General features: G+C 36.0%; 2 long non-coding RNA genes and 1 pseudogene across 5 annotated transcripts in view; 2 read left to right on the forward strand and 1 right to left on the reverse strand.

Moving 5' to 3' along the window:
• The first annotated feature begins 14315 nt into the window (after nt 1-14315).
• Nucleotides 14316-17370, forward strand: LOC114076481 (annotated as a pseudogene).
• Nucleotides 17371-66751: 49381 nt separating this feature from the next.
• Nucleotides 66752-72089, reverse strand: part of LOC114076374 — an 8727-nt gene continuing 3389 nt past the window's right edge. The window contains exons 3-4 of one of the 4 annotated variants that reach the window (XR_003577221.1): nt 69667-69779; nt 66752-67690 (exon numbers count right to left, since the gene is read on the reverse strand). This is a non-coding gene — a long non-coding RNA (uncharacterized LOC114076374). Of the gene's footprint in view, nt 67730-69666; nt 71589-72089 lie in introns of all 4 variants that reach the window. The other 3 variants (XR_003577219.1, XR_003577220.1, XR_003577218.1) reach the window with 3 other exon arrangements.
• LOC114076375 overlaps nt 71596-72089 on the forward strand; it is a 2559-nt gene continuing 2065 nt past the window's right edge. Inside the window, exon 1 of the long non-coding RNA XR_003577222.1 lies at nt 71596-71941. This is a non-coding gene — a long non-coding RNA (uncharacterized LOC114076375). The remainder of the gene's footprint in view (nt 71942-72089) is intronic.

Here is a 72089-nt window from a genome sequence, read left to right on the forward strand (position 1 = left end):
ACCTAACCTATGATTCTAAAATGAATTTTATATAGTTGGGTGTTATTCCATGAAAGGAGAAATTAAAGGCTTAGATGTGATCTTTTAGGATAGATGAATTACAATATAGATAGCTATAGAAAGAAGTATGTAGATATGAATTGCTTAAGAGTGAACCTTGTAGATATGAATGAATTAGACTATAGTACATATGATGAATAATGATTAGTAGTGCTTGAGATTGAGCCTATGTGATGATATATGATTAGAATTTCTTAAGAATGAAGCATGTGATTAGAATGTCTTGAGATCTAGGCATATGAGGTGATTATGAAATGTATTGCTTTGAGAGTAAGGCTTGTAGCTATGAAAGTTTATTGTTAGGGCTTTGAGAGTAAAGGTAATATGGTGAGTGATGAATTTTAAGTCTTTGAGAGTGAAGCTCATAGGACTATTAAATGCTAATGATATGAGGTGGAACAGATACTTTCCATAATGAATTGCTAAGCATGATTACATGAACGTGAAAGTTTTAATCTTACAAATGATTCTAGGTTGAAAGGATTGCTTACATAAAATAAATCTAGACTAATATGCTTAATGAATGATGAGGCTAGAGGCGACAACCCATAACCTCCACCTGTTAAGGATATAAGGCAATTCTCATAATTCTTATAAGTCAACAAGAGGTGATTCCCCACGTTCTTATTATGATGAACGGACATGGTGGCGAGTATCCATCATCCTTATGAAATGACATGGAGGCGAGTACCCATCATCCTTATAAAATGATGTGGAGACGAGTACCTGTGTCATATGATGTTATTCTAGAGGCGAGTATCCGCGATCATAAAATAAGAAAGGGAAGAGGCGAATACCCATAAAAGAAGGGAATCCCGATGTCTTTAAGAGTCACGTAAATGGTGTAATCACGATTATGAAAATAATATCTTGGTCTAGCATAGTAAGGTGATTTTACTTGATAGCCTTGAATTGGTAAATCTAACCATTTATGAGTGATGATATGTCTTGGACTATAGAGGGATACTCTACCATGAATAGTAAGAATGACTAAGAAGGGACAAGTCCCTAATTACATTAGCATGTTTATTATAAAAACCAGCTTTACTTCAAGGAGGTATTGTATATATTCTCAGATATGAGATTGATTTTATAATGAGATCTAGCTTGGATTGTTAATTTAAAGAGGTGAAGACCTATGCAATGAGTAAGAACAAGTTGAGGTTACTTGAGAAGTGTTCCTCTTATAATATGATCATTTATGTGCATTAAATATGTTTATGACTTATGTTGTTATCTCTTATGATTATGGTATATGTCTTCTGTTGACTACTGTCTATGATATACTTATGTTGATGATATATGTTAGTCTTCATATTTAGTAAATTTTTGTAATAACACATACTCTTGCCTATATTCTTCACAAATGTAGGGTCTGGCGATATTGATGTTCATCCATGTGTCTAGGATCATAGTAGAGCAAGAAGTGAAGATTTGGTGAGTCCTCATAGCATTGGGGATTTTGTCATACTTCGTTTTATGTTTAGAACTATTGTATGGACTATGTCCATAAGACTATTCAAATGTTAGATGGTTTGATACAAGTGTAGAGACTTCAAGTTCATTTTATTAGACTATGATATTGTTGAAAATGTTTTAGATTTCCACACCATTTTCTATTATCGTATGTTATGATATGTTAAGTGGCTTGTATGAGGCTTCTCGGGGTCTTGTACTCCTTGATACATCTAGGGGTTACCCATGGGTTGTGATACAAATATGGATAAAATATGGGTATTGATATACAAACTCACATTTGTAAATAGAAAAAAGTTCCTTAAAAATTAAGGAAAATATAATTTAATATCAATAAAAATAAACCAATGCATTCCCATGCACCCCTCTCGTATTATCTACTCCCCCCAACATTCTTACCTTAATCTACTCCTACCGACATACATACCTATAATTACCCATTGGGTGAGGGATCAAAATCTGGATATGAATCAAAAGTTAGTGTCAGGGTCGAGAAGCATGTCTCGGGTATGAAGTTAAGGTCAAGAATGGGAGTTAGGTAATAGGTCGGTTTGCATGATTGGGTTAGTATCTAGTGTTAGTACATAGGGCAGGTTGTTGAGTTCATATTCGGTTGTTATTTAGGAATATGGTCCTAGGTGGGGTATGGATCAATAGACGGATCCTAAGTCAAGATCGAGAGTTAGGAATCAGTTCCTAGTATCTTATCAGGATTGAGAGTCAAGTCTCAAATCGAGGTTGAAGTGGAGATTCAAGAATTGAGTGAAGGTTGAAAATTAAGGTCAAGGTAGGGTCCCAAGTACCTGCTCGAAAATTTATTCTAGGGTCAAGTGTTTGGTCTCACATTAAGAGTCGAGCCTTTGCTCAGGTTCACTGTCTAGAGTCGAGTCCTAGATCAAATCTCATGTCTCGATCTCAGAGTTGGATTTTGATTTAAGTCAAGAATCTAGTCCCAAATAAGAATTTGTATTGGTTTCCGATCCAAGGATCGGAAATCGATCTCTGATCCAACTAGAGATTTAAAGTCAGGTCTTGGCTCGGTTGTCAGATCATTGGTCGAGGTTGGGAGTAAGAGCCTTGCTTCAAGTTAGATGGTGATTTTGAAAGAAAATTTAAGAAAGTATTTTTAAAAACATTATATGGGAAATTCATTTTCGTAAAATTTGAGAAAAGTAAGTCCATTTATCAATTATCATCCAAAATACTTAAGCGACCCAAATATAAGAAAATTTAAAAATATTTTATATACACCAACACATCCTTGAAGTAATCATTTCATTGTTTAAGCTGATCAATTATCTCAATTAAATATTTAAATTTTTTTTATTTTAGGAATTAAAGTATAAGAAATCATTTACCCAATTCATTTTTTTACTCATATTTACAATGATGGATTACCATACAATTCCTTTTTAGCTCAATTTATTTTAAATATGGTCACATTCATGCCCATTTTCTCCCACGACCTCACTTACAAAATTTACTGGATACTATTATCGGGGGAAAAAGAATTAGATTGAAATACATGATACAAATTATCTGCATTGACAAAAAAGCAATAAATGAATTGAGTGCTAAACTGTATCAACTCTAGATGAGACTAATGTCACGTCCCGCCACATCATAATTACATTTTGCACCCGGATAGAGACGAAAGGGTCTAGAGTTGTGGAGAGGTTTGCGGAGAACTCTATAACCTTCTAGATTAATCAAGAAGGCTAGAGAATTCCTTAGAATTCTCTAGAATAACTTAGACATTTCAAGAAAGTCTTTGGAAGATCCTAGAAAGTGTAGACTTTTCTAGAATAGGGACTTGTAAGTAATTTTTATTTACACTTTAGCCCCTAGGAAGTAGTATAAATAGGTGGACTCTCATTTGTAAATCAACCAAGAAAAATGTAAAGAAATCTTTCAAGTAGTAAAAAGCCTTCTTAAAAAATTCTCTAAGTCTTCCTTTTATCCTCTTAGCGATCTTAGTATAAAAGGGCTTATTTGAGATTACAAGATCGTGAAAGATTCGTGAGTAAATTTTCAAGTGCCGCACGGAGTCTTAGCAAATAGTTTAAGACCATGACAAAGTGGTATCAGAGCGAGGTTTGATACTAAGGGAATGACTACCGAAGGAGACATAAACAGCACTAGCACCCCCAACGTCCGTATGGATGGTGGAAAGAAGAACCGAAAGGGGAAGAAACATCAAAAGGGTAATGAGGAGGTTCTGCCCGACCCAATACCTAGCGAGGCGCTAACGTCTCATCTACCCTCCACGGTCGAAGCAAGTGATGATGAATTGCGTAAAGACGCCATAGACGTCACTCCTGGAGAAGAATGGGTTGAAAGGGTGGAAGTGGCAAGGTAGGCCGTGGAGATACTAGGCCGGCGTATGAATGTGGCCAACGACAAGCTTAAGACCCTTGAGGACTTAACCCTTGAGGAGATCGAGATCATCCGTAAGGAGTTGGAGGGTCATCAGCAGGCCGAGTTCGAGATGAAGGAGGTTATCACTTCCTTGGAGTGTCGGCTCATGGAGGCGTTGAGCACGATTGAGACCGTGAAGGCCGAGATAAAAACACTCAACGAAGGCGCAAAAGTTGAAGGATCATCGTCGTTCGACCGAGATAGGGAGGCCAAGGTCGAGGATCCCAACCCACCTATGTTCAAAGGCGTACATGACGCGTAAAAGGTGGAGAATTTTCTGTGGCATTTAGAGAATTACTTCAAGTGCAACAGACTGAAGTGCGACAAAAGTAAAGTCAACACCGTTTTGTTTGTTTTTTTTAGAGATGACCATGTTGTGGTGGAGGCGTAAAGAGTCCGATATAGGGAAGGGGCGCTACATCATAACATGGGAGAAATTCCAAGAGGAGTTCAAGAAGGCATTCTTCCCTAACAACGTCGTCTATGAGGCGAAGCGCAAGTTTAGGGAGCTCAAGCAACCAGGTAGTATGCACGAATGTGTTAAGGAGTTCATCACCCTCACGCTTCAGGTTCCCAACCTCACAGATGAAGATATTTTGTTCCACTTCATGGATGGGCGGCAAAGTTGGGCCAGGATGGAGTTGGAAAGATGACAGGTCAGGACTATTGATGAAGCTATCACGCAGGCCAAAGCTTTGAAAGAATTCAAGAATGAAAAGCCTAACAAAGCCAGAGGAGACGAAGTGAGAGGTTATCATGACCATGGTGGGGGAGATCGTGGCAAAGGCAAGGAGCAGCGGCCACATCCTAAGAAGTATGATACATATAAGTCCGACGGCAAGAAGTCTAGATGTCATGGCAACACAGAGAGAAAGACAGAGGTTGCCAAAAGAGGTGGTTGCTACATATGAGGTGGGCCACATGGCTATGCAAGGTGCCCTGAACTGAAGAGACTTGGTGCTATCCTGCGAGAGCGGAAAGAGAAGGAAGCACATGAGCAAGAACAAGGCGCAGAGACGGGCAGTTAGGCTTGATAGGATTATGCAGAGCTATCACCAAGCAACCTGAGAAGTCAAGAATATGCGGCGCAGTATGTCGGCATCACGATCAATGGAAGAGCCGCTCGTGCTATGGTCGTCAAAGGTGTAAAGGTCAATATCATGACCAAGACGGCAGCGACAAGGTTGGGGTTGACTTGTAGTCCAAGTAATGCCTGACTCAGGACGGTCAATGCACCATTGACTCCCGTGATGGAGTCCCGCATGGAGTAAGCATCACGCTAGGCGTGTGGCACGGTAAAACCAAATTCACTATCGCTCCTTTAGATATTTTTGATATAATTCTTGGGCAGGAGTTCTTCCAGGCGTGTCACATGTTGATCGATCCTTACCTCCAACAACTTCTAATCATGGAGCAAGGAGGAACATGCATGGTTCCCCTAGGTAAGGCACCAAAGACGGAAGGAAAAGTGTGACTAATGGTCATGCAGCTCGAGATAAGCAATAAAAAAAAGGGGACGACATTCGCAACCACCATTGCAAGTTTGAAAGAAGACAATGGTGCCAAAGGGGCCTCGCCACCACGCTCGAGGAAGGATAATAATACAGTGATGTCAAGGAAGCCGTCGAGGCGCTTGACTCCTAGGAAGGAGGTAGATCGTGATGCTGAGATTGAAGAGATAACAAAGCAATTGAAGGAGTTGCGCGACGGCATTGATCGAGTCAATGGACTATTGGTCACGCGTACAAAAAGACAAGACTCGGTCGTCGATGAAGTGATGATGCAACACGATCGTCGCATCAATAGGTGGGGGAGAGTGTCACGTCCCGCCACATCATAGTTAAATTTTGCATCCGAATAGAGGAGGAAGGGTCTAGAGTTGTCGATAGGTCTACGGAGAACTCTAGAACCTTCTAGATTAATAAAGAATTCCTTAGAATTCTTTAGAATAACTTATACATTTCAAGAAAGTCTTCGGAAGATCCTAGAAAGTGTATACTTTTTTAGAATAGGGACTTGTAAGTATTTTTTATTTACACTTTAGTCCCTAGGAAGTAGTATAAATAGGTGGGCTCTAAATTTGTAAATCAACCAAGAAAGTTGTAAAGAAATCTTTCAAGTAGTAAAAAGCCTTCTTCCAAAATTCTTCCTTTCATTCTCTTATCAATCTTAGTATAATAGGTCTTACTTGAGCTTACAAGATCGTGAAAGATTCGTGAGTAAGTTGTCAAGCGCCGCACGGAGTCCTAGCTAATACTCTAAGTCCGTGACACTAAACTCTGAACATAAACTATGAAAGGAACAAAACAAATAAGAACAAGAAAGTGGACTTAGATAAATTAAACTAATACAGAGAAAATAAAATATTAATTTGGTTCTCCTCTCTATAAATCTATATTTCCTACCGAATAGTACCCTCTTTGTCCCGTATTAGTAGGATTGCAAAAATCGATCCGATCGATAAACTATAAAAAATGCTATTGATTTATTGATATTGGGTTAATGGTTTTTTAATAGTTCTGTAAAAAATTATCAAGTTATGAGTTCAATTTTGGTTTCTAATGTTGAATTATTAATAAATGATGACCATTAGTAGGAGTGCAAAAAACGATCTGATCGACAACTATAAAAAAAATGCTATTGATTTTTTGGTATTGGGTTAATGGTTTTTTAATAGTTCTATAAAAAATTATCAAGTCATGAGTTCAATTTTGGTTTTTAATGTTGAATTATTTATTAAATGATGACCCGTTATGACTATAGTAATTTAATATTTTACCTTACATAAATGTCAAATATTAATCTCAATACCTAACTACTAAATGACTTTTCTGTTCTGTCTCAATTCACACATCACAATGATTTTGAGTTCACAACTTCACATTATATAAAACATCAAAATACAAAGTAAGAACTTTATTCCACTTAATTTCTCTTTATGTTACACTTACATAATTCTTTTCATGTTAGTTATTGTTGTATTTTTTAATGTTTTATCATTGTTTCATCGCGTCAAGTTATTGACGAATCATTTATTTGTTTTATAAGCATTTTCTTATTGGTTAAATAAAAAATCGAACCTTTAAGGACCAAAATCAATAAAAAAATACCTTATTAATTTGGTTATTCATTTAGCGTATTTAAAAATAAAAGATAAATCGATAATACATAAAAATTCAAATAAACGATGCACACCCCTACATATTATTTATACACTTTCTATTCTATACAGTGATTAGGACATGATTAATAGTTTGATCAACTTTACTATTGTTCCCTTATTCATATTAAATAGACTTTTCAAAAAAATAAATTAATTCTTAGGTCTTCAAAATTCGTTCAAACCTCCAAAGGTCATAATAATTTTACGGATTAAATGGAGAAAATTTAATTAATTATATTCTGATTTAGTAAGTGATAAAATAATATGAGACACATATTTATAGTAAAATGCCTTTCTAATATGGGATGGAGGGAGTATTATGTTCAAATATCAAAGAATATTTTCTAATCTATAAATTTAGTGAAAAAGATCAAAATAAATTAGTAAAAATTTATCATTAAACATCAGGGGTTGCAAAACAGCAAGTTATATAAATGATCGAACAAATATATGATTTTTTTTCATAATAAGAGGAAAATTATAGAAAAATATTTCAGAATTTATTTTAGGGATATATATAGACAAATTGTATATACATTAAATAACATGAAATTGTATGAACTATGCACTAATTATATAATATAATTAACCAACTGGAGACAGTAAAATTCACGTCGCATTTCGGGGAGAACCAGCTAGCTCTGGGTGCGAGTGGCATTTCACCCCTAACCACAACTCACCCGCTGATTCTTCAACATCAGTCGGTCGGACCTCCACTTAGTTTCACCCAAGCTTCATCCTGGTCATGGATAGATCACCCAGGCTCGGGTCCATAAGCAGTGACAATTGCCCTATGAAGACTCGCTTTCGCTACGGCTCAACAAGGGAAAAATATGCAACAATCATATTTATTATTTAAAAGTACGAGTGTTACAAAATCTAAAATTTCTCAGAAATCGTCTTTTTAAATATAAATTCAACGGATTTAAAGCTTGTTCTTGAATCTCCGATGACCTTGAACTTCGAATTTTATCTTGATCTGGACTTTTACTTGAATTCAAGGGCTTAGAGCTTGTTCCTGGATCCGGTGGTCTTGATCTTAATCGCTCTTAAACTTGAATGTTTGAATTCTTAAACTTGTAGCTTTATAGAGAATTTTATGACGTTTGCACCACAAATTTTCTCTAGCCTCTTGTTTAGAATTTTTTGTTCTTTTTCTGAATTATGAGGACTCCTATTTATAGTTTTAGAATAGAGGAATTGCGATTAGAACAAGATTTTTTCACTACAAAAAAAAACCAAATTGCCAACCCATTTTACCAACAACTTAAGTTGGTTAGTATTTTACTAATAAATTACCAACATATTTCTAACTGAATTTTATTTAAAAACTTAACGAAATTCTTACAGATTACCAACCAAAATCTTACTAACTAAATATTTTAGTGGGTAAATACAACGGGAAATAATGGAGGCAAATTTAGCAACATTCTATCAATGGATTACCAACTGAAATATTCCTATCACACACCTTTTGTTGGTAATATTACCAACAAAGTATATATCGGTTGATACATATGATAATTTTTTTAATATATAATTTATTAACATATAACCAATGAATTACTAACCAAACATTTACATAAAACAAGATTACTGCTAAATTTACCAACCAAATATAAATGTTTTGGTAAATTAATAACGAAATGTAATTTGTTGGTAAACTTTCCAAACAATATCCAATTAGTTGAAAATTTTACCGACGAATAAAGATTGTAGTTAGTAAATTGCTAACATCATTTAAATAGTTGGTAATATACCAATCGATCATTACCAATGTATTAATTACTAATTGGTAATATTACATATGAATGTTTAGTTGTGTAACTATTACCAACTTTATTAAATTTATCGGTAAATTAATAATTACTAACTTATATTTTAATAGTTGGTAAATTTACCAGTTGAAGTTAATTTTTTTGGTAAATCAACATTAGCTTTCATAGCCATCTTTTGTCGTTAGGCATTTTAAATTTTAAATTTTAGTCAAAACTTGACTTTCGCCAATAATTTTTGAAAACGTACTCAGATTAGAACTATGTCAGTGTCATTATCTTCAAAATGTAATTTTTTATCTAATAGGATGGTTGCTTCAAGTTTTGAGGCTTCCGTTTTTTGTTTGTTGTTTTAGGTGTTTTAAATATTATGTTTTGACCAAAATTTGACTTTTGTCAATAATTTTGTGAACGTGCTCAGATGAGAAATCCGTCGAGTGTAATTAACTCCAGAGGTCATTTTTTTATCTAATAGGATGTTTGGTTTGAGTTTTGAGGATTTCATTTTTAGTGTGTGCCATTAGGTGTTTTAACTTATAAATTTTTATAAAATTTAACTTCGGTCAATATATTTGATAAACGTGCTCAGATAAGAGTTTTGTCACTGCAGCTAGATGCGTAAGGTAATTTTTTATGCAATTACATAGAGAGTTCAGGTTTTGAGGCTTCTGTTTTTAGTTTGTGCCGTTAGACATTTTAACTATTAATTTTTGGTCAAAATTTCACTTTAGTCTATATTTATGGTAATCATGCTCGAACTGAAATTTTATCACCGCGATTAGGCATATAAGTTTAGTTTTGGTCTCATAGGTTGATTGGTTTGAATTTAGAGATTTTTATTTTAAGTGCGCGTTAAGCATTTTAACTTTTAACTTTTGGCAAAAATTTGAATGAAGTCAATTTTTATGGGAAACATGCTCAAATTTGAATTTCGCCAGCGCGATTATCTCTGGAAGGTCATTTTTCATCTTATAAGATAGCTGGTTTGAATTTTGAGGGTTTCATATTCAGTTTGTACCTTTAGGCGTTTTAACTCTTATATTTTGGCCAATATTTGACTTTGCTTAATATTTTTTATAAACGTGTTTTGGTGAGAATTTTGTCAGCATTATTAGCTTCAGAAGGTAATTCTTATATCTAATAGGATGGTTGGTTCAGGTTTTTGAGTCTTCCATATTCTGTTTGTGCTGTTAGGTGTTTTAATTTTTATGTTTTGTTCAAAAATAAGATTTGGTCAAAATATTTTTGATTAACGTGCTCAGATTAAAATATTTGATATTATGATATGTGTCATATTGAGATTAATTTAACTTGTTATCACAGATTTTACATTGTTACATTCAAATATGATTTATAAAATTGATATTAATATTTCTGAATTTACATTTGTGCTCTGATTTATAAATGCAATAAATTAATAAATATTTTCCTATTAAATAATAATCTTGTTAATAAAATTTTGAACATATTGTCAGTCAATTACTAACCTAGCATTGAAGTTGAATGATATATTACCAACAAACAAACAATCAATTAGTAAATTTATTAAAAAAACAAATAATCATACTAACATTTATAAAATTTATTACCAATAAGGTTTGTGATGGAGTAATAAGTACTCTTTCATCCTTAACCAAGAAGTCTCGGGTTCGAATTCCCTTCAATATGGAGTCACATTTGTTAGGGAGCGGTTTACCCCCCAATGTGGATTTTCCAGCGTGAATCCGAAATTAGTCGTGTTCCAATGTGGGTACCGAACACCAAATGAGAAACCAAAAAAAAACTATTTAAAATTTATTGGTAAATTACCAACATAAGTTTTCTGTTACTAAAATTGTCAACCAATTACCAATGTATCTGAAAAAGATTACTCACACATTTGTTACTATAATTACCAACGGGATCGAATAATGAAGAAAAAAATTTACCAACTCCTTTTTATTCGTTAGTAAAGGTACTAAGGATATCCTTACCAAAAATTTGTTAGTAAATTTATTAACGAAAATTTCGAGACCATGTTTCAAAATTTTGTAACAACATCTTTGGGTGTTTACCAATTGATCATTTTTGGTTGGTAAGTTTACCAACAAATTGAAATTAATTGGTAATATTTACCGACGAGCCTTTTAGCAACGAATTAATATAGGTTGACATTTGGTTGGTAACTCACTTTGCCACCAATTTGATCAATTTACTAATGAAAGTTTTTGTTGGTAATTGGAGTTCCTTTTGTATTGCCCTCGGCCAATAATATTAAACTGACATGACATATGGACTTTATGGAGCGGACTTGTCATCTTTGAAACATGTAATGATTCTATTATTTTCTTGTTTGACTTGACATGCCACGTCATTTGCCACGTTGTACCAAAAAATGAGCCTCTTAGGATAAGATGACATTGGACTTAGCAAATTGGGCTCATCTACTGTAGCCCCAAATCAATTAATATTTTGATTTTAATTAAATCCATATTTATTGAACTTGAATAACTAGCCCAATTATATTAATCAATAATTTATTCGGAATAATATATTTATGAATTCAATATAATCCAAATCATTTTATAAATTTATATTTAATAAATTTTAAATGATTACAAATGTTCCCTACTTCAAGTCTTTTAAAAAAATATTTTCATGAAGACTAGAATTGAAGTATTAAGTCAATTTTGAATCAAACTATGCATAATAAATAAATAAATTGTCCATACAATTTATTATTTATTTATATTTGACCGTTTAATTTCTTCGAAGACTCCTAAGTATTATAAGTTGGTACACACATACTGCCAAAACATTCAATACGTACTCCTAAGTATTATAAGTTGGTACATACATACTGCCAAAACTTTCAATGCTTACGAAATTTTATATTTTTCAAATTTGTGGATCCCACCATGCACTTTTCCTTATTTGTCTCCAAATTTAACAAATTCCTATCCTATTTGAATTGTGATACTTGAACCGTCATTAGGATCATGACCCTCACACTTTTAATACCAACTTGTGAACTGTTGCTAGGAGCGGATTAGCAAGCGTCAACTGTTAGGTAACTCCCCCTCCTTCCTTTGTAGTTTATTTTATTATGTGTATTTGTTTATAGGTCAATAGGAGCAACGCCGAGGCTGCACAATGGGGAGCTATATCACACATGAATTTGATCTTGTGATGTGAAGGGATGTGTTTAACGTCCCCACCTTGAAGATCACTAACTTGAGGCTTTACTAGAATACTGTTTTTAATGTCCTCTCCTTGAAAAAAAGTACTACTCTGAAGGCTCTACAAGGTCCCGAATACTTAACCAACTTGAGGATTTACTAGAATACTATGTTTAATGTCCCCGCCTTAAAATGAAATACTACTCTCAAGGCTTTACGAGGTCTGACTACTTAACCAACTTGAGAGTTTATAAGAATATTGTGTTTAACGTCCCCGACTTGAAAAAAATACTACTCTCAAGGCTGTACAAGGTCCCGAATACCTAACCGATTTGAGGCTTTACTAGAATGTTGTGTTTAACGCCCCCGCCTTGGAAAAAAATATTACTCTCAACGCTTTGCAAGGTCTGAATGCTTAACAGACTTGAAACTTTGCAAGAATATTGTATTTAACATCCCTGCCTTGAAAAAAATACTACTCTCAAGGCTTTACAAGGTCCCGAATACTTATGAATAAGATGTGACTGGATGTGTTTAACGTCCCCGCCTTGAAGATCACTTAAGTTGATGTTTTTCAAGATCCCTACTGCTTAAATTATTTGCCCCTTTCTTAACTACCGTGTTTTTCAAATATTTTCTTCTTTTGCATCATCATAAATTAATATTAATTTTTTTTCTCTTTTTATCCTTTTTTTCAGTTTGAACAATGGGTTTCTTCGAGGATCATAAATGCCCATCTTCTCAACTCAAATATCTCGTCGTTCGAATAGAGGGTAGTACGGTGGAGACTAACTTTTTGGTCCAGGATTTTTTTGTTGGTCGTTATGTTGATCCATGACACAACTGAGGAACACACTCCATATGAGAAGTTGGACATCCAAATATGATCACAAATCTAATAAAGCCTCAAAAGTGTGGTATCTTGAGAAACCAATTCCTCATCATACAAACATCGCGAGCACTCTTCAAATTTAGGTCGCCGAATGATTTTAGGGGAACTACGTTGGGGAGACAACATGGTGCTTGAAGGTGAATATCACTGCATTGCGGGATACTGGAATGGACAGAAGATGTCTTAAGAAAAAATGGGCAAACTCTAAACAATGCTTGTATTCATGATGTTTATTTGCTTCTCTTTTTATTTAAGTCCAATTTTATATAAGTCTTTTGTGATGCTTGGTTCCCTCAAACAAATACATTACTTACATCTACCGGAGAAACATTCATATCTCTTTGGGACTTGCATACTCTTGGTGTCTTGCCAATTAGTGGAGTCCCTTACAAAGAATTGATACGTAATGCCACGGAACTTACAGGATTTGATGACAAGGGGGAAAGATATCTCCCTTGAACTTGTAAGTGTGTGTTTGCTGCCTTTCATCATCTTAAAGAGGAAAATTAGGTAATATGGGGGTCTCTTTTAATTAATGGATAAAATTTTGGTGCAAGAAATATCTCAAATATGAGCTAGCTCACGTAAGGAAAGAGAAGAAATCTCTACGTCTGTCATCTACTCATAATCCAACAGGTGAGATACCTACCAAGATAAAAACATGGCCAAGTACTCAAGAGATGGTATTTTCTAAGCTTGGAATGAAATACCAAAAATATGAGACTTATCTGATGGCCTTTTTGTCATGTTGGTTGTGTGCCTTTGTATTTACGCCTGAAGAAGGGAATTTCATTCAGATTGGAACTTTCAAGATAACAAGCTTAATGGTGAGTGGTAAAAGGGTTAGACTTTCGGTTTCCGGTCTTAGCAAACATATATCATGACTTAAATTAAATTTCAAATTCTTCATAGTTAGACCATATAAGAGTTTGGTCTCCTATCCACTATGTTTATGGTTGGCTTGCTTATTATTTCAAGACAGACTATCCCTTTACTAGTGGATCTTCTCTACCACGAATGGTGGTATATTCTTGGGAATTCAAAGTATTTTGACAAAGATGAGGCAAGTAAGCGTGTTCATCGGGGGGAAAGAATTGTATGTAATGCAACCATGCTTAGTAGGCCTCACCCAACTTATTATATTTATGATGGAAAATCACCAGAGTTGGAGCTAGATTATTTTATGAGCCTTCGTTTTAATTGTCTTCCATTGAGGAAGGGAGGTTCCTTTGTCATTGAGACATATAGTCTGCACCAATTAAGTTGCCAATTTTCTTTCCATTAAGATATTCTTCACTATAAAAAATGATATTCATGCTGAGTCGCTCGATGAAGAACTTAGATATTGGCGCATTTGCATATCACATACAATTATGTCTAAAACGACATTTCCTCCTGTGGTAACTTCCGCAAAGAAGCTTTGTACTAACCAATATTCATCTTGGTGGGAGAGATCCTATGGAATGTTTCTTGAGGATAATTTGGATGTTATGGTGGAGAAAGCTGGGTCAGAATTCGTTACCCTTTTTGAAGACAAAAATTCAGATATCGAGAAGACACTTTTAAAAGTCAAGACACCATTTGCTCCCCACATCAAAGTAAGAAGCTTGAATTCTCTAAGGAATCTAAGAAAGAAGTAGTTCATACTTCTACTAATAAAGAGAAACGTCCCCAATTTCTCTTCTCTAATAGACGGGCCCTTTAAGAAATAAGCAAAACTAGCAAGGATAGATGTTGAAAGATGCAAAGGGTTGAACCATCCGGGGCTGAAGTTGTTGACTTAAGTGTCGTAGAAGTCCAAAGTGTTGATAGTTCTTCTAGATCATTGACAATTCATAGTGACAAGGTTTTCTTTTCTTTTTTTTTTTCATTAAAATGACTTTGCTAACCTGCCCTTTTCACTTGTAAGTTAACGCTGCTGGACATCCACTAGGATTACTGATGAAAGGTCACAAGTTAACAATGAGTCTACTGCAATATCAAGACCTAAGGCAAAAACAATTTCAAATACCAAGCAAGAGCAAAAGACATCATCTACTTCTCGTGGCCAAACTTTAAATAGGTTTAATCGTAATTTAAATGAGCTTTTCCGTGTTCTTCCAAAGAGTAATGGAACTATGTCTTTCTTCAAAGGAAAAAATGTTGTTTTCAATCACTAAAGGAAATACATCTTGGGTATTTGGGAAGAGATTTATGGAAAACATTTAAGAACTTCTCTAGACAATATTTCATCTTACAAAGATGATATTTATGAGATTTTCAAGGATATGAGTGAGATTAATCTATTAGATGTTTCACCATTGAAGATATTGGTAGATTCTCTTTTTGATCATGCAACTTTTTACGATCAAGAACACTCTAAATTTGTTGACATGGCGCATGGATGGAGTTCCTTTCCAATGCGAGAGAACGTCTTGACTTATTCAAAGTAGAAGAGGGTGAGAAGGAAAAACATGTTATTTCTAACAAGAAATCACTAAATAAGGTTAAGAGGAAGCTAGCAACTATACAAGGAGAGAGAGAGAGAGAGAGAGAGAGAGAGAGAGGAAGTTGAAGTTGTTTTAGAAGCTGCTAAGAAGAATGTTGAGGAGATTCAAGCCAAGATTTTAGGGCCTTAACTTGTACAAGACATTGACTTGCAACTTGGTTGAATTAAGAGTTTAACATGCAAACTTGTAAGACTTATCTTATCATTTTTAGGATTTGGAGACTTCAACTTGTATACTTGAAGGATTTGAAGACTTCGACTCACATACTTTTTTGAATTTAAAGACTTCCAGCCTACTGTCAAAGAAACCCATATTTTATAAGGTCTTGCCCCCTCCATTGACCCATCAATACTTCACATATGTCTAATGTTTGATGAGACAAAAGACTTTGACTGTCATGTGATAATGTAACACTTTGAAATTCAAAGACGAGTCTTAGAGCCTAACATAGGTTCCATGGGGTCTAAGCACTGTTTTAAGACCTATTTTCATGAATATGGGTTATTTAGCAAGTTTAAAAACCAAAGCGTCCAAGAACGTCCATGATGTTCGGAAACAAGTTCTAAGGGGTACTAGCGTGCCTTAACCTATTTGACTAGCTTTTAGGAGTAGGAAATCCATGATATTAGGGGGAAGGGTTTATAACATGTGTTTAAGGTGATTCGTGGTCGAAACTTCCAGGTAAGACTTCCCAAGGACCAACCAAGGGCCCTTGAGGAGGACCCTTGCAGGTTGATGTCAACACTGTCTAGGCAGTGTGCATCGACGAGATACAAGCAACGGTCCGTGTATGGATCGACGGGGCGTCATTGACAACCGTCGATCCATTCATAGAAAAATTGAGGAAGCCTCGGCCTGCACCGGTCTCTTACCAAAACGAAGGTTGTGCAAGACGGATGGGGGACCAACCGGCGATTCACAGACGGCCCGTCGAAGGGGTTCTGTCTGTGAGGGTCAAAGTTTTCTTGCATGTTTTAATGTTGGTTCATTTAATTAGTTACGGGTTAGGAGGTTAATTAGGGTTTTAAGTGAGTCTAACTAAATTAATTAACTTCCCCATATAAAGGCCCCATTTTCTTCCTTTTTCCCAAACATTTTAGGTTCTGGTCGTTGAAGGCTTATTCGAGACGACTTGAAGAAGGCGTGGATATTATATATCATCCAAGTGGGTAGGTCCTCACTTTCCGAGGGCGATGCTGGTATCTTGCCTATGAAGTTCCTTTGTTTTTCTAAGACTTTTATGTTCATTCCACTTTAATTGTGTACGACTTGTATAAGCCTATATCTGGCTTCTTTACATTTGATTTAGGGGTATTGCCAAATTGTGATGATCATTTAGATGATATAAGATGAGACAATCTTTGAGACTATCCTTCTATCTTACATATATGTATGTGCAATAAAAGTAGAAGGCTATGTAACCTTCCTGTATGAAGGGTCTATGTATACGCAATACAACTATATTATGTGTATATAGAGGTCTATGCAAATCTCCAAGTATATGAAATGAAAAGTTTTAATTTTTTCCGCACTTTCAACCTGTGAATGTAATGACATGAGACTAAGAGGCTAGTCTTAGACCATGAGAAAGGATGACGACGCCAGTTACGTCTAGGGGGTAAACCCCGACATGACAAACTTGGTATCAGAGTATCAGATTGAATATTCTTGAGTTATGTATCTCTCTCTACCACGTCTATGTAGGTTTGTATTAATAATTGTGAAGCACGCCACACTTATTAATAGGAACATATGTGATGCTTAGGAATCATTCTATTTCTTGGAAATCCTTTATCGTGCCATTATAGTATACCTTTGGTGTGATTTTGCATCTAATCCTGTTGTTGTGCTTATAGGAAGAATGAACACTCAAAGGAATGCCGCTCAGAGACTCGAAGATGAAATTGCCAATGTGGGAGCTCCTCGCCGTGGTGATTAAGTTCCTCCACTTGAATAAGGTGCTAACATGGAGCAAGCACCGGTCAATCCTCCTCCTTTGATGGATGAGAATATAAGAACCGCTCTTCATCAAATGGCCCAAGCTATCACCACTCAATCACAAGCGGCCACGACTCAACGACAAGCTATGACGGCTCAAGCAACCCGGGAGGTTGTGCCCCGTCCTCATCAACAAGTTACTACTATGGTTTCCCGTCTAAGGGACTTCACTCAAATGAACCCCCTACCTTCTACGGGTTTAAGGTTGAGGAAGATCTCGAAGAATTCATCGATGAAGTCTATAAGATACTTTTGGCTGTGGGGTTGTTCACAAGTGAGAAGGCCAGTTGGCTAATTATCAACTCAAGGACGTGGCGCAAGCATGGTTTGTGAAATGGAGGGCTAATAGGCCCTTGAGAGGTGGTCCGTTAATTTGGGAGATCACTAAGAAGGCTTTTGTTGAGCGGTTCTTTCCTAGGGAGATGAGGGAAGCAAAAGTGGTGGAGTTCATTAACCTTCGCCATGGAGGTATGGGTGTTCCTGAATACTCTTTGAGATTCACTAAATTGTCAAATATGTTCCTTCTTTGGTTTCCGATCCTAGAGATGAAATGAGTCGCTTTGTGACGGGGGTGTCAAATGATTTGCAAGAGGAGTGTCATTCAGCTATGCTACACGACAACATGAACATTTCTTGTCTTATGGTGCATACCAAGCATGTAGATGAGGCAAGGGATAGGAGGAAGAGTAATGATGCTAAGAGGGAAATATCTTTTGATGGAGGTTCTTCAAAGAATAGGCTTGAGATACAAGACAAGACTAGATTTAAGAAGCGGGTTTCAAGTGAAGTCCCTTCCAAGTTCCCAAAAGCTAGTGGTGATAGGGTGTCTAGCCCTACATTCAAGAAGGGAAAAGGTACTAATTCACCAACCGAGAAGCCAATTTGTGGGAAGTGTGGCAAGAAGCACTATGGTGATTGCCTTAAGGGGACGGATAATTGTTTTGGTTGTGGCAAGAGTGGGAACAAGGTGAAGGATTGCCCTAATGTGAGGATTCAAGACAAGGGTAGTGGTCAAGCTCAAGTAAGTGGTTCTAATGAGGCACCAAAGAAGAACTGCTTCTATACTCTCTGCTCTAGGGGTGAGCAAAAGACTTCTCTCGACGTGGTGAACGGTATGTTGCAAGTCTTATCTACTGACGTATATGCCTTACTTGATCCTGACACTACTTTATCCTTTGCTGCTCCTTTAGTAGACAAAAAGTTTGACATTTTACCCGATATTTTGCATGAACCTTTTATAGTTTATACTCTGGTGGGTGAGTCGATTATTTCTAAAAGCGTATATAAAAATTGTCCTATAATGTTGCCCAATAGAGTTTCTTATGTTGAACTAGTAGAACTTAATATGCTTAATTTTTATGTTATATTGGGTATGGATTGGTTGCATGCTTGCTTTGCTTCTATGAATTTTAGGACAAGGGTGGTGAAGTTTAACCTTCCAAATGAATCCGTTGTAGAGTGGAAGGGAGGAAACTCTACTCCTAGAGGTCGTATCATCTCTTGTCTAAAATCGTGCAAAATGATCTCCAAAGGTTGTCTATACCATATTGTAAGATTCCAAGATCTAGACTTCGAAATTCCTCCCATTGATTCGGTCCCCGTAGTGAGTGAATTTCCGAAGGTTTTTCCTTATGACCTTCCCGGTATTCCTCCTGAACAGGAAAATGATTTTGGTATTGATTTGCTACCGGATACAAATCCCATTTAAATTCCTCCTTATCGGATGGCTCTGGCAGAATTGAAAGAGTTGAAGGCTCAACTCAAATATTTACTAGACAAAGGTTTTATAAGACCTTGTATTTATCCATGGGGTACTCCGGTTTTATTTGTGAAGAAGCAAGATAGGTCCTTAAGAATGTGTAATGACTACTGCCAACTCAATAACACCATTAAGAATAAGTATCCTCTCCCTCGGATTGACGACTTGTTTGATGAACTCCAAGGGGCAAGATACTTTTATAAGATTGACTTGAGGTCAGGGTATCACTAACTTAGGGTGAGAGGTGAGGATATACCAAAGACGGCATTGCGGACTAGATATGGTCATTATGAGTTCTTGGTGATGTCTTCTGGTCTTGCCAATGCTCCGGTGACATTTATGGACCTTATGAATAGGGTGTTTCAAAATTACCTAGATTCATTGTCATTGTCTTCATTGACGATATTATTGTATATTCGAAGAATGAGAGTGATCATATGGGTCATTTGAGGGTAGTATTGAAAACCCTTAAGGAACATCAATTGTTTGCCAAATATAGGAAGTGTGAGTTTTGGTTGAGGTCGGTGGTATTTCTTGCTCATATCATATCTAGTGAAGGAGTTAAAGTAGACCCAAGAAAAATGGAGGCGGTGAAAAGTTGGCCTAGACCATTGACTCCAACTGACATTAGGAGTTTCTTGGGTATACAAGCTTATTACCGGAGGTTAGTGGATGGTTTTGTGTACATTGCATCTCCCTTGACTACTTTGACCCAAAAGTATAAGAAATTTGAATGGTCGGAGGCATGCGAGAAAAGTTTCCAATTGTTGAAAGATAGGATCAGTTCCGCTCCGTGGTTGACTTTATCGGAGGGTACAAAGGGTTTTGTTGTATATTGTGACACATCCGGAGTGGGTTTGGGTGTGTGGTTATGCAACATGGGAAAGTGATAGTCTATGTCTCTAGGCAACTTAAGTTACATGAGCGAAACTATCCCACTCATGACCTTAAGTTAGCGGCCGTGGTGTTTGCTTTGAAAATATGGAGGTATTACTTGTACGGTGTACATCTTGATGTCTTTACCGACCATAAGAGTCTTAAATATGTGTTTACCCAAAATAAGTTGAATCTCCGGCAAAGAAGGTGGTCATTATTTTATGAAAGATTATGACATGAGTGTCCTCTATCACCCTGGAAAGGCTGATTGGTTGCGGATGCCCTAAGTTGTATGACTATGGGTAGTGTATCTCACATTGATGAAGCCAAGAAAAACCTAGTGAGGGATGTACATAGGTTGGCTAGGTTGGGGGTGAGATTAGAAGATTTTTCGGATGGTGGTTTCATGGTCCACGATAACTCCGAGTCATCATTGGTGGTTGAGGTGAAGTCCAAGCAACACCTTGACAAATCATTGATGGAGTTTAAGGAAACGGTCCCCGGCAAGCTCAATGAGGCATTTTCCCTGGGGGGGATGGTATTTTAAGGTGACAAGGGAGATTATGTGTTCCCAAGGTAGATGGGTTGAGGGACCGGATTCTAGAAGAAGCCCATGTGTCCTTCTACTCAATTCATCAGGATTCGACAAAAATGTACCATGACCTTAGGGAAATTTATTGGTGGGAAGGTATGAAGAAGGACATAGCGGAGTTTGTCGCTAAGTGTCCAAATTGCCCAAGTGACTTACTACCAGAGATCCAAATTCCTACTTGGAAGTGAGAAGACATAAATATGGACTTTGTAGTGGGTTTACCTCAGACTCAAAGTTCATATGATTCTATATGTGTAGTTGTGGATATGTTGACTAAGTCCGCTCGCTTTATTCCCGTCCAGTCTACTTATTCGGCGGAAGATTATTCTAGGATATTCATAGATAAGATTGTATGTCGCCATTGTATTCCGTTATCCATCATATCAAACCGGGGTGCACAATTCACATCTAGGTTTTGGAGGTCATTCCAAAAAGGATTGGGTACTAAGGTGAAGTTGAGTACCGATTTTCATCCTCAAACGGATGGGCAAGCGGAACGTACTATTCAAAACCTTGAGGATATGCTTAGGGATTGCATTATTGAATTTAAATGGAATTGGGATAAACATTTGCCTTTGGTGGAGTTGGCTGATGACAATAATTTTCATTCTTCCATTTCCATGGCTCCCTAGGAAGGCTTGTATGGTAGGAGGTGTAGGTATCGGATAGGGTGGTTTGAAGTGGGTGAGCCTTCGCTTCTTGGTCCTGATTTGGTTTATAAAACTTTGGAAAAGGTTGAAATCATAAGGAACTGGTTGCAAACGGCCTATAGTCGGCAAAAGTGTTAGGCCGATCATAGGAGAAGGGATTTGGAGTTTGAAGAAGGTGATAAAGTGTTTTTGAAAATTTCACCAATGAAAGCGGTGGTTAGATTTCGCAAGAAGGGGAAGTTGAATTCTCGTTATGTGGGTCCCTATCAAAACTTGCAAAGGGTTGGTAAGGTTGCCTATGAATTGAAACTCCCTAGTGAATTGGCTTAAGTTCATCCGGTTTTCCATGTTTCTATGTTGAAAAAGTGTGTTGGTGATCCCGAGTCTATTCTTCCTATTGAGGGTCTTGTGTCAAGGATAACCTCTCTTATGAGGAAGTTCCGATTCAAATTCTTGATAGGCAAGTCAAGAAGTTAAGGAATAAAGAGGTGGTTCCCGTAAAAGTGTTATGGAAGAATCACCTAGTTGAGGGTGCAACATGGGAGGCCGAGGCCGACATGAAGTCCCGTTACCCTTATGAATATAAATTGAACTGTCCTGATTTTTTGTAAGTCTTGCAAAAATGTGCATTTTGGGTTGCATAACAGTGAAGTAGTACCTTCGAAACTTAAAATTTTGCCTTTTTGGTTTGTTTGTGTTATGTTGTGCATTTTGACATTATGAGTCTTAGTGAAAAGTTATGTGAACTATTGATAAGTTGAACTTATTTTTAATTGACTCATCAATGTATGTTGAGCTCAAGTGTCATTCGAGGATGAATGTTCCTGAAGGGGGGGATAATGTATCACATTAAAAATCCAAGACGAGTCTTAGAGCCTAACATTGGTGGTATGCGGTCTAAGAACTGTTTTAAGACCTATTTTAATGAATATAGGTCATTTAGAAAGTCTAAAAACCAAAACGTCCAAGAATGTACATGACGTTTGGAAACTAGTTCTAAGGGGTACTAGCGTGCCTAACCTATTTGACTAGCTTTTAGGAGTTGGAAATCGATGAAATTAGGTGGAATGGTGTATAAAATGAGTCTAAGGTGATTCTTGGTTGAAACGTTCGGGTAAGACTCCCCAAGGACCAACCAAGGGCCCTTGAGGAGGACCCTTACAAGTTGATGTCAACACTGCCTAGGCAGTGTGCATCAACGAGATGCAGGAAATGGTCCGTGTATGGATCGACGGGATGTCATTGCAAACTTTCAATACATACTTAGAAAAATGGAGGAAGACTCCGCCTGCACCAGTCTCTGTGCAGGACGGAGGGGACAAACTGTCCCCTCACAGACGGCCCGTCGACAGGGTTCTGTCTGTGAGGGTCAAAGTTTTCCTGCATGTTTTAATGTTGGATCATTTAATTAGTTAAGGTTTTAGGAGGTTAATTAGGATTTTAAGTGAGTCTAACTAAATTAATTAACTTCCCCATATAAAGACCCCAAACCCTTATTAATCTAAAAACAACTCACCAAAATAAATTCTTTTCCTTCTCTCTTTTTTCTCTCTCGATTTGGAAGCCACCATTGAAGACAAGCTAGGGGGAGGTTTTGGGGGACTGAAAGGGAAGATTTCACCATCAAATCTTCATCAAACATTAAGGTATGGGATCTAATTAACCTTTGAGACTTTTCCTCAAAGGGTTCCTTCAAATTGGATTTCAAAAGTTGAATTTTCAAGTGAGTTTCATCCAGTTACGAAATTGATGTTGTGAACTGAGTTGTTTATGCTTTCTTTAGGGTATAATGGGTAGATTAACATGTATTTCAACTTAATATGGTAATTAGTGATGGTTTGACATAAATTGAAGAATATGATTCTTAACCCTTAACCCTAGGTTTTGATCTTGATGTAAATGAGATTGTGATTGATTCAATTGTCTTGATTATGAGTTAAATCACTATTAGACGATGTCGTTACAATAATCATTAACAAATTGGAGTGCATTGTAGTCTTTCATGCTGGTCTTGAGAATATGATCTAGGTTAGAAAAAAATTGACTTTGGCATCTTATTTTTAAGCTATGATCTATTATTGAATTGTACTATAGTGTTTATTCTAGTCTTTTTATCATGTTGAATATTGAATAATGATGTTGAACATTTAAATTGGATTGAATTGAGGTTTTATGGTAAGGCCTAAATGATGAACTATGAGGAAGACTTGGTAAGTCTTAGAATCCCTATATTTACTTCCAATTGTGATTAATTGTGGTTAAGTCATGATGTTATATTGGAGTGTGCCTTATATTAGGATGATAGGGTGGTATGACATTGAATTGAAATGTCTTGATTATGGTTGTGAGGTTGATTAAGATGTAAATGCTATAAGGATGGTGATGTACCAAGGTGCCTTATTATGAATTGATATGTAATGTGTTAACCTCACCTATATGAATTGTGATGAAAGTATTTATACTCATACAACTCTTATTGAGCTATTGATGATGATAATTTTACAAGGGGTAGACCCTATGACCTAAATTAAGATATGATTGATAAATAAAGGCTTAAAGACATTTCAAAAAGGGACTCTAGCTTAGCACCGAGTGAACTAGATTGATGAGTGTCCCTTCCCACATAGGGAAGGTAGGAGAACTACATTACTCTTGAGATTGGAGACTATAATGCATGGAGCACAAAGAGGGTCCCAACTATGTCTTCGAGTTCTTGAACTATGTTGCCCAATAGGAATACTAGCTAGTGGATCCACGTAGTTGCTATGTTTTATGTTTTGGTAGGACCTTGGCAAGTAGTCCGCCTTCTTTCGGTGTAGGGTTTTATGACACCGGATTCCGCACTATCTCATGTGGTCTATGTCGGTTAGGGCAAGATGTTCCCAAAAAAGAAAATGAATTAAAGGATTTGAACTCTAACTTGGATAACCTAAGGGGTCTAGCTTAGTCTAGGTAGGGGTGTGGGACTCTACCTACGCATTGCACTAGTTAGCCTTTAGGGGAGTCTTAGGAGGATGTTCTTATATATGATTATGTTATGATAATATATGATATGTACATAATGAATTTGCACATTGTTGATAATATATGTTGATTAGTTCACTTATTATTATGTGTTGGGTTATATTGTTAAAATAAGATGAAATGTATATCTAAATGTTATACTATGTGGAGTTGTACATTGGTTATGGTTTCTTGTTGGGGCTACTTGATTGAGTAAGGTTATGGGGATTTGCTTGGTCATTGCACTTGTTGACTTGATAAGGATTCATGAGTAGTTGTCTTGCTTATTATGATATAATTGACTCTTAGCCATTCTTGTGATGTTATTCCTTGATGATAGGGTCGTAGTAAATAATGGGTTCAAGTATGTTGGGATACATATTACTTGTTTGAGTTAGTAAGGATGTTTGGTTGATTGGTATAACTTGCTTGATTTTGCATTAGACTTTTAAAAGGGTAAAATGGCATGCTTTGACTAATGTCCCTTTTTAGCATGTTTTGCTCTGATATGTGCACATGGTCTCATACTTAGTACATGTAGAGTACTAACCCCATTTTCTTCCTTTTTCCCAAACATTTTATTTTCCGGTCGTTGAAGGCTTATTCGAGACGACTTGAAGAAGGCTTGGATATTCTCTATCATCCAAGTGGGTAGATCCTCACTTTCCAAGGGCGATGCCAATATCTTGCCTATGAAGTTCCTTTGTTTTTCTAAGACTTTTATGTTCATTCCACTTACATTGTGTACGACTTGTATAAGCCTATATGTGGCTTCTGTACATTTGATGTATGGGTATGCCCAAATTGTGATGATTGTTAGATGGTATGAGATAAGACAATCTTTGAGACTATCCTTCTATCTTATATATATGTATGTGCAATAAAAGTAGAAGGCTATGCATCCTTCCTCTACGGAGGGTCTATGTATACTCGATACGACTATCTTATATGTATGTAGAGGTCTATGTAAACCTCCAAGTAGATGAAATCAAAAGTTTTAAAATTTTCCGCACTTTCAACCTATAAATGTAATGACATGAGACTAAGAGGCTAATCTTAGTCATTGAGAAAGGACGCCTCCGCCGCTTACATCTAGGGGGTAAACCCAGATTTGACAGATAGATCAAGTGGGAACATTTGAGTTTTTGACACTCACGCAACTGAACTTAGAATATGGTTCTAAGCGCCTACATACCTCAATGAAGAGGACCAACTCACAACGTAGTTATGGGGGAAAGAGTGATTTTTTTGTTGTGCCGTACACAGTTTATTCTCTTGCAGGTCAGGAGTGACATGCATTTTAGGTTCGTACATTAAGGAGAATCATCTTACTTCAAGGGTAGTACCTCTATAGGAATTTGGCGTTAGCAAAACTGATTCTTAAGTGATCAGCATCAACAAATTTGTAAGCACTATTTGAATATGTTTCTTGTACGAAATACAGTCCATCCCACTATTAGGTAAATTTACCCCTAGACTTGTGTAAAGTAATGATGGGTCTTCTTATCGTGAGAACTTAGTATCCAACTTGAAAGCACCTCAAGTGAACCTTCTTATTGAAAGCGCGAGATAGACGTGCTTGATAACATTCAAGGTTTTGTTGGGCTTCTAGTGTCACGCCCTGAGCCTACACCCTAGACGTGGCTAGCACCCAGTGACCATTTCTTGCCTCGAGCGAACCCTTGGCCTGGCTTACCTAACTCAGCGGAAGAATGAAACCGTAGAGAAATAACTCAAAGAGAATAACATTAAAATTATACCTAGCCAAAATGGCAACTCAAATTTTATCGTTTACAAGTGAAATGAAAAGACCAAAGAAACTAATACTATCTGCCTATGAAGCCTCTAATGTAAAAATAAATGTGGGGACAGGACCCCCTATCATCCTAATAACTGAAAACTAAATCAAATAACTAAATGATAAGGATGTCCTCCAGAATGAAGTGAGGCTCAATAACTGACTCTGAGATGTTCACTGGATCAACGGTGCACCGAATGCTGATCCTAGTTACTTGTGTCTGTATCATAATACGATGCAGGCCAACTGACATTAGTACATTGAAAGTATGAGTATGCGAGTTGGAATGCTAACAACAATTAAGCTTGAAAAGGAATAAGAACGAACACTTACCTTGGCTCTGCTCAACTCATCAATAACTTAACTCATTCAATCAATTAACGATCACTCATGCACATCTTCAATAGAAAAATATGAAATACCGGATGAATCGCTGCTAACTCTTGTGGTAGTTACAACTCATAAGCTACATTGCCAACTCTCTTGGAAATTATTTAAGGTCCAATATATCGAGGACTCAGTTTCTCCTTCTTACCATACCTCATAAAACCCTTCATGGGCGAAAATTTAAGATATATCCAATCATCCACCTCAAACTCTAACGACCTTATAATAACATTTTTGTAGGACATTTGGCGACTCTGTGCTGTCTTCAACCTCTCTTAAATCACTTTCTCCTTCTCCATATCTTGGTGAACTAAATATTGTCCTATCAACCCTGCTTCACCAACCTTGAACCACCCTATAGGAGATCTGTATGTTCTCTCATAAATAGCTTCATACAGAGCCATTTGGATGCTTTAATGATAACTATTGTTGCAGAAGATTCAATGAGAGGTAAATGATCATCCTAATTCCCTTTGAAATCAATCACACAAGATTTTAACATGTCCTTTATGGTCCGGATTGTACGCTCTGCTTGTCCATATGTATGAGAATTAAAAGTTGTGCTTAAATTCACCTTTGAACCCAAACCTTTCTGGAATGACTTCCAGAACTGAGTAGTAAATTGTTCACCTTTATATTAAGGCTGGCAGGGGATCGGGTCAGCCCGCCCCGGTCTATAACAGGCTTGAGATTCCCCCCATTGGACTCGGTCCCGTGTATATTTGGTGGTTTAAGGAATGGAGGTTCAAGGGACCGGTCAGGGGCCGGTTCACCCTTTGGTCTCGGTCAACCTAGCCCAGTGCCAACCCAACTGAACTGGCCGATTCGCTGTATCCCCTTATATATATGTATTTTTAAGTTTGAAAATTTAGCCGTTGGCAACCGTTGGGGAAACGGCTAGTGGGCCCCTCCCAACATTTTTTTTCATCTTTTTCACTTTCCCAAACACCCCCTACCACCCCCTACTATTAATACTTTAATTTAAGCCCTCAAGTTATCATAATTACACTTTAACCCATTTGTAATATTATAAATACCCCGTTATCCCTTACTATTTTTTACAAAATAATCTATTCTCATTTCTCTCATCTATTTTCTATATCTTCTGAAATCTCAAGTCTCAATCTTAATTTTAAGTTTTAATTTCTATTCCATTTAAGTCTCATATTATCATAATGCATATATTTCAATTTTTAATTCGAAATTTGATCTCATATTTCTATCAAGTAATGGAGTTTTAAATTACAAGTTATAAGTTACAACAAACTACAAGCTTCAAGAATCAGTTTAACGTGTACTATTAATGCAGACGTTTGGTATATTCGTTTCAAAATATATATATTTTATTTTTCGTCTTTAATTTTTGTGTTATTATAAATATGATTCTAGCAAAAAAAATTCTGGTAAAGAAAAAGAGAAAGAACAAGAGAACGACAAGGTGACATTTTTAAAATATTTAATTTTTGTAAAAATAAAAGTAAAGAAAAAAATAAGAGTAAATGTGATGGTACTTCATCTAAATCAATGTCTAGAGTTTGATTTAATACAAATGATTCTACTTATGTTGATGATACTTCTTATGATATTTATTCAAATGTTGAACTCGATCATGAAAGTTTAGAACGACGTAAAGGTAATATTAATCCTAATTTTGATGAAATATCAGGTGAAGAAGTAGAAATTGATTCGGGATAAGAGAAATTAGAAGATACACCTTCTAGTCCGATGACACAAGTTCCAAATGAAACTACAAATTCAACGGAGCAAAATTGTGGACGTCTACCCCTTATACATCCCACAAGGGAGAAGGTGAAGTATCAATGCCCTAAAAATTCTATTATGTGGCAATTTATGACTTTCGATAAGGAAAAGAATGTTGCTATTTGTAATAAGTGTAAGCAACCTTTTAAACATAAACAAGGTGGTGGTCAAGGTGGGAGGGGGGATTAAATAGACATGTGTTATATTGTGTGCCAATTCAATATAAATAAGCTAAAACATTAGCCAATAGAAAAAAAAGGAATTCCAGTTAATGAATTTGAGATTGGTGATAACGAATCGGTAGGGGCTTCTAACAAGGTTCAATGAACATTAGATCCTTCTAACCCTGGTGCTCCACTAACACAACGTAAATATAATAAGGAAATTGATCACGAATATTTAGCTAAAATGGTTTCTGTTTGTGGTTTGCCTAATAGTTTTCCTTCCAATCCTGGTTTTATTGAATATATTCAACAAACTTATAATCCTGCTTATAGAGGTTTTTCAAGAAATACTGTTAAATCTAATATTTTTGAATATCACAGTAAACATTGTCCATTTCTTTGTTGTATATTTAGCATATTAGATAGTAGAGTGTCTATAATTTTGGACATGGGTCGTAGTGTTAATGGATATGATTAGTTAACTGTTACATCACATTAGATTGATCATAATTGGAATTTGCAAAAAAGAATCTCAAGTTATAAAGAATGTGTAGAGAAAAAAGTGGTGCATATTTAGCTTTAAATATTTTAAGTGTTTTAGATTATTATATGCTTATAGATAAAGTAATTTCTGTCGCATTAGATAATGCATCTAATAATACAAACGCTGGTAGGAAGTTAAAGTTAGCTTATGTCCAATTGACATTAATGCTTTTCATGTTAGATGTGTTCCACATATATTAAATTCAGTTGTACAATATAGTATTTCATTATATGATGGTGGTTGCATGAAAATTGAATATGTCGTTGCCTTGATTTTTCATACTAACAAAGCTGCTAGAATTGGGGAATTTAATTAGCGTTGATTACTATGTGAATTATCACCTGGGAAAATTCCAAGACATATTAAAACAAGGTGGAATTCTTTTTACGAAATGCTTTAAGTTACTTACAAATATAAAAGACCCATACAAATGGTGTTTAATGCTCATAATGGTGACCCATTAGAAAGAACTTGTGATGAAGATTGGGAAGAAACTAAAGAACTATTATAATTTCAAAACTTTTTTATGATGCTACAACCATGTTTTCTGGAATTTATTATCCTACTATTTCATCACTATTAATAAATATTTGTGCTCCTTCAATTCAATTCTCTAAATATAAAAAATAGATTAATTTAGAGTTGTAATTAAAGGTATGGTTGAAAAATTTTAAGAATATTTTTTTCGTTTTGCTCAAATTTATTTAACTACTACATTACTCCATCCTGATTATAAATTACGAGGTGTGCAGACACTTGTTGACACTTTTTATGATACTTAAGAAATTTTACCGGAAGAAATTTCAACTTGTGAAATGTGTAAGTCTAGCATAAAACTAGAAGCAAAAATGTTATATGAAAAATATAGAACTACGGAAAATACTCAAGGAGAAGTTGGTCAAACTTCTAATCCTGAGGTTGATTTTGAAGTTCGAATTTCAACTTATACGCGAGGTGTTCTTGGTCTTAATTCTACTAACCGTGATGATTTTGAATAATATCCTAATCAATCTTTAGAAGCATTAGAAATCAAAGATGGTAATGAAGATTTATTAGGATGGTGGAGGGGGAGCGTTACATTTCCTATTTTGAGCAAAATGGTTCATGATGTTCTAGCTATTCAAGCTTCATCAGTTGCATCGGAGGCTTCTTTCAGTGCGGCAAGGTTTCAAATTGGCTATCATAGTCATTCATTGGCGGAAGAAAGTCTGGAAACAACAGTTTTATTTAGAGACTGAATCAATGCCGATAGGAGAAATACTAATTTGCCAAAGTTTAGTTCCAAACAAGCAACTTGGATCAAAATGACAATTGCATGTAGTGATGATGAATTAGAGTCACAAGAGTTTCCAGCTAGTTTGCCAACACCGGAGGATATCACCATCGAAATGATGCGACAATTATAATTGAATTTTAAAGAAAAAATAGATATTATTAGATTACATACGAGAACTAATTGAAACAGAATCCTTCCTAGAAGGTCGTTGCGTAAAATTAGTTAATCATCTAATATTTGTAGCAAATATTAGTTTTACATATGAGAACTTATTGAAACAGAACCCTTCCTAGAAGGTGGCTGCGTAGATTAGTTACTCCACTAATATTTGTAAATTGTAATTTCTAAGTTCTAAGTTGCAATTAAATTTTATTAAATAAATTTGAAAGCTTTATTCAATTTTTTTAATACAATTATTTTCTTGCATTTTAATTTTAATATATACAATTATACATACATATATAAATATATACTAAAATAACTTTAAAATACTTATTTTAAAAATCGAAACTTGACATTTGAAATTTCAAGTTTAAATTACTTTAAAATATTTAAAATACAAATTTAAACTTCTTAAATTTGTAATTTGAAATTTAAAACTTTACACTTGAAATTTGAAACATGAAGCTTGAAATTTGAAAATTTAATTTGATATTTGAAACTTGAAATTTGAAAATTTAATTTGAAATTTGAAAGTTAAAAGTTAAATTTAAAATCTATTAGCTAAAATATATAATTTCAATACAAATAAATATGTATTTAAAAAATAAAAAATCCCCCGTCCCATACCGCCAAACCCCATCCCATCCCGTATATATAGTGGGACTGGATGGGACATATTTTTGTCCCACAATCCCGGTCCTCGCAACCTCGCGACCATCCAATTCCCCCCATTGCCGGCCCCATCCCGTCCCGTCCCCCTTCGTTCCGTCCCTCCATCCTCGTCTCCTTGCCAGCCCTACTCTATATGAAATAATGGAGACCAAGACTCCATGAAGTCTTACAAGTTCTTGAATGTACAACTTAGCATAATCCTCGACTGAATGGGTAGTCTATACCAGCAAAAAGGGGATGATTTTGTCATTATATCGACAATTACTCAAATTGAATCATGCTGTCTGCGAGACTTTGGAAAGCCTGTGATGAAATCCAAATTAATCTTTTCCTACATCCATTCTAGAAGTTCAATGTTCTGAGCCAAACCCCCAGGTCATTGGTGTTCTACTTTCACTTGCTGGCGATTCGGCCACTTGGCAACAAATTCAACAATGTCCTTCATACCTTCCCACTAATATACTGCTCTCAGATCGTGGTACATCTTGGTTAATCCCGGATGAGTGGAATATCTGGAGTTATGAGCCTCATCCATGATCCTTCTTGGAGTCCATCCACCCTAGGTACACACAATCTACATTAATACTTCAGCACATCTCCCCTTTGTTCAAAAGCCAATACTCTTTACTTATAAACATTCGACTTCAAATAAAGAAAAATGGGGTCTTTGTCTTGCTTCTCTGTCACCTCTGACACTAATGATTAATCAACCCCATTGGTCACCACTATACCCCTTCTATGGAATCCATAAGTCTGACTCCCAGCCGTGCAAGTGTGTGCACATCTTTAGCGAACTCCTTTTTTTCTTCCTCAACATGGGCGATACTCCCCATGGATAACCAGCATAAGGAATCAAAAACCACATTAGCTTTATCAACGTGGTAAAAAATACTCATGTCATAATCCTTGAGTAGTTCTAACCACCTCCTTTGTCTAAGATTTAGATCTTTCTGGGTGATCACATATTGTAGGCTCTTTTGGTCAGTGAATATGTAAACATGAACGCCATACACGTAGTGACGCCATAATTTAAAGGCAAAAACTACTACAACGAACTCTAAGTCATGGGTTGGATAATTCTTCTCATGGATCTTCAACTGTCTTGAGGCATAAGTTATAACTTTGTCATTTTGCATTAACACATAACCCAAAGAAACTCTTGATGCATCACAATACACCACAAAACCTTGGGTACCCTCTGATAAAGTCAAGACTGGAGCGGTAGTCAATCTCTTTTTCAAATCGTGAAAGTTTTTCTCATACACTTCAGACCATTGAAACTTGACTGTCTTCTGAGTTAGCTTGGTCAAAGGAGACAAGATAGATGAAAACCCTTCAACAAATCTCCTATAATAGCCAGCCAAACTCAAGAAACTCATTATATCTGTTGGAGATATTGGTCTAGAACAACTCTGAACTTCTTTTATCTTTTTGGTACCCACTCTAATTCCATCACCGAAAACTACATGGCCCAAGAATGCCACAGACTTAAGCCAAAACTCACACTTGGAGAACTTGGCATACACTTCCTTTTCTTTCAAAGTCTGTAGTACTATTCTCAGGTGACTAGCATGATCTTATTCACTCCTTTAATAGATTAATCTGTAAGCAATGAACACATAACAAATAGATCTAAATAAGGTTTGAAGACTCCGTTCATAAGATCCATAAAATGATTCAGGCGGATTGGTCAAACCAAAGGACATAACAATAAACTCATAATGCCCATATTTGGTTCTTAAAGCTGACTTTGGAATATCACATTCCCTAACTTTTAATTGATGGTAGCCTAATTTGACATCAATTTTCAAGAAGCAGGAAGCACCCTGAAGCTGGTAAAAAATATCATTTATCCTTGGGAAAGGATATTTATTCTTGATGGTCACCTTATTCAATTGACGATGGTCTATACACATCCTAAGGGAACCATATTTATTTCTCACAAATAAGGCCGGAGCGCCCCAAGGTGAGACACTTGGTCGAATAAAACCTTTATCTAACAAATTTGTCAATTTCTTTCAGCTTTTGTAACTTTATTGGTCCATTCTATATGACGGAATAGATATAGGACGGGTATTCTGAATGATGTTTATGTCGAAGTCTATTTCTCTCTCATGGGGGACTCCGAGTAGATCATCAGGAAAAACTTTTGGTAACTCTTTTACTATAGGAACTGACTGAAGGGAAGGTACCTTAGCACTTGAATCATTAACTCAGGCTAAGTGATAGATACAACCCCTGGAAACTAACTTCCTCTCCTTAAGGTACGAAATGAAACGACCCTTAGGCACTGCTGAACAACTACTCCACTCTATGACTGACTCATTTGGAATCTGAAACTTGACAACTCGAGTTCTGCAATCTATTGATGCATAACAGGCTTGAAGCCAGTCCATACCTAAAATGACATCAAAATCTACCATTTCTAACTCTATTAAATCAGCCATGGTACTCTTCTGACTGATTAAAACAGGACAATCAGGATAGACTCTTTCTGCTAGAATGGATTCACCAATAGGTATGAAAACATTGAATGGTTCACTAAGTTGCTCAGGAATAATTTGAAAGTTCATGGCTACATATGTAGTAACAAAATATAAACTCGCTCCTAGGTCTAGCAATGCATAAATAGTAAAGTCAAATACTTGAATCATACCAGTGACAACGTCTAACGAATTCTCTTGTTATTGGCGATTATACAGAGCATACAAGTTGTTTGTTCATCCGACAGCACCTGAAGTAGTTCCCTTAGGTGCAACCCTGTCTGGTGGAGCAACTGATGAAGACTGAGCTCTGTTTCCCCCATTACTACCGCTTTGCTTTTATTTGGGCACTCCCTCATATAATGCCCGGTCGGACCACACTTGAAGCAACCCATGGAACCCTCACGACAAGCACCGGAGTGATTTCTACCACACTAGGCGCAGGTGCACTATAATATGATAGTGCAAGCCCCTTCTGTTTTTGATATTGTGGCCGATTCGAGCCACCTTCCACTGCCCAAACTCATTCCAAGTCTTGTGTATCTTGTTTCTGTACTTTTATTTGTCCTTCATCTTTTCCTCTTCTACCATCTTTACATAGACCATCAACCATGAAATGTCCATGTCTCCAATAATCATTTCAGCCCAAACCTCTTTGCTTGAAGAGCGACCCAAGCAAGCAACAAATAAGCTCATTCTGCTCCTTATATCCTTAACCATCTCAGGAGCATAGCAAGGCAGTTGGGTGAACTTCAACACATACTCATTCAGACTTAGCGAATCCTGCTTTAGGGTGAGGAATTCACATACCTTGGCCTCATTCTGTTCTCAGGGAAAGAAACCCTCAAGAAGGTCTCCTTAAAATAAGCCCAACTCGCGGGTGGTGCATCTTCATCTCTACCCTCCTTACACTGATCAAATCAAGTCCTAGCAATGCTCTTGAGTTGATAAGCAGCTAGATCAACTCTTTCAATATCAACCACATGTTCACAAAGTTTTTCGGATCCTCAATAGTGTTTGAACCATAAAAGCATTGGGGATTCATCCTCAAGAATTCCCGAATCCTCGAACTGTCTGCCACTTCTTGTCGAGCTCCCTTTTGTAGCCCAGCTTTATTTCTCACCGCTTAGCTCAGCATCCAGATAGACTCGCGGAACTAAGCATTGGTAACTTCCCCTTGAGGTTGCACTTCTGGTGCATTAGGTACCTCTGGCTCCTCTACGTTTCTTCTGATGGATGACCTATGACTGCTCTTTATGTAGGCATGATGATCTGAAACACGTGCAAGTACAAATTAGAGGGATAATTTTTAGAGATAAACTCTAACGCATGAAATGAATCATGGAAAAAATGAGAAATTCTACATATTTTAGCCTCATAATCATAGATATGGCGTGCTTCACACTGATGACTAAGACTCTACAAACACGGCTTCATATACTCACTAGGACTCTTGAACTCTGTGCTCTAATACCAAGTTTATCTCGGCCTAGACTACACCCTGGATGTGGCCGGCACCCAATGACCATTGTTGTCCTTTAGAAAACCCCTGGTCTGACTTACCTTACTCAGCGGAAGACTTCAACACTAGAGATATAACTCAAAGAGAATAACTCTAAAATAATACCTAGCCAAAATGGCAACTAAAATCTTATCGTTTACCAGTGAAATGAAAAGACCAAAGAAACTAATACGATCTATCTATGAAGCCTCTAATGTAAATATAGATGTTGGAATAGGACCCCCAATTATCCTAATAAATAGAAACTAAATCAAATAACTAATTGATAAGGATGTCCTCTAGAATGAAGGGAGGCTCACCAACAGACTCTGAGTTGTTAACTGGATTAACGGTGCGCCCAATGCTGATTTTAGTTACCTGTGTATGCATCATAATACGATGCAGGCCAACTGGCATCGGTACATTGAATGTAAGTGTATGAAAGTTGGAATTCTAACAACAATTAAGATTGAAAAGGAGTAAGAAGGAACACTTACCTTGACCTGCTCAACTCATGAATAACTTAACTCATTCAATATAATCAAATTTAACAATAAGTTCAATATACAAAAAACTCTCTGAAACATGCTGAAATATCTGAATGTATGCAAGATACAAGTAACTCTGATATGCACATAAAAATACAAGTAAACTGATATATATAAAAATACAATAACTTCTGTAGGAGTTTCTCTAACCGAAAATCATCATTTAAGAGCTACAACAATGATATAGTGATGTACCTCAAGCTGCCAGTGCAACCTATACCCGGCCAAAGGTGTAAGATCTGAACTGCCTAATGGATCCACTAGTCTACTGTGAAAAGGGTTCATTTAAAAAGTATGAACCTTTTCTACCCATGGTGACTACATGGTTTATGGGGGTTATGAGTTGTCTGAACTCTATCTCATATCAGTGCTCAATACTACACCCAAAATATGATGGCTTTTATGCTGTAAAAACATATTGATTGTGTTTTAGATTAGTGCTCAAAATACTAATGTCAAAGGCTACTTTCTTCTTATAGAAAACATTAGTTCTTTCTAAAAAAATTGCCCTAAGGTTCCTTGGAACTCAAATTTTCCTTGCTTGTTAAATGTGAAAACATTTTTTAGTCTTTTTGGAAATACATAGTCACCATCTACCTTTGAAGAAAAGAACTTAAACTTAAGTCTTTGCTTAGCTTGAAATTTTAGTCTTAAAAACAAGATTTAAATGTTTACATAAGACCATTTAAAACCTTTAAGAACATATCTTTAACTTACTTCCTAACTTTAGACTTTCCTCTTAACTTCCTTGAGTTGATCTAAACTGTCCTTGAATTAATTATGGATTAAAAGTTATTATTTGACTTCTTTAATGATATCTAGGTGTTTAGAAATCATTTTAAGTAATTAGAATCACTGGAAGGTGTTAATGTACCTAGGAAGGACTTAAAAGGACTAAACTACGATTACTGAAGGAAAAACATCGGGTTGGGCGTACTGGTGGCGCGCCAGCCAACCTCAGTTGACTGAGGCTTAGTTCTGGCGCACTGGTGGCACGCTGCACCAGGCTCCAATTAATTGAGGTCAACTTCTGACTAACAGCAGGCGCGACCCGCCTGGCTTGCCCCGGTGCGTCTGACGGATTTTTCAACTCGTTTATCCCTAAATCTTTAGGATCATCAGTACTATCAATACCCAAAATATCTAACTCAAAAACGATATAAAACTACTAATCAACATCAATGGGGATTCAATCAACTCAACCAAAAGAGATTCACCAAGATTGGTCAACAACTCACTTCAAATCATATGAACAACACCAAAACTACAAAAACTGAAGCAAGATTGATGTGTGGATGAATTAATTCAACATGAAATATCTCACATACCTCAGTAGGGATCAACCCCGATGAATTCCAATTGACGATCTTGGCATTCTTGATGAGTTCTTGATCTTACTCCCTTCTCCTTCTCCTTGTCTCTTTTCTGCCAAGCCCTAAGCGTGAATAACACTTTTTATTCTAATCTGAACAAAACTTTTTTTTACCCTAATTAAACCCTTAAACGATTTAGGAAATAAATGGGTAAAAAGTCTACTTTACCCTTACAAAAATTCAGATTGGAACCTTCCTCAATCATATAGCTTAACTTCTGAAAGGCCTACTCTTCTCTTACGATATCAAAATTGTGCAAACTGGGCGTTGTTTGAAATATATTTCCAAGTACTTTTCGATCATAACAAGAACTACCTCTAACTCATCCTGATCTAGAAGTTATGGTCTTTTAAAAATGACAAAAACACACTTTTTGAACTTAGAAATTTCCAGATTTTCCCCTTTCTTTCCAAAAGTGATTATTTTTGTCATCTTAACTTATTCATAGCTATTTCAAGTTATGAGATGTTATATCTAGCCTCTTTTCATCAAGTGCTTCTAACTAAGCAAGACATAGTCGAGAATGTTCTTCTTCGATGAGACCTTCTTGAATAGCAAGTTGTAAAGAAGGTATTTTGTGCTCGAGGGGCATGACTTTTTCAACTCCAAAAGAAAGTGAATATGGTGTTGCTTAAGTTGGTACGCGGTATATTGTCCTATATGCCCACAAAGCTTCTTCCATTCTTTCATGTCAATCCCATTTGTACTTGGAGAAAACATTCATGAGCAGGTTGCATAGAGTCTTATTGAATGCTTCAGCAACACCATTGATGGCAACATGCTACATAGAAGATTTACGCTGCTTGAAGCCAAAGAGATCACATATTTTGTTCATTCACTTTTTATAAAATGGCTTGCCATTTTCTGTTATTATGTAGCGAGGGATGCCAAAGCGATATATGACATTCACTCAAATAAAATTTGCATCATTCCCTTTATTCACTTCTTTAAGAGAGACAACTTCAGCCCATTTTGAGAAGAAATCTTTTGCAGCCAAGATGTAAAAGTGCCCACCAGAATATTTTGGTAGTGGTCCCACAACATCCAATCAATAGCGTCAAATGGAAAAGAGACGATAGTTGGGTGCAATACTTTGAGCAGCTGATGTATGAAATTTGCATTAAATTGACAAGCATCACAACTCTGAGAACAATCTAAGCAATCATTCACCATGGTTGGATAATAATACCCCATCTTCATTATGTGAAAGTGGAGTTTTAGTCCATATTGATGTGATCCACATACTCCTTAGTGTGCTTCTTGTAGAGCTTGAATTGTTTCTTCCTCTACCAAACATCGTAATTACACCCTCGAATGATCTTCTATATAATGTGTCATTGTAGTAAATAAAGTGAGATGCACGGCGATAAATGTCAGTCCTTCTCCTTCGATTTTCTGGAAGTTCCCATAACACATGTACTCAATAATGGGTTGTCTCCCATCTTCCTTTGCGGCTTCAGAAATGGCGACGAGATGCACAAGCTTATTTTCTATATATTCTTCCTCATTTGGCGGTGGTACTATCCATTTTTAACAAATAGTCACTTGCGTTTGATTAGGAAATGTTAGGTTGAATCTAGGGTAGCCAATGCATCAGCTTTCTTATTTTCTGTTCTATGCACATGCTGGAGGGTTACATCTCCAAGCCATCTTATCAACTTTTGAGAATAATCATGGTAAGGACGGAAATAGGGTTACTTCACCTCATAAATTCCCAAGAGTTGTAAATCACCAATTGAGAGTCACCAAATACTTGTAAGTGTAATTGCTTCATGTCGACGACCATCTCAAGTCCAAATGTCAACACTTTGCATTCAACGACATTATTAGAGCAACATTGCTTTAAAGTAAAGAGAATGGTAGAATTTTCTCTTGTGAAGGGATGAACACTATGCCAACGCCAACGCCTGATCCACCATGATGTGTGTCCCCGTCAAAGTACAATTTCCAAGGAGGTTGAATTTCAATAGGCATCACATCTTCATCAGGAAGCTCATCAATTAACTCCCACTCATCAGGTATCAGATGGTCTGCCAAGAAATCTGCTATTGCTTGTCCCATCACAACTTTCTGAGCGATACACACAATCTCAAACTGTGGAATTGAAAGTACCATCTCTATAGTCGATCACTAAGGAAAGATTTTGACATAACAAACTTGATGGTATTTGCTCTCGAAATAAAACGGATAAAATGAGCTTGAAAATAATTCTTCATCTTTTTAATTTAGAAGACAAGTGCCAAGCACAACTTTTTAATTGGCGAATAGTTTATCTTATTCAATGTCATCGTTCTACTTAAATACTAAAGAGATTTATCTTTGCCTTCACTATTCTCTTGAGTTAACAGGGATCCTACGGACCTTTCTTATGCCAAAATGTATTGTATAAATGGCTTTTCAGATATATGGTCTACCAAAACTGGATTTTTTGCTAGATACAGTTTGATACTTCTGAAGCCATCACTACATGTTTGGTCCCAATTAAAAGGAGCACTTTTCTTCATGAGATGGTCGAATAGTTGGCATCTTTCCGCTAGATTTGAGATGAACCTCCGTAAGTAGGATAAGTTTCCTTGGAGACTCTTTAACTTATGAATATTTCGAGGCTCAGGCGTCTTCAATATTCCATCAACTTTGGCTTGATCAATTTCAATTCCTTGATGTCTCACAATAAAGCCAAGGAACTTGCCAGAAGTAACTCTGAAGGAACGTTTCAATGGATTCATCCTTAGTTGTTATGTTCAGAGCAACTCAAACACCATTCTTAAGTCTTTCAAATGATAACCCTGTTTCTAGAGTTTACAACAAAGTCATCAATATAGCAATCAACATTTCTATGGAGCAAGTAATCAAATATATTTTGCATAGAACTTTGTAAGTGGCACCAACATTTTTTAAACTAAATGACATCACCTTGTATCAATAAATACCCTTAGGTGTATGAAATGTGGTGAGTTCTTCATCATTTGGCGCCATGAGAATTTGATTATAGCCGACAGAGCCTTACATAAACGACATCACCTCAGAACCAGTGGTGGCATCAATCACCAGCTCCAAAATAGAAAGAGGAAACCCTCTTTAGGGCATGCATTATTGAGATCTCTAAATTCACTACAAACTCAAATTTGACCATTCTTTTTCCTCACAGGAACAATAATTGAAATCCATGTAGGATATTTGACCTCACGAATAAAGCCTGCCTCAATGAGTTTGTTAAGTTCATTTCTTATCAATGGAACCAATGGCCTGAAATGTGTTTGAACTTGCTTAACAGGATGAGAACCGTTTTTGACTGCCAATTGATGGACCGCTAGTTTAGGATTCAATCCAGGCATTTCCTTATAAGTCCAAGCAAAGACATCCTTATATTCATTAAGTAATTTCATATAAGAGATTTCTTCATCAACTTTTAGAATGGCACTCAAGTTAGTTGGCCTTGGGTATTCATCAATGTCAGGATTAACTTCCTTAAAATGATATATTGTAGTCCTTACTTCTTCATCAAGTTCCAGTAGAGCATCTCTAGCATCTTCCTCTTCTAAAGGATCATTGTCATTAACAGATATATGACAACACCAGAAAATATCTTCAAAATATTAATTAGTATTCATTGGAGGCAAAGAATCGTAGTCATTTTGTATTGTAATATTATTTTAGGAGACTACACTTTATTCATCTTCCTCGCACTCCTTGGTGTAAACTACAATGTAAGCCTTTTCCTTGAGTTACTCTTTACACAAAACCACAAGTTCCACTCGTCGCATCATTCTATAAGGAATCAACTTTTGAAATCCTTTTGAATCAAATGTGAGGCAGGCATTGTAACTTTTAGATAAATTCTCATATTCTTGTTTTTCTTCAATGTACCTAACCTCTCAAACACATAAGTTCGTGTAGTCGATTCTCTAAGTCGATCAAAGACGAAAAGTTTTTTGTTGGGAGTAGTGACTTCATCTTCAAAAGTTATATGGTTATTTTTTGCCCTTTTTTATGGAAATGTGAATTGGCAATGGTTGGGTATAGCCTAGGCCTTCACGTGCTTGTTGAGTTGTATCTTCTGGTGGAAGTTTCCTAACATTGATGGATTTTTAGGATTATATCCAGCCTTGACAACTAACTTGTCAGCATTGGGATCAAAACTTTCTCTTGTGCATTTTGTAGGGAGTGACACATCCGCACTTGATTTTGAGCTATTGACTTTTCTGGATGATTTGAAGATAATTTTATTGCATCAATCCGTTAGATAGGAAGCGTTAGTCCCCTCAATACATTTTCTTTTAAGTTATATGATTGACCTTATTCATTCCTCAATGTTGAAACATAGCAATGTCTAGAATTTAGCTTCTTCTTTGAATACATGATCTTCATTTCATTAAGAATAGGACTAAGTTCTTTACTTCAACTTTTACCTTTTCGACAGCCACATCGATTCTTTTGATTATGATCTTACCATACATGATTGGTTTAACATAATTAGATTTGGCCCTTTAACAAAAGAAATTTTCGAATAGAATTTTGCATCAGCAAAGTGTGCCTCAACTTTGGTGAAAGAATTATCATCTTTATCTATATTTCTTTTAGTACCGCATTCAAGATACTTCAAACATTGATAGTATGAAGATGAGACAATTCTATTCTCATGAACCCAAGGCCTGCCAAGTAATATATTGTATTAAGTTTTTGCATTGATTACATGCATCCATGCGCTTGATCACAAATCTTCCATGTGGATCTCTAATTTAATAGAGCATATGGACCTCTGTCCCTCTTGATTGAATCCTTGTACCAACAAATGACTTTCACTAAGTTCTTCAATCGTAATGTCGAGTTCCTTCAATGTGTGGATAGGCAAAATGTTGAATCCAGATCCTTGATCTATTAGGATTCTATTTATCTTCTTTTCTAGTATATGCCCCACCATATACAAAGGACGATTATATAGTGTTTCACCAAGTAGAAGATCATTATCTATAAATGTGATTTTTGTATCACATGCATATACTTCTTGGGTAGAAGGTTCAATAGGTTTTTCAGAAAGTAAGGGGGACATTATCGATGAGATTTCCCTTGTTGCCTTTCCATCGTCACCAGGAGACACTTCTGGTGAGGATTCACTCGTTGTTCCTTTTTTGTCAGTAGAAGGCACCTTCATTGTTTCTGCTTTATCAGCATTGAAACATGAAGCCTCGACATTGTCTTCAGTAGAATTTAAGTCGAACGAACTTGGTAGAATTCCTTTACAGTTACAAGACATCGGGTTTTTTTTGTAGTGATGCACTTCTACCTTTGCCCTGTTAAGGCGTTAGATTGGTTTATGCTTTTCCAATTTCTTCACCATTTTTCCTCTTATCCATTTCTTGGATGTTTCTTTTCATAGGCTTGACTTGCTGCATCTTCACTTAGTAAAAAGAATCCATCCTTCATCACCATCCAGGTCATCTTGAGATTTATCTTGCTCCAATAACTCTTCTTCATTCTTTTCTGGGGTATATATTTGGATTGAATTAAACAAACCATATGTGATAGATATTTGATTAGAACTAGATCTCATCATTAAGGAAAATTTTCTTTTCGTTGACCAATCACATCACTCTATCCTTAAAGAGAAAACATTTTTCAAAAGGATGACTCAGAAGTCTATGATACTTGCAATAATTTGGGTAATTAGTTTTTCCCACCTCATCTGGTCACAACATCTCTTGCAAGTCAATGAGCTTTAACTCGAGCAACTCATCAAAAATCTCAGAAACTTCATAATCCAAGAAGGGATATTTTTTCCCTTGCTTCTTCCTTAGTGTCGAATTTTGATTTTAATGTGGTTAGAATTTAATTCTCATATTTTTCTTTACAACCTCATTCGTGGTGAACTTTGCATGCAACATATTAACACTCATGGATTCATTGTTGTCATTTCTGGGCACAAATTTTCTCCATTGCTTATGTTCCTGCTTGTCTCTTCCTTTGCAAGGTTCATGGACAAACATCATATCTTTTCTGGCAGAGGACATTCTCCATATCATGAGCGCGAGTAGCTAGATCTTCAAAGGATTTTGGTTTTATTCCTTGTAAGATGTAAAAAAGCTCCCATTGCATTCCTTCGATAAACATTTCAATTGCAGAAGCTTCACTAAGCCCATCCTTGCAATTTAGGCCCGCATTCCTCCATTGATTTACTAAATTTATAACTAGTTCATCCTTCATTTGGCGAGTATTTTTGATTTGTACCATGCTCACCATATGCCTTGAGATGTAGAAGCAATTCAGAAACTCGTGCTCTAGTTTCTTCCAACTATCAATATAATTAGGCTCGAGATCCATATACCAATCCAAGGCATTTACTTTTAGAGAGCGGACAAACTGTTTGACAATATGGTCTACACATGTTCCAACATTATTACTTGTCTCCACAAAGTGTGCAACATGTTGTTTTGAATTTCCTTTACCCTCAAATGGTTGAAATTATGGAGGTTTATAAATAACAAATATTTTTGAAGTTATCAATTCTCGAAGTGTAACTTATCATGCATATGAGAAGACTTGGTGGAGAGTCCCTTATTATATTTGATATTTCCTTCAATAAACTTCTTTATGCGATCAAGTGGGATCATTACTTTAGAAGAAAATGGCATCTCATTAACAATCGGTGCTTTTTTTTTCACAGGATCTCTGGTCTCGTGGACTTCAACACCCCTTCCAGGCGCATGACTCTCTTCTCCAACTAAAAGTCCTTCCATCCTATCCATCAACATATCAATTCGAGAATCTTTGTTTTCTACATGCTTTGTCAACTATTCAACCAACTTCGTTAGATTCGTGAGTTGTTCCTCGAGAGAGGAAGCAACAATCACCATTGTTTGCATGATCATTAGAGATGTTTTTCGCGTAGGTTAATCTTCAGAGAACTCACATTACATAATGCATGTAGATATAATTCATTAGTTGAATCATAGTTCTCCCTTGTGGTACAATTCTTTGAACCAGATTCCTCAAGTAGAGCCAATGTCTTCTTTATATTTTCCGCAAAATTACTTCCTCTTTCTAAAGCATTTGTAGAGGAACTTGCTGCTTTTGGAGTAGACCCAAAAACAGGAGTTTATACGGACGACATTTGAAGTGTTTGTTGTCTTAGCATAACAGCCTTGCTTCTCGTAACAACTCCAAAACTTCCTAAGATAACAACAAAAATGCCTTCAATTTTGGTAGAGATCTTGGAGCTAGTGGCCGTAGAGGCAATTGATCGAGAGTTTTTCCTCATGGAAGTCATCTCGATATTGTTTGATTCTTTAAAGGTTGATATGAGAGGTAGAGGTTGTCCCACTAGGCGTGCTAGAATTTGTAGACAACGAATTTTGTGTTAAGAAAACAATAATCAAGAAATGAAAATTATGCAACAACCATATTACTAATTTCAAAGTGTGAGTGTTAAAATTTCTATGATTCCTCTAATTCTCCTTTTCAAATATAAGTTCAAGGTCTTTAAAGCTTGTTCTTGAATATCCGATGAACTTGAACTTTGAACTTTATCTTGATATTGATTTTTACTTCAATTCAAGGGCTTCGAGCTTGTTCTTGAATTCGCTGGTCTTGATCTTGATCTTTTTTAAACTTGAATGCTTGAATTCTTAAACTTGTAGCTTTATAGAAAATTTTATGGCGTTTGTACCACAAATTTCTCTAGCTTTTTGTTTAGAATTTTCGGTACTTTTTTTGAATTATGAAGAACCCTATTTAGATTTTTAGAATAGAGGAGTTGAGTTTGGAACACGATTCCCTTTGGCCAATTAGATTTAAGAGACATGACATATGGTCTTTATGGAGCGGGATTGTCATTTTGGACACATATCATGATTCTATTGGTTTCTTGTTTGACTTGATATGCCACGTCATTTGCCACATGGCACCAAAAATGGGCCTCTTAGGATATGATGTCATTGGACTTAGCAAATTGGGCTCATCTATTGTAGACCCAAATCTATTAATTTTGACTTTAATTAAATCCATATTTATTCGACTTGAATAACTAGCCCAATTATATTAATCCAAATTTATACAGCCTAATATATTTATGAATTTTATATAATTTGAATAATGTTAACTTTTAAATTATTACACAAACATTCATATAAATAAAACACTAACTATACAATAAAGTGCACCTATACATGAGTTATACATTGATTGTACATTATGATACACTCAAAAGGCTAAGTATAGTTTAACTATCCATAAAGTACACATTGACTCTCAATCCTTAGCCTGACTTATTGGAAACATGAAATATGTCCCATATGATTACATACAAGACGCACCTGAGGTCAACTCACCTTTCAAGTAATCCGAACCACACAATGATCCAACAAGAAACAATCACATTATGTAGAAGTAAAATCTATCTACTCATGGAACCATTAACACATACTTGGTCCTCTCATGAAATCCAAACTTAAGTTGTTAGTGTGGTACCATGGAAATCCATCATTAGTACATGTATGGTACCCGAGTCATTTTTACGTAGTTATCGTACTGGTGTAGTACCCGAGCCAGCTATATGTAGATATATTTATACCAAATGTGGTAACCGATCAAACCGTTAGTATATACTAGACCTGATATTAACCATAAGGATACATTGAACTAGGCATGGTACTCCAGCCAATCATCAAACACAAACAATTATGCACAGCCACAAACACCATGAACAATAACACTTGAAACTACAAGTCACATAATCCGTTAATTACATGAGATTATCAACATGTTGCCATGAAATACTGTTACCTAGGGTCTCCTCATTAGTCATATAAAAGTGATACAACAGGAAACCAACATGCACCTTTATCCATTAGACCATATAAACCATCTTACCCTAGGAAACTTAGGGTTAACAATCAAGAAGTAGAGAACCATCCCTTTGCCATTATCTCATCTCTCGCCTTAACAAAGAAAGAATAACAACCTATAACCATATAGACTCCATGTATGAAGGCCTATGCATGCAATTACAAACAAGAGTTGACGAACCTTGCCCATAAACTTCTGAATCCGTAAGATCAACCTATGATGAACAAAATGGGAAATTCTTCAGTTTTACCTTTCTTGCGTGGTAATTCTTCTCCCTCATTGCTCCCATGCCTTGGGTGACTTTGAAGGATTTTTTGATCAGATCGCATCTATGTTCTTCTAATTACAAAAGTGAGAGGAAAATAAAGAATCATATATTAAGTAGGTTGCAAATATTTTTTGACTCCTATAGAGCCCTACAAACTAGTATAGTAGTGTCACCATAGCGGGAAGCCTCTCGCTATGGCGGGATGACATTTTCTAGGACAAAAAATCAATTTGGTCAAAGTATACGTTTCTTTAACTTTTAAAAACCCTTGCACCACAATTTCGTATTTTTGGGACTCTGTATGAGAAGCCCTTCAATAACAGTGGATCGGATTGTTACACTAAATAATTTAGAACTTCAGAATAACAATACAACTTTAGATAATAGGTGTAGTTGCTCGGATTATAAGCACATTTCACCTCAACAACTAAATTAATAGGTCAAAGTTACAAAGGGATCAATGTCATATTCCCAAAATTGACGTGATGTTACTACCTATTCCCACCAAGACAAGTTAGACTCAACCTAATAATACAAAAAAAATACTAAAAGTAAACCAAGAATAATATAAGAGTGGAAAACTTAGTCATTCTAATATATCCCAGAATATTTTTTCCATTTGTCCAAGCCACTAATATATTAATAGTTTGAAAGATAATTACAAATCTTTTTGTCTTTGCGTCTCACATAGAAGAAAGCATAAGGTTAGGAATGAGAGTCTTCCGGTATGACAATAAACCACCTATCAATGTATTCTAAGAAAGCCTCATATGTAACAAGAAGAAAAACAATCACAATTTACACAGATGTAGGTTCAGAACCTACAGAAGTGTAGAAGCAAGGAGTTAGTACAAATAATGTGGTACTCAGCAAGTAACCTATCAAACAAGGTAGAACTAGCTAGAAAATAAGTACTCTTTTCATCCCAACCGAACCTCCTTAAAGTACAATCTGCATAGAAATTAGCCCAACCTAACATATCACTACGCCTTATGATTTCTCTTTGGATTTATATCATATCACTAGCCAAAACTATTTCCCTTTGGATTTATATCATATCCTTAGCCGAAACCATTCCTCTTGGGCATAACTATCACATATCTCATCATGGTGCAACAGAATCAATGTAAATAAACAATTTCACAACATAAGGAAGACACAACAATTCAAGCAATTCAAGTCCACATTAACGCAAAGCATTTCATGAATTAACAAATTAGTGTCCACGACAAGGCAATCACAACACATTATGATCAATATGTTGCCTTTTTCTTTATTCTCCTTTTTATCATTAGTATCAACAAAATTTTGTAAATGAACTTACGCTTTAAAATTAGAAAATGCATGTTATTTTTATTATAACAAACTAAATAATCAACAATAAATAATCTCAGAATGAATAACTAATCTGAATATAGCTAATCTCGGTATAATTTCTCTCAGCATAACTAAATAACAACATAATTTGTGTTCAAATCAAACGACTCCGTAGAGTGGTGAAACTTGTAAAACTAGATAATAACCATTTTTATTAGTGTAGTTTAACTTGTAATACTAGGTAATTACCATTATTACATTACCAAATTATGTTTATAATTGACAAAGTTGTAACCATAAGTGAAGCATTCCTTAATTTCATGTTCTCTTGCTTCTATCTCAACAATACATCCTTCTTATTAAAGACTTTTGCACTGACTATGAATGTAGAATTGGAAATTCCTAATAACATCAACACAACATCAAGAAAGCTAAAGAGGTGTGATGTTGTTCTCTTATAAAGTCACATTCTTAGTTCATTCCATCACTCCAGAGAAATTATGCAAAACTACATGTAAGCTCCACAATTGTCATATAAGTAAATTTATGAAAAAACCACTTGTTGGAGACGTGTAAGTTAAAACTAGATGGAGAATTCATAAATATCGTTAGAAGGCTAAAATGTTGTTAAATTCAAAATGTTGTTAAATTCTCTCAAGTGTTGAAGCTGATTAAAATAATGTATGTGTTTGAATAAAATTTGATAATAGACCATTTGTACATTTCATATACAAGACCTATATATCTTATATAAGATATTCTAATAAAAGGTTAAAATCAAGATAGAAAAATATATACAAGAAAACATTGTGGAAAGTGCACAAAATTTTGTTTAGTTGTTTGAGTAAAAATTACAATCTACGTTCAGATTTATTGGTACAATTTCAATTCTGTTTGACGTGATCTGGAACATCTCCAACCTTGCGTTGCAACTTCACTTCTGTTTCATATGTAATCTATGCAGCATTAAGAAAAAAATTTGCTAGTAATAAGATTTATGCATGAAACTACAACAGTTTAATTATATCCAATAACTAGAACAAAATTTTGAAAGAATTAATAGTGCTTATTTTTACATAAAAAACCATAAATATAAAAGGGACAAGTTTGTGTAACACGTCAGATTTGAAAAGAAGGAAAAGTTCAAAACTCAATTTAATAGTTGGTGTTTGTGTCTACGGTCGCAAACTATGGACTGTAGGTGCTCTTATGGATTGTAGGTGGTGGGGTGAATAATCTTAAAAGTCAAGTTCCGATGACCTTTTTACAGTTCACCAGAACGGTTAGTCATTCCATATATGAGTAGTAGATATATATGTAGGTGAGCCTCATATTTAGTGAAATTTTGAAGGTCTAAGTTGGTAATGAAAGATGACATGTATGAACAGAAGGAATATCAACGGATTTTACATGGGATCCATTGAATGTGGGAAAATTTTAGGTTCTAGTACATAACCTACGGTTGACCAAGATGGACGATCTGTAAGTGGACCTACGGACGGTAGGTTTGAACTGTAAGGCGAGTCAGCATTTAATTTTAAGAAGGTCCTTCGGGTCTTTTCATAACTATGTTAATCCAATGTTATGCCGTTTTACCTTCTATCCTGGACCTTATGAATGTTTTTAACCCCCAAATTTCTCAATTGAGCTAATTCTGCTAAATTTTCAAAAGTTTATCAAGTTCTTCCCCAATATTTCTCTCTCTAACACTTGAAGAAGAAGGGTAGGGTTTCAAGATCAGTTCTCCAAATTCACTATTTATTATGTGTTTTAGTTCCTAAATTATCCACTTTTACAAGTTAAAATCTCGAATTGAAATTAGGGTTTTATTAAATCTCATGAGTTCATTTCAATTATTATGCAAATGATTGTTTTATGTACGTTTATGCATGAATTGGGATAATTGCAGTTTTATGTTAAATTCACATGAATACATGCATGATCTATGGTTCCTAGATTTTATCATATGTTGAAAATTTTGAATTATTGAAGATGAATTTATGAAAATTTGCATGTTTCTTTATGAAATTGATGTAAATAAATTAAGGTTGCATTTAGAATAAAGCGTAGTTGGTTTTATACATAATTGTGATTGGGTTTTCTCACATTAAAGGATCCATAAGGTTAAAAGTCTTTCTAACCTAAGTTGAATAAAAATTTAGGATATATTCTAATAAACTCTGGCTTGGATTGGCTAGTTGATGTGCCCTTCCATGGATTATGAAATAGGTTAAGATTAATGAATATTATGTGGAATTTATTGTTATCACCTAGTGGACAGGTTGCGACTACCCATGTACTGAAACTAAGCTAGAAATTTGTGGTTCTTACCTTGGCAAGTAAGGACATCTCTTTTTTGCTGTAGGATAGACACGAGATTCTATGTTATATCTCATATGGTCTATGTCGATTAAAATTAAATGTCCCACAATAATGAACTAAGTTTACTTTCCAAAAGTTTCTCAAATGTGTTTTGAAGATGGTTTTCTTACATTGACCATGGTTACGACGTATGTTTTCTAACATGTTATTTTATTATTTAGCTTGGCCATTGCATGTTATATAATGTCCCTTTTTATCATGAATCTATGCACATTCCATGTATTAAGACATACTTTTTCCTACATTATTTCACTAATGTAGGATCCGACACTCCTAAACCCATACTTGTGGCTACTGATGTCCTATTCATATTGAAAATTGGTGAGTCGTCATGTTTCGACGACCGAGACTGTCAGGACCGGATTCTAGCCCCAGACGAGACCGGCGTCGTTGTCCTCTCAGAGGTCGCAGACAAGCCTACATACGTCATAGTTACTTCATCTAGGTTAATTTTAGTGGAAAATTTGAACTTTTTGTTACTTAACATTAATATAAGACATTCTACTTAAACTCATAAGCGTTCAAAATCAACCATCTAATATTAAGATCATCAAATGAAAAAAATAATTCCATAATGCATTAAGCGTATACTTGCCAAAATGGCACCAATACAATGTCTAAAATAAGATGAGAAAGAAAAGCTAGTGGAACATACTCCACTAACTCAAACCTATATCTAATGGGAAAGCGTCCTCGAAAGCATGAGGGCCTACCAAATCCGGATGAATGCTCCACGTCCGGATAGCTTCACCGTCGGCCTATAAGCTCTAACTTCCACCTGTGCCTGCACCTAAAAATGTAGAGTTGTATGGGATTAGTACACACTTGTACTAAGTATGGGTATATGCCCGCACACACCAAGGACATGAATGATTAAGAAGAGCTCTTTCCTATCGATATGAATTATGCAAAGTCAAGTAAGTGGACTTGCCAATTTCGGATTAGAAAAGAAATGCCATGAGAGTAACATGCATCATCATACTTATCATTTTGCAAACAGCACATAGCATATTACGCATATCATATCACATAGTTCATATCATTCTTTCATATGCCATGAGACCTTGGAATCATGGACTTGACATTAGGACTTCCCAAAATGAGGGCTCAACATATGGGACCTCAACTAGGGAGCCTTCTTCAGCAAACACAGAGTGTTCTTTGTTCGTTCATACGTACTTCATTTTGATCCATTCATATACTAGTGCAATCACCAGTCATACCTAGGATGAAGTTTAAGACTCTCATCGGGTTTGCTGTGCAATGACCAAGAATAACCTAGTGTCATTACTTAAGTCTAGCTCACCTTTTGATCATCCTATCCTAACACTTTTGGTATCGTTCATTTCATTATGTACATTTGTTGCAGCTGTCCTCATTCTTTCTTTGGGAACTCTAACCTTAACCGACATAGATCATGTGAGCATCATGAAATCCAGTGTGTAATCGCCACATCAAAAAGAGGTGGAATCACCAGCCAAAGTGAACCAAAACATGCTAGCGTATATAGGGAATTGAACCCTGCTAGATCCCTATATTGGCAGTATAGGTTCAAAGACTAGGAGATATAAGGAGACACATATCCGACAGTCTTGTCTCATGAGAGTTTCGTGAACCTCCGCCCTTCCCGAAGGAAGGACTCACCGCTCATAGCTAGCCTATCGGTGCTCAGTATAAAGTTCCATTACATTCAACTCATACATCACGGAAGCTGCTTCTAGCATGATCTTCATCCGGGTAAATCGTCATATTCAGGAGCCCTACATGGTTGGACCCAACCTTTCGTAGCTCAACTAACTCCCAAGTTAGTTGGCTTGGCCGTCGCAAGGGTTCAGAGGTCTGGTTCTACGTGCATCAATCCGTGTGAACCCGTCTAATCGTAGGCATTTTAGACACATTAAACATTACTTAGCATATCCATTTTTAGGGTTGTTACAGAGACTCCTTTTATTATTTTCTTGGGTTTCCATCTTGGATTATGTATGTGATGTATGAGTTATGTCCCAATCACTTTTTTGATGTAATAGATGTCTTTGAGACTTATGCTATACTTCCGCCATTATTTGTCAAACTTTATTTTTATGAAATGTTTCTTTTAAACTCTCTTGTTTCTATTATCTTGTATGATTTATGCTAAGTGGATTATGTAGTGCCTCTCACGGTCTGATACGTCATGTCATATCTAGGGTGTATGTTGGGTCATGACAATTTTTTAACTCCTATAGTAGCACACAATAGACAACTGATTAACTGAAATAATTGGATTAGTCCTTCTTAGAGAGAGGGCACTAAGTTCTCAACTTTTCAGATGCTGAATTATCATTTGCATGGATTTGAGGAATGAACTGGTGGTTTGTTTATATGAATATGAACAATCCTCTCTTCATGATCTAGCTTTGAGGTTGAGTTATGCCTATGTATTTGTTACAGGATATAAAGGACAATTTCATTCTTGTTTGAGTTCCTATTCAATTTTCTAATTAAGACTGGACGTAAAGGGGTGTTAGAGTGGTAACGTTAGATAGACTTTTGGTTTGTATATATGGACTTGGAGAATCTACCCTCATGAAGTTTCTGTTGGATTGAAGTGTCATATCTTTACAATCATCATGTTATTGGTAATATGAATTTAAAAAGTTGAATTCAAAACAAAACATCCTTTTAGACTATGTTATTTTCAAACTTCTTTCTAGCTGAAGAGAAGATAGAACATATTCCGTCTGTTGAATTTTTTTATAGCAGTGTTTGATGAGGATGGAATTTTTTTTATTTAAAAAATACTTTTGGAACGTCCGATAAGAATATATACTTCAAAATAAAAAATTTCACATGAGACGAAAGGAGAGAATACCTTTATTTGAGAAAACAAATCTGCATCAAATCGATCTGTCACGGACAGAGATATAAAAACGGTAGCAGGGGATCTTGGTTCGACGTTGAATTTATCGCAATAGGGAACCCAATTAGTGTATCTATTGCAGGATCAGTCGTACACACAAATATATCCAATATTAGCAACTTTTTCTCATACCTATCTTTAGTAGACTGAAGTTTTTTTTATAAATCATATTAAATTTGGACTAAAACTTAATTTCATAATACGTTGATAGAGTGAAATTAATAGTTAATAAAGACAAATCAATATTTAAGTCAAAATTATGTAACTTACACTACCACAAAAGGAGGATCTAGTGGCAATTATTTAGCGGCAATAATAAAATTGCCACTAAATGATGTTTTAAAGCTAACTTTTGCCGGCAATTAACCTTAAGCCACTAAAAAATTAACCCAAAAACAATTATTAGATTAGTTTAAAAGACCAAAAACCCTCTTCAATCAAATTATTATTTTATTCTCGAATTCCGAAGTACTCCATCTAGCTTTATCCATTTCATTTGAAATGATGGATTGAATTGAAGCTCCCTTCCATGGATAGTATGGATTTGATTGAAGCACGAAATCAATTTTTGTTTCTTCCAGCTCGATTTTAAGCACGCAACAAGAGGTAATCTCTCTTTCTCTTTCTTTCCACTCAATTTATCTTTCTCGATCTCTCAATATCTAATTTTGTTGGTAAGCGCACAACAAGGTAAACTTGAGTTTGATTTCATTAGCTTTGTATAGCTTTGAGGAAAACATAACTGGAAAAATTGCATATAATTAGCATATTCTGTTTCCTCTACATTTAGCTTGAGAAAACGATATGAAATTCTCTTTCTCAGGGTCACTAGTCATGGTGAAGTAAGTATAAATTATTATTTGAAACTTGTTTTTAAATAGTTCACTCTAGAACCCTAACTGAGTTTTATAATTTCTAGAAAAGAGAGAAGATTGTTATTGATTGAGAAAATGTATATCTGATGTTTCAATTGGATTACCTATTCAAGAAATGACTAAAGTAGTGATTCCTCTTGCTAGAGATTGTTTTCATAGAAATTGATGAATGCATATAATTTGATTTGCATCCCCATTGTCATTTCATTCCACATATAGCTTGTTTTCAGTCTTTTAATGATTAGTTTGATCTAGGTAGTTTTATTTTTCATATGACTACCACAACTAAATGGGGGAAATCAGCTGGTAGTCTTTCAATATGTCGTATTTCATTAAGTTAAGAGTTATAAGCTTTCTATTATATCATTCGTGTAACATCTCGTAACTTGAAATAATTAGAAATAAGCTAAGAAACCAAGAATAATTATTTTTGGAAATAAGTAAGGAAATCTGGAAAATTTCCTGAGTGTAAAAGTGAGTTTTTGGTCATTTTCAAACGGTCATAACTCCATCTCAGGAAGAGTTAGTTTGAGTTCTTTATATGTTTGTAAATCCCTTGGGAAGACCTTTCCAACGGCGCCGAGTTTGTGCAATTTTAAAATCATATGAGGGAGACATGTCTTTCGGAAGTTGGGTTGTTGGACTAAGGAAAGTCCAATCCGGATTTTAGTAAGGGTAAAGTAGTCTTTTCACCCTAGTATTTCCTAATTTATGTTAAGGGCTTATTAGGGTTAAAACCAAGTCCCAATTAAGTTTTAGAAAAGTTGAGAACGCTTAAGGCTTCGGAGAAAAAGAAGAGAAGAGGAAGACCAAGATTTCTTCAAGAACGTTAAGGTTTCACAAGTGGAGTTCATCGGGGGTGATATGTATCGAGGTATGTGAGATGTTTCTGTGTTGGGTTCATTCATCCACACATTAACATGTTTAATTCAGAAAGTTTTCTGTTGATTGAATGATAAATCTTGAAATTCTTGATGAACAATTGTTGAATCCATGTTGGTAGAGTTGTTGTGTACGTTTAGTGGTTTTGATTTGTATTTCCAAGCTTTTTTACGAGTCTAAACTATTGAGTAATCGAATATATTAGTGATCCGATGTGTTTGGGGAAGATCCATGGAATTTTGGGAGGTTTAGAGTTGAAAATCAGAGAATAAAAGTCAAAAAACCTGTCTGCACGCCCTAGGGTGCCACGCCAGCTAGAGCGCCTAAGGACAACCTATGTCTGTCAGGCTCTGGCACCCCGCGCCTCATAGAGCGCAAAGGTCACCTAGAGATCTCATTTCTCTCCCATCTTTTCTTACTAGTTCCTAAGGGATGTACCTATTATTCCTAGTCGATTTCAACACTCTAAAGTACAGCTAAACATCATCAAATTATCCATAAACGTAAGATTATGATCCTTGAATCTGCAATACAATTCAAGGGAAGTTAAGATCAAAGTCAAAGAAGTTAAAGTGTCAAGTCTAACAGTTAAGAAGGAAGTCAAAGTAAGTTCCTAAAGCATTCATGAGTCCTAAACAAACATTATTACTTTGTTTTAAGGTTCAAGCAATGAGGTGAGCACAGTGTAAAAGAGTTGAGTTAAATTTTCAAAAGCTATAAGGGAAGTAAGTATTCCCTAAGAGTTAAGTTTCAAGTTAAGCAAAGAGTAACAAGTTGAGTTCATTTCTCAAGAGTTATAAGGGAACTAAGTAGTCCCTAAGAGTTTAAACAAAGTGTTTTCAAACTTGTGAGAAAGAAAGGAATCTAGACTTCCACAGAACCTATGACTAGTTTTAGTAAAAGAGAAAGGAAACCATAATTTCCAAGAAAGTTTTTGAATCTAAGTTAGAGCACTTATCTCAAACTACAGAAGAAGTTGTTTTAAAAATATATCAGCTAAGTATTTTGGGAGTAGTATTGAGCAGTGATATGGGGATGCAAGTTCATATTAACTCAAGTTTCCATAAACCATGTAGCCAGCATGGATAGATAAAAGATCATACATTTTAGATGATTCCTTATTGCTTTAAGTATAGACTAGTGGATCCACTTAGTATTTCATGTTCTATACTTATGGAAAGGTATAGAGTGGTCCTCTTGAAACGTGAGATAATATGTTGTACCATCACTTAGGCTCATATTGATGGTTGTCGGTTAGAGAATCTACCACATAAATTATATTACTTTCATATATAACTAAAGTTGAGTTTATTATTGTTTTATATTTAATGAACTAAGTGTTTACACTATTTTATAAGTTTTCCCTATATTGCATATGTCTTTACTGCTTTATATTGAGTTATGACTTATTGAGTTGAGTAGATCCAAGGTAAGTTCATTCTTATTCCTTTTCAATCTTAGTAGTTGTCTCTTAGCTACTCGCATACTCGTACATTCAATGTACTGATTCCAACTGGACTGCATGGTCTTATGATGCAGATGCAGGTAACTAGGATCAGCGTGCACCACTTCATTGATCCAGTTTGAACTCCAGAGTCAGTGTTGACCCTCCTTGCATTTCAGAGGATCCTTTTATGGTTTTCTAGTTAGTTCAATAGAATGTTGTGGGGTTTTTCCCTGACATTTATCTCAGTTAGTTTAGAGGATTCATAGACAGATAGTTAGTTAGATGGTTCAGCTTGATGTCTCTTTTATCTTTCAGTTAAGATGCTTTAACTTTTGAGACTCAACTGCTATTTTGGCTAGATTGTTACATACTGAGTATTTTCCCTTGAAAATGTTCCTTGTTGTTATATTAAGTTAAGTAAAGTCTTCTCCTGAGTTAAATAAGCCAGGCCAAGGGTTCCCTCGAGACCAGCAATGGTCACCGAGTGTTAGTCCCGCCCAAGGTGTAGGCTCGGGGCGTGATAAACTTGATTTTACAGCATAGAGTTCAAGAGTCCTAGGTGAGTTTATGATGTCGTGTTTGTAGAGTCTTAGTCATCGGTGTGAAGTGCACCACATCTATGATTACGACGTTAAAACATTTAGGAATTTCTCATTTCTTTCATACTCAATTCTTGCGTTAGAGTTTATCTCTAAAAGTCTCTCTCTAATTCGTGATTGCACATGTTTCAGATAACAATGCCTCCACGAAGAGCAGTAAGAGATCGTCCAGCTAGGAGAAATGTAGAGGCTCAGAAACGAGTTACCCAGTAATCCTAAAGTACAACCTCAAGGGGAGGTTACTAATGCTGAGTTCGGTAAGGGTATGCAGATGTTGAGTCAAGTTGTGACCAACCAAGTCGGGCAACAAAGAGGAGATCGACAAGAAGGGGATGACACTTTGAGTATTTGGGTATTCTTGATGATGAGTCCCCCACGCTTCACTTGTTCGAACACAATTGAGGATCCAGACAACTTTGTTGAAGAGTTAAAGAAGGTTATCAATGTGATGCATGTTGGTGGTATTGAGAGAGTTGAGCTAGCTGCATATCAACTCAAGAGTGTGGCTAGTACTTAGTATGACTAGTTGAAGGAGGGAAGAGATGAAAATGCACCACATCCGAATTGGGCTATTTTGAAGAAGCCTTCTTAGGGAATTTCTTTCACCGAGATCTGAAAGAGTCCAAGGTACGTGTGTTCCTTACCCTTAAGCAGGACTCACTCAGTGTGCATGAGTATGGGTTAAAATTCACCCAACTATCTCGTTATGCTCTGAGATGGTTAAGGACATGAGGAGTAGGATGAGTTTGTTCGATACTGGCTTGGGTCGTGCTTCAAGTAAAGAGGGTTGGGCTGCAATTCTTATTGGAGACATGGACATTACGAGGTTAATGGTTTATGTATATCAGGTAGAAGAATAAAAGTTCAAGGACAGAGAAGAGTACATAAATAAGAAGGCCAAGACCGGGAATGAGTCTGGGTAACAGAATGGTGGTTCGAGTCGACCACAATTTCAAAAATATAAAGGGCATGCACCATCATCTGCTAGTGTACCTACGCCAAGAAATAGAGGTGAGTATAGTGGCCCGCATTTGCAGAACTGCAAGGCTAAACCAGCCCAATCCCAAGGTAGTGTTGCACAAGGTGGTAGTTGGGCTCATGCTTGTTGTAGGTGTGGTAGAAACCACGTCGGTAACATTTGTGATTGCCAGTCATGCTGCTTCAAGTGTGTTCAAGAGGGATACTACATGAAAGATTGTCGTAAGAGTAAGCAAGGCGGTGGAAATTCGAGCAATAGAGCCCAATCTTCATCAATTGCTCCACCAGGCAAGTCTGCACCTAAAGGAGCCACTTCTGGTATTAGCAGAGGGGTAAATCGTCTCTATGCAATCACTAGCCGCCAAGAGAAAGATAACTCTCCAGATGTTGTCACGGGTATGATCAAAGACTTTACTTTTGATGTTTATACTTTGTTACACCCAGTACCAAGTTTATATTTTGTTACTCCTTATGTAGCAAATCAGTTTGAGATTCATCCTAAAAAACATAGTCAACCCTTCTGTGTGTCTACACTTGTAGGTTACTCTATTCTAGAGGAAAGAGTCTATCGTATTTGTCCTGTTTCTATCAATCACAAGAACACTATGGATGATCTAGTAGAGTTAGACATGGTAGATTTTGATATAATTCTAGGTATGGACTGGCTTCATGCCTGTTATGTGTCAATAGATTGTAGAACTCGAGTTGTCTAGTTCCAGATTCCTAGTGAGCCAGTCATAGAGCGGACTAGTTGTTCAGCGGTGCCTAAGGGTCATTTCATTTCATACCTAAAGGAGAGAAAGTTAGTCTCAAAGGGGTGCATCTATCACTTAGTCTATGTTAATAACACAAGTGCTGAGATACCTTCCCTTAAGTCAGTTCCTATAGTGAAAGAGTTTCCAGAAGTTTTTTCAGATGATTTACCCGGAGTCACCCCCGAAAGAGAGATAGACTTCGGCATAGACGTCATCCCAGATACTCTTCCTATCTATATTCTTCCATACAGAATGGCACCAACAGAATTAAAAGAGCTGAAAGAACATCTAAAAGATCTTTTAGATAATGGTTTGATTCGACCAAGTGTCTGACCTTGGGGCGCTCTAGTCTTATTTGTGAGAAAGAAAGATGGTTCCCTCAGGATATGTATAGATTACCGCCAATTGAATAAGGTAACTATCAAGAATAAGTATCCTCTTTCAAGGATAGATGATATTTTCGACCAGCTTCAAGGTGCTTCATGTTTCTCATAATTGATCTCAGATCAGGCTACTATCAGTTGAAAGTTAGGGAATATGACATTCCAAAGATAGCTTATAGAACCAGATATGGGCATTATGAGTTTTTAGTTATGTCTTTTGGTTTGACAAATGCACCTGCAACATTTATGGATCTTATAAACAGAGTCTTCAAACCTTATTTAGATCTGTTTGTTATCGTCTTCATTGATGACATATTGGTTTATTCAAGGAGTGAAGAAGATCATTCTAGCCACCTCAAGATAGTTCTTCAGACTTTGAGATAAAGAGTTATATGCCAAGTTCTCCAAGTGTGAGTTTTGGCTTAAATCTGTCGTATTCGTGGGTCACATTGTTTCTGATGATGGGATTAGGGTTGACACTCAAAAGATAGAAGCAGTTCAGAGTTGTCCTAGACGCACATCTCCAACAGACATAAGGAGTTTCTTGGATTTGGCTGGCTATTATAGGAGATTTGTTGAAGGGTTTTCATCTATCTCGTCTCCTTTGACAAAGATAACTCAGAAGATAGTCAAGATTCAATGGTCTGAAGCTTGTGAAAAAAGCTCTCAGGAGTTAAAAAAGAGATTAACTACCGCTCCAGTTTTGACCTTACCAGAGGGTACTCAAGGTATTATGGTGTATTGTGATGCAACAAGAATTTTCTTGGGCTGTGCGTTGATGCAGAATGACAAGGTTATATCTTATTCCTCCAGACAATTGAAGGTTCATGAGAAGAATTATCCAACTCATGACTTAGAATTAGGTGCAGTAGTTTTTGCTTTGAAGATATGGCATCATTACTTGTGTGGTGTTCATTTTGACATATTCACTGATCAAAAGACCTCCAATATGTGTTCACTCAGAAAGACCTAAATATCAGACAAAGGAGGTAGTTAGAATTACTCAAGGATTATGATATGAGTATTCATTACCACCCATTTAAGGATAATGTGGTTGCTAATGCCTTAAGCAGGTTGTCCATGGGTAGTACCGGCCATGTTGAAGAAGAAAAGAGGGAGTTAGCTAAAGATGTGCATACACTTGCATGTCTAGGAGTCAGACTTATAGATTTCACAGAAGGAGGAATAGTGGTGACCAATGGGGGTAAGTCATCATTTGTGTCAGCGGTGAAACAGAAGCAAGATCAATACCCCATTTTCTTGATTTGAAGACAAGTGTCCATAACCAAAGAGTATTGACTTTTAAACAAGGGGGAGATGGTGTGCTGCAGTACCAAGGTAGACTATGTACCTAGGGTGGATGGACTCCAACAGAGAATCTTGGAGGAAGCTCATAGCTCCAGATATTCAATTTATCCGGGTTCCACCAAAACATACTATGATTTGAGAGAGGTATATTGGTGGAAGGCATGACGAAAGATATTTTGAGTTTGTTGCCAAGTGCTCAAATTGTCAACTAGTGAAAGTAGAACATCAAAGGCCTGGAAGTTTGGCTTATACTATAGAACTTCCAGAATGGAAGCAGGAGATGATTAATATGGACTTCATCACTGTCTTTCTAAGGTATCACAGACAATATGATTCTATTTGTGTGATTGTCAATAGAATGACAAAGTCAGCCCAATCTTGCAAGTAGAGACTACCTGTTCGGCCGAGGATTATGCTAAGTTGTACCTTCAATAAGTGGTAAGACTTCATGGAGTTCCAGTCTCCATTATTTCAGATAGAGGTGCACAATTTACTGCACAATTCTAGAAATCTTCTATAAAGGTTCAGGTTCAAAGGTGAACCTAAGTACTTTTTTTCATCCATAGACGGATGGACAAGCAGAACGTACTATCAAGAGTTCGGAAGATATGTTGAGAGCTTATTTGATCGATTTCAAAGGGAGTTGGGATGATCACATACATCTCATTAAGTTTGCTTACAACAACAGTTACCATTCGAGCATCTATATGGCTCCCTATGAAGCTCTTTATGGGAGAAGATGCAGATCTCATATTGGGTCGTTCAAATTTGTTGAAGCAGGATTGATATGACGAGATCTAGTTCACAAAGCTATGGAGAAGATGAAGGTGATTCAAGAAAGATTGAAGACGACATAGAGTTGACAAAAGTCCTACACAGATGTTAGGAGAAGGCCATTAGAGTTTGAGGTGAATGATTGTGTATATCTAGAAGTTTCACCTATGAAGGGTTTTATGAGGTTTGGTAAGAAGGGGAAACTTAGTCCCCGCTATATTGGTCCTTACAGAATCTCAAAGAGAGTGGGCAATGTAGCTTATGAATTACAGATACCCCAAGAGTTAGCGGTTGTTCGGTATTCTATATTTCTATTTTGAGGAAGTGCTTGCGTGATCCTTCATTAATTATACGAACTAAGGATGTTGAGATTAAGGATAGCTTATCCTACTAGGAGGTACCAGTTCAAATTTTGGATCGTCAAGTTCCCAAGTTGAGAATAAAGGAGGTTGCATCAGTCAAAGTCCTCCGGAGAAATAAGCTTATTGAAGAAGCAACTTGGGAAGCTGAAGAGGATATGAAGAGGAGATATCCACATCTCTTTGAATACAGAGAGAATGTCGTTCAAGGTACTAAATTCTCTTCTTAGCACTTAATAAGACTGTGTAAATAGGTATTACTTGTGTAGTTGGTTTAGTGCTGAAATGATGTAACTACCCTTGTTTTAGTGAAAAAAGTTCTCATTTGAGTACGAATGCTCCCAAGAGGGATATATTGTAACATATCGTAACTTGAAATAACTAAAAATAAGTTAAGAAACCAAGAATAATCATTTTTGGAAATAAGTAAGGAAATCAAGAAATTTCCCAAGTGTAAAAGTGAGATTTTGTTCATTTACAAACGGTCATAAATCCCAGCTCAGGAGAATTTAGCGTGAGTTCTTTATTTGTTTGTAAATACTTTGAGAATATATTTCCAACGACGCTGAGTTTGCACATTTTTGATGTCGTATTTGGGAGATATGCCTTACGAAAGTTGGGCTATTGGACTGAGGAAAGTACAATACGGATTTTAGTAAGGGTAAAGTAGATTTTTCATCGTAGTATTTTCTAATCAGCTTTAAGGACTTATTAGGGGTAAAACCAAGTCCAAATTAAGTTTTAGCACATTTGAGAATGCTTAGGGCATGGGAGAAAACAGAAGAGAAAAGGAAGACCGATGTTTCTTCAACATTTCTAAGGTTTCGCTAGTCAAATTTGTCGGGGGTAATCCCTATCTAGGTATGTGAGATTTTTCTGTGTTGGGTTCGTTCACCCACACATAAACATATTTAATTCAGCAAGTTTTCTATTGATTTAATGATAAATCTTGAAGTTCTTGATGAACAATTATTGAATCCTTGTTGGTATAGTTGTAGTGTACCTTTAGTGGTTTTGATTCGTGTTTCTGGGATGTTTTGTGAGTCTAAAGTATTGGGTATTTAGTATATTAGTGATCCTATGTGGTTTCCATAAGATCCATGGAAGTTTCGGAGGTTAAGAGTTGAAAATCAGAGTAAAAAAGTCGGAAAACCCGTCTAATGATTTGGCGCGCTGCGCCATCCAGAGCAACTGAGGAAAGCCTCTGTCCATTAGGATCTGGCGCCCTGCCCTCTCATAGCGCCAGGGTCACTTAGAGATCCCATTTCTCCCACATCCTTTCGTACTAGTTCTTAAGTGATGTACCTATTATTCCTAGTTGATTTCAACACTCTAAAGTACATCTAAAAAGCATGAAATCATCCATAAAAATGAGATCATGATCCTTGAATCCACATTCCAATTCAAGGGAAATTAAGATCAAAGTCAATGAAGTTAAGAGTCATGTCTAAAAGTTACCAAGCACGTCAAAGTAAGTTCCTCAAGCATTCATGAGTCTTAAACAAACATTTTTACTTTGGTTTAATGTTCAAGCAATGAGTTGAGAAAAGAGTAAAAGAGTTGAGTTAAATTCTCAAAAGCTATAAGGAAACTAAGTATTCCCTAAGAGTTAAGTTTCATGTTGCAAAGAGTAATAAGTTGAGTTCACTTCTCAAGAGTTATAAGGGAACTAAGTAGTACCTAAGAGTTTACACAAAGTTTTTTCAAACTTTTGAGAAATAAAGGAAGCTAGACTTCCGCAGATCCTATGACTAGTTTTAGCAAAAGATAAAGGAAACCATGATTTCCAAGAAAGCTTTTTAAGCTAATTTTCAGATATTATCTCAAACTAGAGAAGAAGTTCTTTTAAAACATATGTTATATGGATTTTGGGATTTGTATTGAGCACCAATATGGCGATGCAAGTTCATTTTAACTCAAGTCTCCATAAACCATGTAGCCAGCATGGAGAGATAAAGGATCATACTTTTTAGATGATTCCTTAGTGCTTTTAGCAGAGATTAGTGGATCCACTTAGTAGTTCAGGTTCTATACCGACGACGAGGTGTAAAAAGGTCCTCTTGAAATGTGAGGTAATATGTTCTACCATCATTTAGGCTCATAGTGATGGTTGTCGGTTAGAGAATCTCGTATATTGCTTTCATACATAAGTAAAAGTTGAGTTTATTATTGTTTTATCATAAATGAACTAAGTGCTTACATTATTTTATAAGTTTTCCTTATATTGCATGTCTTTATTGCTTTATATTAAGTTATGGCTTCTTAAGTTTGGAAGAGCCAAGGTAAGTTCATTTTTACTCCTTTTCAAGCTTAGTAGTTGTCTCGTAGCATTCCCATTCGCATACTCGTAAATTCAATGTACTGATTCCAGTTGTCTGCATTGTCTTATGATGCAAATGCAGGTAACCAAGATCAGCACGCAGCGCTTCGTCGATCCAATTTGAGCTCCAGAGTCAGTGGTGAGCCTCTTTGTATTTCGGAGGATCCTTTTATTGTTTTCTACTTATTTAAATGGAATGTTGTGGGGTTTGTCCCGACATTCATCTCAGTTAGTTTAGAGGCTTCATAGACACATAGTCAGTTAGATTGTTTAGGTTGATGTCTCTTTTATCTTTCCTTTCAGATGCTTTAACTTTTGAGACTCAAGTGCCATTTTGGCTAGATTATTACATATTAAATATTTTCCATTTAAAATGTTCCTTATTGTTATATTAAGTTAAGTAAATTCTTCCGATGAGTTAAATAAGACAGGACAAGGGTTCGCTCGAGATCAGCAATGGTCACAGAATGTCAATCCCGCCCAGGGTGTAGGCTCGTGGTGTGAAAATTCGTGTAGATGATACCTAGACTAGGTCTGTACATCTACTTCTCAAAAGGAAAATTAAATAAATAAACTACCTAAGAGAGACGGAATCAGCTTTTCTCTTGCACAAGCCTAAAGTTTTTGCACTGCAATGGGTGGTATTTCTTCACGGAAGGACAATGTAAAAAGTATTCCCTTTTTAGCACAACTTCACATTGATAAATTCCTAGTAATATGGCTGATTCTCATTACCAAAAGGAAGTTTGGTACTTTAATGCTACAAGTTGACTTAAAATACATATTGGACAAACTTTTATCATAGGAAAGAAACACAACTTTGGACTTTCACTTGGTAATAAAATGCATATAAAATATCTCGTGAATGAAATAGTTCTCCATAAATGTGTACTTGTGAGATATGGAGAGTCTTGCCGAAATACCTTTCTAGATATTTCAAGTGTCAATGATATACTAAAACTTTTTGCAGTCAAACTATGGTTGTGTTGCACAACCTGTTTTATCATGAAGCTCTTTTGCAAAATTGTACCTATTGGAGGTTATACAGGTAAATGGTTGTTTAGGATCAGATTGTATTTGCTCAGACACTTTTCTAACAGAAGCTTAGACACTTTGCTATTTGGTAAGAGGTTCCAACTATGGTATCTATTTGGCAAGTAGTTTCAACTATAGTCTCTATTGGTAAGCTTAGACATGGTTAACAAAAGCTTCATGATAAAACAAGTTTTGTTACTTGTCTAATATTTCAAAATTCCTCCTGTAAAAGGTGAGTGCCTATCAACTATTTTGAAGCTGCTGCAATTTATTTTTATTTCCAGCCAAGTTTTTGCTACTTCTCTCAAGCTTCCACTATTTATTTTCGTGATTGTGTTAATGTGTTATCGTTAAATAACTCTTGATAATATCGTAATGATCCGTGGAAACCTCCCTCCTTTTCCACTATCACATATATACTATCTTCCTATTTTTGGCATCCTTGTACTTCCCATTACAGTATAATAAACTAATTTTTCTTTTTCTGCTGGGCGGAGCGAGGGAAGCTGGAGAAATCAACAAGAGTCATCCCATACAGTTGGTGAAAAATCCAGTCTATCATTCGAAGACAAAGCACATCAGAAAGCGATACCATTTCACTCGCAGGGCAGTGGAGGATGGTGATATGTGCTTGGAGAAGATAGAGGTGCAAAGTACCCGGCAGACATGCTGACGAAATGTGTTGATGTTGGGAAACTGGGTTATGCAAAACCTCGGTTGGTCTTCTGTAGTTGTTGCTACAGATGTTGCGGTGCGGTAATGATGTTGATGATGAAGAGATTTTTTTTGAGAATGTATTTTTTGGATGACTGAATAAGTCTCCAAGTGGGAGAATTGTTAGGTTGAGGAGCCTGATTAATATTTGATGTACTGTCATATATTATTGTACTATTTATTCTCCATTTATTCTCTGTAACCAAAAATACTCTGATTTATTAATATATATACCCCCCCGCCGTGGAAGTTTACTCACGGGGTGTTACCACGAAATATTGGTTTCTCTCTTTCTCTCTCTAGATCTCTCATCTCTTTCTCTTGAAAGTTCTTGTGTTCTTCATTCATCAAGTGTGTGTGCGTGGATTCGATCCTAACACCTTGTTCCACACAAACAACACAGGAACACCTTATTGAGAAATACTAGGGTGAATAGACCCGTTACTCAACAAATCAAGATCCTTTAATTCCTTCAACTCACCTAGAGCCATACAATAAGGAGAAATAGAGATTGACTTGGTTCTCGGATCCAAGTCAATTGAAAAATCAATATCCCTATATGAAGGAAAATCTGGAAGATCAGTAGGAATCACATGGAAAAACTCTAGAACCAAGGGCACAGAATCCATAGGAGTTGACTCAACACTAGTACCCTTATTGAAGGTCAAGAGGAGGAATACCCTCTATCAACCAATCTCTGATGTCTAATGAACGAAATAACCTTGATAGGGTAGGAACAACTAGCACCCGTCCACTCAATGTTCAAGAAACCCAGTAGAGCTAAAGTCATAGATTTAGCATAAGAATAGAAAAATAACATGATACCAAGAAATCCAATCCGTAACTAAGATAATGTTAAAGTTTACCGTTTCCAAGATGATTCAAATCTATCCAAGTATCATACCAAGCTAAGAAACAAGAAAGGATCGATACACTTGATCCACTATTAAAGATTCTCCCAGTTGTGTGGAAACAATAATAGACACATGCAATGGTTTTTGCGAACCGAACGGACTACCATAGCCACCTAGGCCAAAACCATAGGATCCTCAGGTTGACTTCCCACCCTCAGTTAGTTGTTGGCTTATAAGCATGAACTGGACCATGATGCTAAAAAGAACTACTACCTCTATGCGAACCACATCCTCTATGCGATGCACCAAAAAATGACTAGAAGAACGGGCCCTCTTTGTCTACCCAAACTCCTTTAAGACTATCAGTTCTGCCTCATTGGTGGTGCTAATAATGTACTAGCACTATACCAAAAGAGACCTTTAGTGGAATTTAATTTTTCTTTTAGCGGCAATAGCTATTTCTACAAATACATTTACCGGCATTTGATTAAATGTCATTGGATCCAATGTCGCTAAAATCTTTAGTGACATTTGTATTGGGTGCCGGTAAAGACCCTTATTATTACCGCTAAAAGTAATTACTTTTAGCGGCTTTTACTATTGTCGTTAAAGCTATTTTAGATACAATCATATTTACGGCATTTGCTATCGCTGGCAAAGATTATAATTGCTACTCAAGAAATTATTGTAATGACTTAAAACTAATCATAAATCCACCTTGATTCAAATATTAAACCATCTTTTATAAGATCAAAAACAAAATTCACAAGAGAAATAAGTTCAAAGGTAGTAAGAAGAATTACCAAACTCAAAACAATGTCATTCACTTAAAATAAGAACAAAAAATCTAAATACATTCAATTTCTTATCTTATAGCGGTAAAAGAAACTACGAATTATCAAAATATAAAAAATGTGTTCAATAATGGAGGAAAAAAGACAATTAAGCCGGTGTTGGTTCCCTAATTGAAAATGTCACGGCTTGCTGGATCAGTGTGTTATTCCTTGAACAAGCTCACTATTTAAATGAGTATACCACTGTACACATATAGAGGTAGAGGTTAGATGACAAAAATTGACATTGCATATCAGATATCTTACTCACTATATAATATCCTAATTATCTATATACTCATTTATGAGATGCTTCAGTGGTGTTGTTGCTATTTATGTAGCGGATTGAGGAATAACATGATTAAAGCCAATGAGTTGATCACTAATCATGATATAAGGATACACAGAAAGGAATGCAGTAGAACACCACTTAGCAAATTCTGACTTTGAAAATCAGCTAACAACAATATAAATAGCAGTAGCAGGCTATCATGCCAAAAGATTTCTTAACATACATAAATCATAACTACCGGCCATTAGAATTACAACACACAGGGAAAGGGAATATCAACAAGGAAGAATCACAATTTAAGAGTCCCAATTACTTACAATTGACAGCGCAATTGTAGTTTTTTCAATGTAAGGTGTGGAAACGTTTTCACAGTATCAAAATGAGTAGGCCTTAGAAAATCAAACAAAACTCATAGGCTAAAATATTGCACACTTAAAGACATGATTTTGCAGAGATTACCACCAGCCTAGTGTTACCTAGAAGGACTACGATGTGACATACCAAAGCAATAGCCTCAAAATTCAGTATAACAAGGAAATTGATTTGGAGGAATACATACAAACATAATTCCAATGTTCTACCTCCCAGAAACGTGTCCTAAAACAGATGCAAAAAGGAGGGAGATTTTCAGTATATCTGCAATAGTGGAAAATAAGAGAGGCTTCCACGGCTCACTACAATATTATCAAAAGCGACTTTAAGATAACGCATTAAAACAATCACAAAAATAAATAGCGTAGGCTTGAGACAAGTAACATAAACTTGGCTAGAAATATAAATAAATTGCAGTAGCTTTAAAATAGTTGATATACACTCACCTATTGGAGGAATTTGAAGTTTCAGGCAGTAACGATTTCTATACCATCAACTACACCTCTTACCCAACCATTGTTTTCATCTTCTAAATAATGAATGTTTTCCAAGATAGTTAAATCAGTTGTGTCACACTACATTGATGAGTCAAATCGTTTACTATTTTCTTATCCCATATCAAAAATGTCTCACGGTTTAAAGCAAAGTAATGAGGTCATTCCAGATTGCTCAAATGATCATTAAAACTCAAAGCAGTGTCGAATGGACTAGAATGGTGCATCAGCAAAGGGATAAGATACATCATAACTAATGATGGGAAGGCTTGCATTCCTTGAAAAATGACACGATCTAGTGAATTGGATTAAGAATGTGGTATTACAGTATGGCATAGTTATCAAACACTTCCTGACAGAAGCCAATCAAGTCGACAAGCACGAGCCACAAACTGGAAAATTCCTCAGACTATCATGAACATCAAGAGTTTCCTCACATATAATTAGAGATCTTTCGATTCTTAACACTGCATAAGAGATAAGATTATCCTTCCTATTGTGTAAATCTTATTTCTGTTAAACAATATCCCACCCAACATACCCTTAAAGAGAAGGGAACAACGGGCAAGACACAAGGGTACACCACAAGACAATTACTCACATTCTCATTCCCATATTTTCCTCCTAGTTTGTCAAATTGATTTTCCACCAATTCTTTTAAGCTGGAAATTTTTTCACTAGAAAGAATTGGTGGGATTTAACATAACTTCAAATCAGCCGAGGATTTTAGAGATCAAACCTATCGCAGCCATCGAGACATTCAGAAATTTGAGAATGAAGTAAGAATTGACTAAGAGAAATTGGGTATCTGAGGGTAAAACTACCTAAACCAAACTAATCATTAGAAGACCGAAAAAGTAGCTATAACGGAGGAAATGATCATCTTTAAATTGGATTTTCCCAATCACTTACTAGGAAAACAAGAACAAACTCGTAGATGTTCAGTAACAGGGAGTAAGATTTTATCAGTTTATTTATTGGTGAAGCAAAGCAGTGAGAAGCTCTAGGCAGTAGCTAAATATAGACCAAGATAGAACAAGATCGTGGAAGAAAACTACTCAAAATAACTTGAAATTCACTACCAAAATCAACAATTTGAGATATATAAACAGGAATTAATCCATTTGGCAGTAGGCGAACAGATTTTAAGCAAAAGTCTTAAGACTCCTACTAGTTTTACTTCATAAAATTAAAACAAAAGTGGTCCATTAGAAAACAAAGAGATGCTTATTGTTTGGACATGAAAACAGTCTCCAAACAGTGGCTGATTTACCTTTTCAGACATATTCGAGTTGAAATGAAAAGCAAATAATTATATCAAACGTTTAAATTCTCTCAATTATGTGGAAAATAAAGCCAAAAAAACTTTGAAATTAAGCTACTTCCTTCCATGATACCAATATTTAAATGTATACAACTAAACATATCAATGAGCTTAAACATGTGATTTAGATAAAAGGGAGAGGGAATTACACTTTAGCAAAATAGAATGCAGGAAACGAAACTAAGAATAGAGTACCCAAAAGCAGAATTCTAACAAACAGGAACCAAACATGAGCTGGAAAAATTTAAATAAATAAAAAAAGAGAAGTAAGCTATATGTCATTTAACCATTAACCTACATGTGACTAAATCAAAACAACAAAATTACTTAAACCGAACACAGAGCAAAATCAGAATTTTAAAGAGATAGTGAAAGCAGATTACCTGGTTATGGGCCGCGAACATGCGACGACGAATTGGAATGAACTATTTCACCACCACGTGAAAAGAACTCCGACGAAAGTGTTGAATATTGATTGAAACGTAATTAGAAGTTCCTATTTAGTAGGCAGAGTAACACGTTTGTTAGGAGTCTTAGTTGAGTCAAAGTCTTTTGTTAGTTGCTAATAACTTAGTGGGTAAGGTTATGGTTTAGTGGGTCTTGTGGTTGAGCCTTAATTCCTATTTGAAGTGTCCTATGTATTTTCTTTATGAATATCAGAAATATAACGTAAAAGTTCTCTGCAACTCTTCTTCTATCTTCTCATATATTGTTGCTTCTTTCTTTATTCTCCAACCAAATTGGTATCAAGAGCCAGGTTAGGTCCAATTGAGAGCAAACTAGTAGCAAGAAGAAAGTGACAATTGAGAACAAAAAATGTCTACCAAATGATTATCAACCACATGTCAACAACTAATTCCCATCTTTGATGGGGATAAATATGAATTTTGGAGCATCAAGATGAAGACTTTGTTCAAGTCTCAAGAATTGTGGGATTTGGTAGAAAAGGGCTATGCTAAGGAAGATGAAGTACAAACATTGCGGGAGAACAAAAAGGACTCCAAGGCTCTGTTTTACATCCAACAAGCGATGTATGACTCATTTTCCAGAAATTTTGTTGCAGAAACCTCAAAGTAGGCATGGGATATTCTAAAAAAATAATTCCACGGCTCGACAAAGGTAATGACTATTAAACTCCAATCACTCCGGCGTGATTTCAAAAATTCATCCATGAAAAGTAGTGAATCTGTTCAAGGCTACTTATCTTGGGTGAGTGCAATTGTTAATCATACGAAGGCATACGGTGAAAAAATTACTGATGAAACGATAGTTTCTAAAGTTTTGTGAAATCTTAATAGGAGATTTGATCATGTTGTAGTTGCTATTGAAGAGTCCCGTGATTTATCTAATAATGGTTTTGATGCATTGATGAATTCATTGTAAGATTATGAGGATAGACTGAATGCTTTTCAAGAAAAGGGCAAAGAGAAGGCATTTCAGATCAAGGGGGAGTCTTCTTTCAAGCAAATCAGAAGTTTCAAATGCCAGAGGATATGGAGGCAGAGGCAGTTTCCGTGGAAGAAGTCATGGCAGAGGACGAGCTCAGTTTGGTGGTGAGCACCGGCAATTCAAGAGCAATATTCAATGCCGCTATTGTAGAAAATAGGGCACAAGGAAGCTGATTTTTGGACTAAAACATAAGGATGAACAAACAGATGCCAATTTTAGTGAGCAACAACAAGATGAGGTTTAATTAGTTCATGTTGCACTCCTCAATAGATGTTAGTTCAGATGATGTATGGATCATTGATAGTGGTTTCTCAAACCACATGTCGAGCAGAAGGTCACTATTCAAGAACTTGATGAATTGGAGAAGTCAAAAGTTTGTCTTGGAAATGACAGTCGACCGAAAAGGTACAATCACTTTAAAAACTTCTCATGGTAATGTCAAACTTCTCCATGATGTGCGATGTGTTCCTTGTTTGGCCCATAACTTGTTGAGTGTTGGGCAACTAATGAATCGTGGATATTCTATTTTGTTTGATGACAATTCCTGTAGTATTCAAAAATTTCAGGACACAAAATTGTTGACATTCAAATAACTCAAAATTAGAATGTTTCCTCTTCAGGTTTCTAATGTTCAATGTTTTGCCTTAGTCACCAAAGGCAATACAAAGACAATTTGTGACATTTTCTGTATGGTCACTTGAATTTAAGTCTTGGAGACCATCTGTTTGTCTTGAACTGGTGCATGTTGATCTATGTGGTCCAATGAGTGTTGATTCCTTAGGTGGAAGTCCATATTTTCTGATTTTTACAGATGATCATAGTCGAATGAGTTGGGTATACTTCTTGAAATTCAAATCTGAAACATTTGAGAATTTCAATAAATATAAGTCTTCTGTTGAAAGACAAAGTGGTTGTAGATTTAAGACTCTTCGAACAGATAGAGGTGGTGAATTTATATCAAATGAATTCAACACCTATTGCGAGGAAAATGGTTTTCAAAGAGAGCTCACAACACCGTATACTCTAGAGCAGAATGGTGTTGTCGAACGTAAGAATCGGATAGTCGTTGAAATGGATAGAATCATGATGCAAGCTAGAGGTGTATCAAAATATTTATGGACTGAAGCTGTCTACATGCTAAACATTTCACCCACCAAGGTTGTTCTTAATCAAGCACCATATGAAGCATGGAGAGGTAACAAGCCCAAGGTAAGCCATTTACGTGTCTTTGGATGTATAGCTTATTCTTTGGTGAATTCCCAAGATAGATATAGGCTTGATGAAAAATCAAAGAAATATATCTTTGTTGGATATAGCACACAATCCAAAGCTTATAAGTTATATAATCCGCTGAGTG

Source organism: Solanum pennellii, chromosome 3 (genome assembly GCF_001406875.1).
Source record: "Solanum pennellii chromosome 3, SPENNV200".
In the NCBI taxonomy this organism is placed as follows: Eukaryota; Viridiplantae; Streptophyta; class Magnoliopsida; order Solanales; family Solanaceae; genus Solanum; species Solanum pennellii.